The sequence below is a fragment of the Cucurbita pepo genome, chromosome 6 (genome assembly GCF_057944985.1).
Source record: "Cucurbita pepo subsp. pepo isolate OVF chromosome 6, ASM5794498v1, whole genome shotgun sequence".
Taxonomy (NCBI): domain Eukaryota; kingdom Viridiplantae; phylum Streptophyta; class Magnoliopsida; order Cucurbitales; family Cucurbitaceae; genus Cucurbita; species Cucurbita pepo.
Genome location: NC_141803.1, coordinates 14,400,873 through 14,452,794, shown reverse-complemented (window position 1 = coordinate 14,452,794; position 51,922 = coordinate 14,400,873). Strand labels below are relative to the sequence as shown.

Genomic DNA, 51,922 nt, shown 5'->3' with positions numbered 1-51,922 from the left:
AGGCATGATAGTGTATGCATTCGTACTCAACATCATAAAAGGAGAAGTAACCCGATGTATATGTACACATAAAATACATAAGGTCCCTAGAGTTTTCATCTTAAATCATCTTTATGATACAACCCTATACCAGTCCACATATTATCTATGTAGCATGCATGCATTGGCCTTCATACAGTATCTTCATTAACATTAACTAGGGTTATCTTAGAAAAATCATCGTCATAATGCATCATGACATTTAATACATGCATATAATCTTAATATGGAATAACATCATATTAAGTCATCTCATCATCATACATCTTTCATCATAAAATTATCAAGTATCATCATCATCATGTCATCATCTCATATCATCATATAACGTCATCACATCGTCATACAACATCATTATAGCAATGGTCATTGGGTACGCGTCGTCATACATAAGGAAAGTGTTTCATATCAAGTATCATCATCATCATGTCATCATCTCATATCATCATATAACGTCATCACATCGTCATACAACATCATTATAGCAATGGTCATTGGGTACGCGTCGTCATACATAAGGAAAGTGTTTCAACTGAGCTGATAGTAAGGTCACTTACTTGGTTGACCTTAATTAAAGTTCTATCTAACTCCAAATTTGCTTGCTTTTGTCCTTCAAATTCATTTTCACTTACGTAGAGCCTTCACCTAAGTCAATTCTTCCCTTTTCTTTCTCTCTATTTCCTCTGTTTTTTTTTTTAATTCGGTTCATAGGTACTCTTAGCAGCCAATTTTAATTGGTTCTTACTTTGATCTTAACGTTTCTTCAAACTCATATAACTTAATGTTACTATTAGTTAATTTTTTTCTTTTTGTTATTACATGCAAAGACCGTGCTCAAAGTCAAGCCAATCAAGGAAGTTTCTCCTACAACACTAGTATACCTGTGTGGTTTATTGATACGGAGTAGAATTAGACTTCAAGGAGCAAGAACAGGCTAGCACTAAGTATAACTTAGTAACGTCGGCCTAGGCCAATCATGCATGTGGCTTTACTGTTGGCTTGGTTGAACAAATTGTATGATGTATGATGATGCATGCCTCGTAGTCCCTACACGTGTCATGATTTTGATTGTTATGCTATGTTATGTTATACTATATTATGTTGTGCTATGTCGTGTTATAAGATATGCTATAATGTGATTATGTCATGTTGTATAACCATGTTTATGATATTGATAATCTATGACGTATAAACCTCCATACGCCGTATCATGTAAGCCATGTTAAGTATGAAAGATTTGATAAGAACGAAAGTTTGACTTGCATTGTATGCCATAATTTTAAGTTATGAGGGACTTTATGCATTAGAATACTTCCCTGTTATGATTAGTTCCGACGCATACCTTACTATATTTATGTTCATTAGGATATTAAGTGGGTCATTTTCCTCCATGATGTTTGGTAGCGTGAGTGTGCGCTAGTCCGACGAGCCAAACCCAGGTTAGGTATACAAGGCGACCTGGTGGGTACATGTGCACATGTGTGGACTGTTTGTAGGGAAGTACTACATATCTAGTCCGTTAAGTTTTCCAATATTATCATAGTGATTGTCAATTTTTGAATTTTTCAAAATTTTAATTCAATTCAAACTTTAAAAAAATATAAACAAATAAAAAAAAATAATAAATAAATAAATAAATAAATAAAACCAACGAAAATTACAATTATAATTTCTATAGAAGGGAGAAAAAAAAAAATGAAAAATCAGTAGAAACCTCCCGTCTCCGGTGTGGATAATCTTCCAGTTCGCAGGTGTTCGACGAAAAATTGATTCAGAAAGTTGCGATCCGAATGGTGATCTCCGGCTCTAGATTTGGAAGGAGGCGTTGGATTGGGCAAAGAACATGGCGCAATCGATTCCCCTTCAGAATCTCTTCCCGACGAATCTTTCGTCTCACAATCCTATGCCTCGCTTTGATCGCAATTCTGCCTCCCATTTTCTTCCATTTCAAGCTCAAGCGCTTTCAGCAGGTAATCTTTCTCCTAATCTGATCTCTACTCTGTAATTGAATTCCAAAATCGCATGATTGTGTTTGTTCTCTGTATAGATGCAACAAGGGAAGTGCAAATGGATGAATGATCCTCCGCTTGTGTGTGCTCATGGAGGCGACTCATCCAAGGCCTTTCCGAACACTGTACGATTCCTCTATTCGCTTTAGGTACCGAATCATCTCTGATCGATCTTTATTGGTTATGATCTTCTCCACTACTTCCTGCAGATGGATGCATATAGCTTAGCGCTGCGTTCTCAAGCCAACTGCATTGAAGTTGATGTTTCTCGCTCTTCAGATGGAGTCTTATTTGCACTTCATGACAGGTATGTAAAACAAGTTTGTACAACACATGTATGTGCACAGGCAACAACCATCACCGTTTCCAATTGTATCTAAATCAGTTAAGAAGGCTAGGGCATGTCAATTTTCTTCTCCTGCAATATAATCAAGATTAAATAATCAAGATGATTCTAATATTAGGTTGTGGTCGAGGTGTATTCATTGTTGAAATATTCAGTGGAGTTGGTGATATGGACTGGGATTGTTATGGAACCAGCGGTCTTTAGATATTAAATGGCTAAATATCATTTACTCTGTTCTTTTATTCTCATATTATGAAACTTTTGATGATATTTGGAGGCTTGATTATCACCTGATAGGCAGGGACTTGCAGAGGATAACTGGATCAAATACTTCTCAAGTTGGAAATTTTAGCATGAAAGAGGTGAGTTTAGATTCTGCATCTTGATATCTGTATTAAACAACTCTCTAATTGAGGTGCATAGGGAGTTTGCTTTATTATGAATTTCCCCAGTTCATGTATATAAATATATATTCCAACACCCATTATAGACTGTTGCAAATAAGACTCTGTAGTCTCCATTGAATTGCTTCTTGGGTTGGCAGATATCAGTAGCTGTTAGGGAGGATTGGATGAGAGGGGAATTAGGTTGATTCATTAAATGATTTTATTATGTAATAAAGGTTTGTTGTGTTCCATCTCAGAGAGAAGTGAGTCTTGATTAAAAGTTCTTCCTTCTCTATGTTCCATCACAGAGCAATTTACAGTGTTGGTTGAGATCATTGCTCAAGTTTAGTGCCTAAAGTGTACTTAGCTTTGTGTAGACGGGACTTGATCATTTAGATTTATCTAGATTAGCCTCCTTTTCTTTTCCTACCATGTTGTACAGTTTGGACCCCAATATTCCTGGTTGCTTTCTAATGTGTGCTTACATTTTCAATTAAGAACCAATAACCACTTGTTAATGTTCCGAGGATATCGTTTTCCATTTAGTGTAATACTAAATCCTTAGGCACTACATTGATTACTGATGCCATTTCGTTCAGAAGAGGTTTATTTGTGCTTATCACACTAAATGATTTTCTTTTTATTATGTATAAAAAAAAAAAAAACGAAAATTGTTTCTATTTTATAAATGACTTATTAGAAACAAAATTGAAAGGTTGAGGACTAAGTAGATATTTTTTAATAGAAGAACTTATTAGACGCAAGATTTAAAGTTTAAGGACCTATTACATGGTTTTTAAAGTTCAAGATCCTATTAGACACAAGCCTCAAAGTTCAAGGACTAAACTTGTAATTAAATCCAAATATAAATATAGTAATACATGATTACATAAAATGATATTTATTTTATTTTACATTCTTGAGTTTGTATTCAATAAATTTTCTTTTTCTTCAATGTCCATTTTTTCTTTCAAGAAATAACAGAGAACAAAAGACTTTCTGGTTAAAAGTAATAAAACAATGTGAATGATTGCCTTATCCTCACTGACACGCAAAAGGTGACAAAGAGCAACTAAAAGTCAACTAAGGCAATTGCATGAGTGTAGGGGCTCTCCAGTCTCCATCGACAATCATATGGTTGCCTTTTGTCATGCTAGTTATAGTTATATTGGTTGCAATTAGTTATAGGCTTGTAATGGTTACTTGTATAAATTATAAAAGAATAGTAGGGAAAAGTGAGTCGATTATTGGAAGGGGTCTCTCTAACAATAGCCTGGTTTTGCACTATGCTAATAATAGCTTGTCAAAATTACGTAATAGCCTTGCTTCACTATGCTAATAACAACTCATCAATATTACTTATGCTTTAAAAGGCAGGAATTTTTTCCTCTTGGAGCTATGGGATTCAATACATTGGCTGCAAACCTATTACTTTCTAACGTAAATCCCTACTTCATCATCTTGTTTCCTGGCCCCTGGGAGTCTGGGTACCCAGTAGAGACAAGGTGGCAGTCAGACATAGTCTTTATCTCTGGGGTGGCATTCTCTTTTGCATCTTTTTGCATGCCACAGAATGTGTTTCTCATTTCTGTACACTGCTATAGAGACGACTCTTATGAAATGCTAGACAGACTCCCTGTGTTCCTGTTTCTGGCAAACCATACAAGCAATAAGTCGAAATGGTGTTGATTAATGCCTGTTAGAGATATTTTGTAAGAGATTTGTCCAGAAAAGAGCATGTCCCTAGAGGCTACTAAAAAGGATATATAGGAGTTAATTTATTTCTATTTCTTCCTCTAGGAGCTCTCTATCACGATTTTTCTGATTATAGTCCTTGATTTTTCCTGAATGGGAGAGGGCTGACTCCTTTGACTTGTTTGTTAGTGGCTCCTTTATAATTTATTCTTCTATGAAATATTTTTTTATCCTCAATTTCTATATATGGATATTTCTTTTCTCTTCTCTTTTTTTTTTTTTTTTCTCTTTGTAACATTACTCTGTAGTTTGCGGTTATAGATAAAAAATCTTGGAGCGTTTTATCAACACACTAATAAATTGCTGGATTTCAACATTCCTACAATTGAAGAAGCTTTAGTGGTAAGCTTTAGTATATATGCTCTCTTAGAATGAATTCATTATATACCATTTAATGCCTATCTGATCCTGCTTGCCAAAATCCAGTCTGATATTTTTTAGTTTATTCTTTGGAAGACTCGGCATTTTAAGTTGACTATCATTCCCTTGTATTTGTGCAGTTAATATCAAAATCAGTTAAGCAGGTGATTCTAGATGCAAAGATTGGACCACCGTCATATGAAAATGGGCTTGCAAAGGACATCATTTCTGTTGTGAGTTTTCTCTTCTTTCTCCTTTGTCTGCACAATTTTCTACTAACGAAGACATTATCTAAACATGTTAATCTAAGTTCTTGTTTATGGAGTATTTGTAAAATATAAGGTTGTTCTGGTTGTGGCTGTGTTCTAGAATAGTACTAGCAATTTTAGGATTAACCGTACAGCTGACAGTTGCAATATTTTGCCTTCATTTTTGTATTATCTTACTTTTAAACCTGTGATCCTTACCATCTCTCCCTCCGGAACTGAAGAAAGCATAGTGTTTGTTGATACTATTATAAATTAGTTCGAAGGAATTATGGGTGTACTCAAGAGGGGGGAGCTTTCAGTTTATGTTGGAACTGGGGTTGTAGCTTGGATGAGAGATGGGATGATAGTGCCTGTGGCATTAGTGAGGCACTGAACTTCCACCCGAAGAGGAGACTAGTTTATGTGTTAAAGCCTATTCATGGTTCGTCGAACACTGGAGAGGTGTTTTGTATGGTTTTTGTGGGGCCATTTCAAGGCAGAAGATCAATTGTTTCATTCTTGCTAGCAGAAATGGTGAGTGGTGGTGCCCTTATAATAAGCTTGGTTTTCTTTTTCTCTCCCTAGTTGTAATTAATGAGGATGTGCTAGAAAAGTAGCTTTCATCATCCCTAGTGTGATGTGCACATTCCGACTGGTAATAAATGAGTGGGGAGGCTCCAAGTATCTCAAATACTTAGAGAGTTACATTGTAATTCTGTTATGGTTTATGTTTCAATCTATTTGGATTCTACTACATTTGTGCACTCAATTATAAGCTAAGGAGAGAGGGCAAAAGGATAGAGATTGAAATGGAGAGTGATGTTCGGGAAGTAGCATTTAAAATAAAAATAAAATGTCAAGAAGGAAGACGAGTCGATCTAAAGGGCACCCCTTACAGCTGCATGTCTCCGCACGCTCCCACTTTCAATAGTGGTCTACACCATCTAAAAAAAATAGAGTAACATGGAATGAGTATAAAAGTACTTAGTAAACAACCTATTTGTAGGCTTTTGTCGGACTTAATCCTATACAAAGAAACTTAGGCTATGTGTTCATAACTATCCCTAGCGATAACCAATTTATGGCTTAACATCTGTATCAAACTGTGTAGGTCATTGTGTTACTAACCCTTAGCATACCTCGTTTAAGGAGTACTCAATCTCTCTTAGGTTCACAACCTAAAAGTTTTCTATTTTCTCTTGGCTCTAGGTTTCACGTATGTCTAGGTGCTTCGTTAGTCTTGTGCAAAGTGTGCCTTGAATTGCTGTGGCCCATGGAAAGGCTCAAGAGTAATACTCATAAGTCTAGAGGAGCCTTTTTGCTCTAAGACAATGACGGTACTCCATGCATGTCTACCTACTGAGCTCTAATTGGTGGGTCTCCCTAGTGGTGTCAGGCAACATCTACATGTTTCTAAGATCAGTAAACTACTTGTCACTATGTACCCTCCTCGAGCTAGAACAGTAAAACTACCTGTCTTAGGAACAGTAACTACTTGTTACTTCGCCTTTTCAGAGTAGAACAGTAAACTACCTGTCACTACACCACTCGGGCTAGATAGTAAAAAAGGCCATGGCTCTCCCACTAGGCACCACCGATAAAACTTCAATAGTAACCTCTATGACTCCTGAAACCCTCTATGAGTGACAACTAAGCCATGTGTAACAAGTAGGTCCTAATCCCTCTTGGTGTTAGTTCATGCATAGAGACGTCAAATCCTGATGCATCCCTCATGGAAGATGATATTATAGATGAATAAAAAAAAGGAGGAAACAAACAAGTGTGGCCATCAAATTTGACATGGAAATAAGCCTTCAGCCAATCGGACTTCCTAAAAAAACATTTTTGTAGGCAAAGACTTCGGCTCAAAATGGCGAGTGAGGATAAAATGTTGCATTTCATCCACAAACATCTCCATCATCATTAATGGAAGACAAAGAGGGAAGATCTGTGCTACTCGGGGTCTTCAACAAGGGGACCCACTATCACCTTTTTTTCATAATGATAATTGATTGACTTAGTCGCTCACTCACCAAGTAGAATAGGATGGGCTTTCAAGTTGGTAACAAAGGTTTAAGTATCAACCACCTACCTTCCGTTTGCGAATGACACAATCATCTTTTTTTTAATTGTTAGATGTCTCATCTATAAAAAACAAGACAATGAAGATCTTCGAAAGATTCTCAGGACAAAACATCAACCTTAAAAAAAACAGAGATATTGGGCATCAATAATAGCACAGAGGATATCGAAGACTTTGTCCACAAATACACTTGTAAAAAGGGTGCATGTCTGAATATGTACTTAGGATTGCCCTTAAATGGGAACCCCAAATCCTTCTTTTTTGGAAGACTATTATTGAAAAAATAGAAAGAATGTTATCAACTTGTTCATCATGTTACCCTTCCAAAGGTAGAATGCTCACCCTAATATAAGCCACTTTGTCCAACCTTTCCACTTAATACATGTCTCTATTTGAGATGCATCCGATAGTGGATACGGAAATATAAAGATTATTCATAAACTATATGTGGAAAGATGACCTACACCTTATTCGATGGAATACCGTAAGCCTCCCTGTAGATAAGGGAGGACTCGGCATTATTTTTTTAAAGGATAAGAATAGAGCTCTCCTCGCCAAATAGGTATGGAGATATTACCACGAAGACACTGCATTGTGGAGAAATATTATAAAGACTAAATTTAATCCTTCATCATGGACAAATCAACCCCATCCCCCTCCACCTTCTGCAAAGGAGCCATGGAAGTATATAAAAAAGCACCAAAACCTCATCACGTACCGCATTCTCCATAGGGTGGGTGATGGAGAAAGCACATCTTTCTGGACTGACCCTTGGATTGACAACGGTATGCTCTTTTGTATTGACTCTCACAATGCAAAAATGCCATGGTTAAAGAAACATGGAAAGACATAAACAAATTCTAGGACTTGAAACTCGGTAGGAACCTAAAGGATAATGAAGTTAAGGAATGAGCCGAATTAAGCCTTGACCTTACCCAATGGTACTTTCTCACTACCTAGCGTTGACGAGTCTTCACAAAATCTTTGATGATGGATATGGGAGAAAAGGTAGAAGCAATAAGCCCCACACTAGCCAAGACAATATAGAAAGGAGATGGTGCATAAAGCCATTAGCTCCTATGACAACCTACAAAAAAAAAAAAAAAAAAAAAAAAAAAAACTTATGATAAACCTACAAAAAAAAAAAAAAAAAAAAAAAAAAAAGAATTCTCTACGTGACTCTATTTCCAAATCGGTGCCATCATGCAAGAAAGATAGCGAATCACAAAACAATCTATTTATGCAGTGGATATATACTTATGGTTTATGAACAAAACTTATGATATTTTCGAATGACATCTCACTTTTCATAGGGATGGAAAGGAGTTATTGAACATGACCTTAACGTACCATCCATTCAAGAATACAAAACTTCTGCTATGAACAAACCTTATTACGGCTTTCTTTTGGAATCTATGGAAAGAAAGAAATCAATGGGTATTCAGAGAGAATACAGAGACTTATGTGACTCTTTGAAAAACTAATCTTGCCCAAATTTTAGGTTCTTCCGTTGAAGATTGAGTTTTGGAAATTGATAGTTAAAATGTCTTTAAGCCGAGTTTCTCCACCAAAATCAAATTAAATTCAATTTCCACAAGTCAGCACATTAGTCAATGAAAATGTAAGAGAATTAAACACAATAAGTGTAAGTATTTAAGACCTATCAGCTGCTCATAAATGAAAAAAAAAAAAAAAAAAAAAAAGGGTAGAGGGCCGCTTGTCCTGTCTCATTGGTTAGAAGCGTTAAGATGAGTTTTATATATGTATATATATATATATATAACACACACACACACACACACACACATACATTGGGAGTGGTAGGAATTAGCAGCATAGGGTTCATGTGCAATGTCCATTCTCTATCTGTTCAAGTTGTGGTGCATGAGTCCTTTTTCATTTCTATTCAGTTTTTCAATTAAGACTGCTCAACCTTAAAGCTCTATGACCCTTCAAAGTACAGGTATAGGGGAACAAATGGCTTTTGGGTCGATTAAGTTCTTTTTGTTAGTCCTTGTGGGCTGTTTTGATGCTTGCATTGAGAAACTTATAGAAAATTTATTGTGCGAAGATGTAAGTGAGAGGGTGGTTCTCAATGAGTCAGTTGGGGAGTTGGTGTCCAGATTATGTGAAGAGGGGACTGGGAATTTTCAGGCAAGAATATGTCCTTGTTTCCAAATAATCGCAACAGCTTTTTCTAGAGCCTTTACTTTTATGTGATCTATTTATTCCCGATTACCAACAACTGAATACTTTCTTTTAATTTTTCTTCTTTCTGAGTAGTCTCATTTGTTGGCATTGTTATTGTATCTCTCTAGCCTTATTCAAGTGTGCAAAGTTATTGTTTTAGAGGCAAACTGCCTTGTTTTCCTTCTCATTTGTTTGATTTCGGCTCATGGATTTTCTTCATATTTGTAGCCTAATGTTCATGGAAAAATTTCAGGTCGAGAAGACACAATGTAAGAATTGTCTCGTATGGGCGAAGAGCGATAGCTTAGTGAGGGACATAATCAAATTATCATCGGATATGAAGGTGAGTGAAAACTGGTCTTAGTATTCAACTACTCAAGTTATTTTGACTTACCATTATTTAACCTAGTGGATAGTTTACCTTTCCGAGTGCTAATGTTGCATAGTTTTGTTTGGCTAAACCTCTTCTACATTCAGTTCGCATCATCAAAAGACATTGACTTGATGTAATTTGTGTTTATTTTAACGATCTGCTCCCAAACTCTTGTCATTGAGCTGTGTTATTAAAGTTTATAGAGCGAGCTCGGTATCCCGCATTATTTATCTTGTGTTCATGCAGCTGGATTTTAATGTCCTTGAATCTTTTAATTGTGCCTGGGTATTTTTCAATGTCAAACATAGATTTTCCGTTATTAACCGTTCATTTGTAATAGTGGATTTGACTTTTTAACTGTCAGAGAATCGAAAGTTTGCACGTTTCATATAACGCATATGCTTTACGTGCAGGTGGGGTATATCGTAATGATGGACCCATCTACAGGTGAAAGAACGAACTTGCTGAGAATGAAAGGAGCCAAGGTGGTTGGTGCCTATCATCCATTGATCGATGAAGACCTTATGCGAATGATGCACAGGTATAGCTTCCATTTGATGCAAAAGTTAGAGGTTTAAATCACCCACCGTTTTATGTCCGTTTTATGTTATTAAACTCGGAAACAAAAAAGTTTGGAGGTCTGCCAATGGGCTTGCATTGTAGAATCAAGTTGACATGTTTTGATCAACAGGAGAGATAAAAAGGTGTATGCATGGACGGTTGATGATGTCGATTCGATGAAAAGAATGTTAGTCGAGGGAGTAGATGCTGTCGTTACGAGCAACCCGACACTACTCGGAGGTGTAATGCAAGATATCAGAACTACATGCCTTGAGAATGGTTTTTCACTTCCATCAAGATAATCAAAAGTACTTCAACATTCCAACTCCTACACACACAAGCTATTCTTTCGTTCTTTTTCCCTTTAATTTCCTCATTGTTCCTCTTATCTTCTGTGGAAGATATTGATTTGTTTCTAAATAGTTCCTCGTTGATGCGTTGCATACTCTCTGGTAATCTTTGATTATTCAGATATACAATATTATATATCTCATAATAAGAATAAGAACACATTTGAAATTTAAGATTTGTTTCCCATTAGTTTCTCTTCAATAGACATGCCTACTGAGGGATTACTATGTTGATTTGGACAAGTAATTTCAAGAATCTATGGGTGGTCGTGTTCAAATTCTTCGAAAAGAACCACTCCGAGCATAATAGCTCAGTGGATAAGGATCTATTTTACTTTTTCAAAACTTAATGGTTGTGAGATCCGAATTGGCTAGAGAGAGGAACAAAACATTCTTTGTATAAGGGTGTGAAATAGGCATGTTAAAGCCTAAAGAGGACAATATTTGCTTGGGTGGTTACGAATGGTATAGAGCCCGTCATTGGTGGGCTTGGACCACACCTAAAATCGGGTGGAAGCTAACTTTGGTTGGTTAATCCGATCCGTAAAAAATGGACCACACCTAAAATCAGGCGGAAACTAACTTGGGTTGGTTAATCCGATCAGTTCATAGATGGTCGGCAAATATGATGGTGTTAATTACTGGTGGATTTAAAAAACCTCGCTACAGATGTGGTTCTGGCTGTATTGACTGTATCCTTTGGTGTAAGTGGTTATTTGGTGATGATTCTTCTATAGTAATTTGGCCACTTATGTAGTAATAAGATCAACTCTTTGGCCACTTCAGGAACAACTGTTCATCGACATTATGGAGAAATCCTTTATGAAGGAGGTACCTTAGTTACATTTATATATGAAAAATCACGATCTAACGATATAATGCAGGGTCTTCCAAAAGTAGAACAAATATTAGAAGTGCGTTCAATTGATTCATTAGTTGGAGAACGGCCCAAGGAGGGTGGATTGTGAGATCCTACATTAGTTGGAGAGCGGAATAAAATTCTTTATAAGAGTATAGACAATATCGGCTAGCAATGAGTTTGGGCCGTCACGATGGTCAAATCATTTGCCTCATAATAATATATACATTTTAAATTATGGAAAGGTAATATTGTTTTCGAGACAAAATTAGGTGAGATCGTCGAGTCAAAAAATAATGTTATTTAAAAATACTAGGATGGAGATATGGACGAAACATGTCTCAAATATATTCCAAAGAGGTGCTTTTTTTTAATAACATGGAGTTAGCAGTTGAAGTTTTATATTTCATAACGAAAAATAAAAAAAGTAATTAAAAATATCCAATAATAAATATTATTATCTTATCAACATTTCCACACACTGCAATGTTTAACCAAAGAGGGAATAAACTGACTATTGAAAGCATATACCCAAACATCTCTTTGTCTTCTCTCAAACGCCAATTAAAAAACGCTCGTATGCTTTGATCTATTACATATGACCGTCAGTCTCACGATTTTAAAATGCATCGGTTAGGGAGAGGTTTCCACACATTTATAAGGAATGTTTCGTTCCCTCTCCAACCGACGTGGGATCTCACAATCCACCTCGTTAGGAGTCTAACGTCCTCACTAGCAAATCGTCCCGGTGTCTGGCTTTGATACCATTTGTAACAGCATAAGCCCACCGCTAATAGATATTGTCCTCTTTGGCCTATTATATATCGTCATCAGTCTCACGGTTTTAAAATGCGTCTGTTAGGGAGAGGTTTCCACGTCTTTATACGGAATGCTTCGTTCCCTCTGCAACCGATGTGGGATCTCACAATCCACCCTGTTAGGGGTCCAACGTCCTCGCTGGCACATCGTTCCGATGTCTGACTCTGATACCATTTGTAACAGCTTAAGCCCACCGCTAACAGATATTGTCCGCTTTGACCCATTACGTATTGTCGTCAGCCTCACGGTTTTTAAATTTCTATTAGGGAGAGATTTCCACACCCTTACAAAGAATACTTCGTTCTCATCTCCCATCAATGTAGGATATGTGTATCTAAACATCCACGTCTATCTCAATTCAGATGATTATAGAATGATATACGAACATATTTTCATACATTTTTTTAATTGTATTGATTCGAAATAACTATAATATCTTGTGGGGTCTGTGAAAAACCACGTGTATCGATTTCGATATTCAACAATATAAAAGATCATATATTTCAATTTAGCTATCATTTGCTCAAACAAAGTGACAAATTCCTCCATTTCCATTGAAGTTCCTTGAAATATTTAAACAATTTCCATATTTCTATTTCATTTGGGAAACCCTCTCAAACAAATGATGTTTATCTTCAATGCCTTAGGTTTTCATTATAATATTACACGGAGACGAGGAAAATCGAATACTTAAACCCTCTCTTCCTCCTCCTCCTGCATTCCAAGGTTCTTTCCTCATTGCTACTTCTTCTACTGATTTTGTTCTTATTTGGGTTCGCTTAATTTCATCTAATTGATATCTCCCTCGTTGAAATCCTTGAATTCGTCCAGATTCGCCCCTGTTTTCATTTGGGGTTTTGATGTCTTTAATTTATTTTCTGAGATGAACTGCTACTCGCCCCTGTTTTCATTTGGGGTTTTGATATCTTTAAGTTATTTTCTGAGATGAACTGCTACTCGCTCCTGTTTTCATTTGGGGTTTTGATATGTTTAATTTACTTTCTGAGATGAACTGCTACTCGCCCCTGTTTTCATTTGGGGTTTTGATATCAAGTATTTTCTGAGATGAACTGCTAATCCCTCAATTGTTCTTGCTTTTTTTCTTGATTTTGCTGTTGGATCTGTTAAGTACATTGTTATCTGGATCTGGGCATTGCTGATTCGTGTTAATTTAGCTGAATTTCTCTGTTCTTGCTTCGATTTTTTCACCAAAACTGCAAATTATATCTGGGTTTTTAAGATCTAGCAGATTAGGAGGAGGGGTTTTGTGAAAATGGGCTATGATCATTTGGATCAATCTTCAGAACTGAAACTCTATCAGTTTTTTGTGTTCTGTGTTCCAATTCTTTTCACTTTCATTCTTCTATTCCTTTTCTATCTTCTTTATCTTCGTCGACGAAGGGCGGATTGGAATTCTATTCGAATGCGAACATCTGATGCAGTGAACAATAACATATCTGCTGTATGAACTTCTCTTTGTGTGTGTTGTTTGGTTTGTTTTTGATTATGAATGATTTTGAGGTTTCTTTGTTGTTGTGGTTGAGCAGTGTGATGTTGGGTTGAAGAAGGAATTCAGGGAGATGCTTCCTATTATTGTGTACAATGAAACATTCTTTGTTACTGATACGCTGTGAGTGGATTTGTTTTCTTATGTTTGTTTTATGTACTTTAAGGGCATTTCTATAGGTACCATTAGCGGTTTTTTTGTTCGTGTTTTAGGGACGTTTTGAAGAGCTATCTTTTGTTTCGGGTATCTTGATAGTATTGGGACATGATATTTGAAGAAAAAGAGGTTATGTGTGAGATCTCTCGGGGAGGAGAAGGAAATATCCTTTATAAGGGTGTGGAAACCTCTCTTTAGTAGACATGTTTTAAGAACCTTGAGGGGAAGCCCGAAAGGGAAAGTCCAAAGAGGATGATATCTGTTAGCGGTGGGCTTGGGTTGTTCCAAATGGTATTACAGCCAGACACTGGGCGATGTGTTAGCGAGGAGGTTGAGCCTCGAAGGGGGTGGACACGAGGTAGTGTGCAAGTAAGGATGTTGGGCCCCTAAGGGGAGGTGGATTGGGGAGTCCCACATTGATTAGAGAAGGGAACGAATGTTAGAGAGGATGCTGGACCCCTGATCCCACATCGGTTGGGGAGGAGAACGAAACATCTTTTATAAGGGTGTGGAAACCTTTCCCTAGCAGACACGTTTTAAAAAATTTGAGGAAAAGCCCAAAGAAACAATATCTGTTAGTGGTGGATTTGGGTTGTTACAAATGGTATTAGAGTCAGACACCAAGCAATGTGCCAACGAGAAAGCTGAGCCCCGAAGGGGGGTGGACATGAGGCGGTGTGCCAGCAAGGACGTTAGGTCTCGAAGGGGGGTGGATTGGAGCATCCCACATCGATTAGAGAAGGGAACGAGTGCTAACGAGGACGTTGAGCCCAATATCCCACATCGGTTGGGGAGGAGAACGAAACTTCTTTTATAACGGTGTGGAAATCTCTCCCTAACAGACGCGTTTTAAAAACCTCGAGGGGAAGCCTGAAAAGGAAAGCTCATAGAGGACAATATCTACTAGCGGTGGACTTGGGTTGTTACGGGTTGTTACATTATGACACTATAGCACTAGGCAAATAAATTGAGTTACAGTCAGATAGTTTTTGACAAACCCCAAAAATTGTTGTGTACTCTGCCAATTTTAGGTTCGTTTTCTGTCGGCGTATCATTGGAGACTTTTTGTTCCTTTGTTAGGGTAGCTCTCATAAGCTACTATTTCATCGTTATGAATTTCGAAGAAAAAGAGCCGGTGACAATGTGTATATAATGAACTTCAAACCGAATTAGGCTTTGGATACCAAACCATACGCGTCAAAATCATCAAATTTGACTATTCCTCCCGATAGTGTCGAAAAATATCGCTATTTTTTTCTGTTAATTCTCTCTATTCGGCCTCGTCTCGAGAGAGCAATCCTTATGTGTTTGTTGTTTGTGGCAGATGTTCAGTCTGTTTAGGGGAATACCAAACAGAAGATAAGCTTCAGAAGATACCATCATGTGGGCATGTATTTCACGTTGACTGCATTGATCATTGGCTATCCAACCACAGCACCTGCCCACTCTGCCGTCTCTCTGTCCTTTCTCCGTCGTCCCGACCACCGCATATCCAGATCGAGATGGGACTCGAATCGACAAATGAGCAACGTCGCGAAGAAGCACCTCCTCAACATAGTAATCAAGCTTGTCATCATACAACACCTTCCGTGTGAAGTCATAATTCGAGTTTTCGAGGAGAAAGAATCATTCAAAAAGAGATGCAACTTTGGATATTTCATCGAGAGAAGACGATCCGAGGGAGAAATCAGGACGACGTAAATGGCTGTTCCATTGGGAACTATCAATGCCACCGACCCGTGTTTTAGCACAGTGATGTCGTAAATTGTTCTATCTCCCAACCGATCAAAAGATCATCCTGACTCACTTCGGGACTCACCTCTAACAGATATTGTCCTCTTTAGGCTTTCCCTTTTGGACTTTTTCTCAAGGTTCTTGAAACGCGTCTGATAGGGAGAGGTTTTCACACTCTTATAAAGAATGCTTCGTTCTCCTTTCCAACAGACGTGAGATCTCACCGTTATGGTGCCAAGGCTTAGTTCATGAGCATAATCTATGAATTCATACTATAGAAACAAGAAGCTGTCTTTACTAATGTAGCCTGTGGACTTTCTGTCTCTCACGACAACAAAAAGGTGAAGGATGTTGCATGAATGAATCGAGACCGCATTCGAATGAGAGCGATCTTTATATGATGGTTAAGAAAAACTTAAAGAATTGAAAGTTATTACCTATCAACATGGTTCATCTTCTTTTTCGGTAGCTCAAACATACGGACTCAAAGTTAAGCATATGAGTGAAGATAAAATATGTTGAAAAGACTTGTGTTAATACGTGAGAATAATTTTTACTTTTAAAAGCAAGGAACCAGTAACACAATCATGTCGCTCGCTCGAGAATGTTGGGACATTAAATACCGAATCTTCGTTCAAATTCAAGGTATTAATTGTTACACATGCTCCCGACCTGAGGTCTAAATATTATCAAATTAAATAAAAATGAAATAAATATATGTATATATAATTGTATCGTAAGTAACCATGTGTGTGTTTCTTTTAAAATCAACAACAAATTCGGGTTGGTTCGGTTCAACCCAATCTAGTTTTAAGAGAATCCATGAACCAACTCGATCTATGAAGTTTTTATTTATTTGAAAACTAAAATAAATTTATAATCCAACCCAAACTTGGAGTGGATTGTCAAAAATTTCGGATTATGGAGTTTTTTTTTTTTTTTTTTTTTTTTTTTTTTTTTTTTTTTTTTTAATTTTAATATCACTAATAAAAAAGGGGAATAAAATTTGAGAATAATATGTGCACAATGAATAAATTATTAAAGAAATTTTGAAGTCATTTCCTTACCGGTCGTTTTTCTCAATCCAAAGAGTCCAAAAAGAGAGTAGAAGAATGGTTGCCTACTTATTAATGTCTATTTAACCTGTAGGATTAGAGTCTCGTAAGAATATGTTGTTGTCAATCTACTGTTTGAACGCCTTTGGACTAAGTCAGACGATTGAGTGTTGTATGAATGTCACGTACTACGTGGCTATCTACATATTATTTTATGATGTTATGATATGTTGTGATGCATGTACTTCTAGTATGTTAGCTCATGTATATTCTGGTACCATGTTCACGATTATGCCTATGAGATATTGATAAGTCATGTATGACAATAATGAAAGATATGTGGTATACACTTATGCATATTTCAGGGAAGCTATGTCATCAAAATAATAAAAGTATGATCACAGGATCTCATGCATATTATATTCACAAGTATAAGATATTTCTCCAATATGTTTTGTACGGACGCATACATTATGCTATGATACATGCTCCTTTCTTTTCATTGGTTTCGATAACAAGAGCATGCATTAGCCTGTAGTCAGGCCTAGAGGGTACGAATATGAGACTACCTTGTGGGTTTATGTGCTTGTGCGTGAAACGTGTATAGAGAAGTATTATGCATCCAACCCTACCTAGAATAGAAAATAGAGCCCAAGAGTCACGACCTGAGTTTCACGAGTTGCGACGTATTAAAAACTCGAAAACATGAAAAGACACCAACTCCTGATTAAATTTTTTCTCATTTAAAACAAAACATGAATATATTTTATATACAAATCCAAAATAAATTTGAATACATTGGACTCGATAAACAAAACAACTTAAAACAGTAAAATAGTTGAAACACGGTGTGGCTTCGTACGACACCTATTCCTGATCCATTTCCATCCTTGATTAGCTCGTTATTGTCACCTAAAAAACTAAGAAATAGGAATGAGTATAAAGATTCAATAAGTAGCCTATTTGTAGGCTCTTAGTTGTGCCCTTTCGATGTGTTAGGATCCCAAACTCTTTCTTAGAACGTACCTATTCTTGTCTTGAGAACTTAAGTCTTTAGGTCATATTCTTGAGTTATTTGTCATGATCTAGCCCAAAGGACCTTTGTCCTTAGTTCTAAGTTTTTAACCTTAGTTATGAGGTTCTAGGTCATAGATTTAAGAACTTGAGTCTTGATTTTGGTTCATGTTCTTGTCATTAGCCATGGTGCCCCAACATTCCTTTTAAGTCAGAATTTAGATTCGACCTATAATTGGTGGCCCTAGACATCCTCTGCGTCCCTTGTGACGTGATCGTGTGATCATGAAGTACCATGGAAGATCTTAGATAGTTTAGAGCGACAATTAGCAATCTTCATATCACCGTAGGATTTGTTAGGTTGAATGACACTATGACCTATATGAGTCACAACCTCATGTATTTATAGATGTGTACAATGAGGATTACATGGTGGGCCTTGATCATGGTAACAAACCAGGAAATCAGTAGATTATCTTTCTATGTATAGATATGACCTATTCTACGTTTAACACCCCTTCCCCCTCAATCTGGATGATGTACTACTAAGTTCAGATTGTGCCTAAAACTGCTAAAAGAAGTAGCTAGTAGTGGCTTTGCCATGATATCGACGAGCTTATTTTGGAAGATATGAGCTGCACATCAAGCTGACGAGTCGATACTCGTTCACGAATGAAGTGATAATCAACCTCAACATGCTTCATCCGTTGATGAAAGATTGGATTGGCGGACAAATAGGTGGCACCAATGTTGTCACACCACAGGCTAGGCGTTCGTGCTTGCGAGATCCCGAGCTCACGCAAGATGTCTTGGATCCAGATTAATTCGGCAGTGGCATCAGCAACTGCCTTGTATTCGTCCTCCTTTCTAGAACGAGAAACTATCGATTGTTTCCTTGAACTTCAGGAGATAAGATTGCCATCAAAGAAGATTGCATAGCCTCCAGTGCTTCGATGGTCATTAGGATTCTCAACCCAATTAGCACTCGCACTAAGCAAATCAGTGTTGGACTTTGTAAGACACGAGCCCATATCAATAGTGTCATGTAGATAACGGAGAATTCGTTTGACTGCCACCCAATGTACAGAAGTCGGGGAGGACATGAACTGGCACACTTTGTTGACATAGAAGAATATATCAGGACGTGGCAGAGACAAAAACGACACTCTAATAGCGAGTAGTATCCACAGGCGAGAGCTTTTCACCACCATCCAATAACAACTTCTCACTAGGAAGCATAGGTGTGGGCACACCTTTGGAGGTGAGCATATTAGTTCTGGACAATAAATTTTGAATGTATTTATGTTGTGTTAGAACAAGTCCATTGGAAGTATGACAAACCTCAATCCCAAGAAAATAACTCAAAGTGCCAAGATCCTTGACGACAAAACATTCCCAAAGCTGTGTAAGAAGTTTCTCAGTAGCTGTAGAAGATGAGCTAATATAATAATGTCATCAACATAGATGAGGATATATATCTGAATGCCCATATGGTTAAAAATGAAGAGAGACATCAGCCTTTGAAGGTGTAAAACCTAGCTGTAATAGTTTGGAGTTAAGGCGAGAAAACTAGGCACGCGGAGCTTGTTTGAGGCCATACAGTGACTTATCCAACTTGTAGGATAACCTGGATGTTGAGAATCCACAAATTCAGGGGGCTGCTTCATATAAATATTTTAATTAAGAAAACCATGAAGAAAAGCATTTTGAATATCAATTTGCCGAATAGCCCAACCACAAGAAATAACAAGATCCAGCTTGTAGAGATAACCAGGATGTTGATACTCCATAAATCTGGGGGTGCTTCATATAAACATCTTCATTAAGAAAACTATGAAGAAAAACATTTTGAATATCAATCTGCCAAATAGCCCAACCACGTGAAATAGCAAGAGATAATAAGAGCCGAATGGTAGTGGGCTTAACAACTCGATTGAAGGTATCATCATAATGAGCACCATACTGCTGTTTAAACCCTTTAGCAACCAGGCATGTTTTGTAGCGATTAATAGAGCCATCTGGCTTTTGCTTGAGTTTGAAAATCCATTTGCAACCAATAACGTTAAGACCAGCACGAGGAGGAACCAAGTGTCATGTCTTAGTTTTTAGAAGTGCTTGGAATTCATCATTCATTGCCTGACGCCAAAGGGGATGCTCCATAGCAGTAATATGTGAAGTAGGTTCAGAGGCAGAAGACCGAACCATAGAATATGTTATTGTTTCATATGTATGCACCTTGAGTTGCTTGATATTGTGATTCAATTTAGTACCATACGGATGAGTAGTAGGTGCAGGATCCACAATTGAGGGGACAACTGTACTAGCCGTTGCGAGGGGAGCAACCGATGCTACTGCAGTCGGTCGACCAGCGGTCGAGGATCTAATCGGGCATTGCACAATATCATCTGCTGGTGGAGGATCCGAGGCCCCAATCATTGACAGAACAACTGATACCGATTCATGCGGTAGTGACACGGAGGATTGCGACGACAATCCCAAAGCTGATGTGGGCACCTGATTTTCAGCATCCAAAGAGTTAGTAGGCATAGATATATGCATATGATCATTCTCCAAATTAGTACTGTTGTTACCCAAATGCAAGGTGTACAAATCAGGGACATTGTGCGTCAGCTGCAAGGTTGGGGAAAAACTGGGTGGCGCTCTCTTGAACAGAAAAACATTCTCATCAAATATGACGTCTCTAGAAATATAGACACAACCAGAATCGGTGTCAAGACACTTATACCTAAAGAAATGTAGTCTAGAAAGACACATTCCTTGGATCGAAAAGAGAACTTTTGTTTGTTATAAGGGCGAAGATGAGGCCAACAAGCACACCCAAAAACTTTTAGTAAGGAATAATTTGGTGGGGGTGTGAAAAAGACGTTTTAAGAGGCATTTGTTATCGATGACACAAGTAGGAAGACGATTGATGAGATATGTAGCTGTAAAGAACGTGTCATCCCAAAATTTAATAGGTACATCAACATGAGTTAGAAGGGTTAGGCTAATTTCAACAATATGACGGTGCTTGCGTTCAGCAGACCCATTTTGTTGATTTGTGTGAGGGCACAAAACCTGATGAGCAATTCCAAGAGAACGAAAGACTGGACACACTTGATTTTAGTATTCAGGAGGCGCGCAACATGAGCTTGGAATTGCAAAAGTATACAAAGAGCTTTTGTACGATCATGCATCAAATAGATCCACGGAAATTTACTGAAATTATCAATGAAGCTGATATAATATTTAAAGCCCCCAACAGATGGAGGTGAAGGACCCCAAACATCCAAAAAAATCAGTTCCAAAGGTGACGAAGACATATGAAAAGAACTAGTGTATGGTAACTAATGACTTTTTGCGACACGCATTACACACTAGGAAAGGTGACTCACTAGCACACGAAATATTATTGAGATACAACATTGACTTTACTACTTGAGACGAAGGATGTCCAAGACGTGCATGCCATTGGGCGTGTGTAGTAGATCTGCTTACTAAGGCGTGCTTGAGATCATCGACATCAGATGGCTTAATAGGATAGAGACCAAACTCACACCTCCCATCTAGAAGACTTTTCCTCGACCGTCGATCCTTAATAGAAAAATGCCAAGGATGGTATTCAAAGAATATGTCATTATCACGAGAAAATTTATGAACGGAAAGAAGATGTTTGAAATTTCAGGCACATGCAAAATAATATGCAATGCAAGAGCGAGCAACAGTATTAATTGAAAATGACCAGTATACAAAATACGCAAACCTGCTCCATTGCCGACTTGAACTTGTTTACCTCCATGATAGCGTTCACGCACAACGAAACGATCCAGGTCACTAGTGATATGATTAGTGGCGCTTGTGTCGCTGTACCAATTTGGATTAATCTTATAAGAGGAAGTAGATTCCACTGTTGTAGAAGGAGGTTCATCTTGATAGGACTCATCCATTCTATGCCAGTAGCGAACAGCAGTATGCCTCACTTTGCCTCAGATCTGGCAGGAAGGACGAGAAGAAGGGTCATGACGATCACCAGGAGGACGAGAGGGCGCGCCACCTTGAGAATGGCCACGACCACGATCCCTACGCCCATGATTCTTCTGCTGTCCACCACGACCAACATAATTGGCCGAAGATCCAGGATTTAACTGAAGTTCAGCCAGATGTTGTAGTTGGCGAGCTTTAAATACCATTAGATGTGCAAACACATCATCAAGCGTGATGGCTTCACTCTTGGTAGTCATTGAGGTGACGAAGGGATCATAGTCAAGGCCAAGACTAGCGAGGAGATAGGCGATCACGTCATCATCCTGCAAGGCAGAGTCAGCGACGACCTGCTTGGTGACCAGCCCTTTGATCTTGCAAAAATAATTTGCAGCAGATAAATCACGTTTCTTGGACATAGAGAGCTCAACACGAATCTGAACAGTGCGAGTATGTGTTGACGATGAAACATCCGTTGCAGGGTATCCCACGCCTCCTTGGAGATAAGCCACATCGTGAAGAATCTCCTCAGACATGGAGGACAGAAGACCACTAATGTTGACTTCTGGCAATTGAGAGGAAAACGTCGACGGAGTAAAAATCGGCCGAAGGAAAACTTCTTCAAAAAAAAAAAAAAAAAAAACGGAAAAAGAAAGGGAGAGAGAAATATTTGCTGAAGACCCGATGGTTGTTATTTGATTAGTTTCACATATTTAAATGACAAACCTATCCTAAATTTAGCAGTAGTGGCACAAACCTTGTGCCCAAAGTTGGCCAAAATGGCCAGCAAAAAATACGCTATTCCATTAAACGGGGAGCGTTAATTCATATATTCAAAAGTAAAAAACAACTAAGGAAATATAAAGAAACGCGTGAATAAAATCATAGCTTTTATCTAACAATCTCCTCCTAAAAGCTGTGGTATATCTACCTTATTGTTTGAACTCAGATCTTTGAGTGTAGTTCTTCAAATTTTACCCGCGCCAGGGACTTGGTGAAAATGTCTCCAAGCTGTTCCTCTGTTCGGATGAAATCAATCTTGATGAGCCCTCGATCTGCACATTCTCGGATGTAGTGGAATCTGATTTCTATGTGCTTGCTCCAGTCATACAAAACTGGATTTTTTATCAGGGAGATCATAGCTTTGTTGTGCACGTATAGCATTGGTGGATCGCTTTCTCTTCCGATGAGTTCTTCCATCAGTCGCGCAAGCCAGACCCCCTGTGTTGCCGCCGTCGAAGCGACAATGTATTCTGCTTCGCAGGAAGACAAAGCAATTACCTTTTGTTTTGTTGATTGCTAGGAGATCGCGCTGCCTGAGAGGAAGTGAGTCATCCCGCTGGTGCTCTTACGATCATCAACGTCACTGACCATGTCACTATCACTGTAGCCGACCAGCTCAAGCTTCTCCTTTTCTCTCCCTGCGTAGTATCTCACACCCCAGCCTCTAGTTCCAGCCACATAGTGCAGGATGTGCTTGACAGCCACAAGATGCTTCTCCCTAAGTGCTTCCATGAATCTACTCACATATCCAACTGAGTAAGCAAGGTTAGGGCGTGTGTTTACCAGATAGCGCAGGCTCCCGACAATGCTGCGGTAATTCTTGGTGTTGACTGTCGTCGAAGTGCCTGTCTTAGCTGGAGCCGGGCCTCCATTGGTGTCCTTGTAGGGTTACTGTCCGCAAGCTTAGTTGTGTCCAGCATCTTCTTTGCATACGTACTTTGGCAGATGGTGATGTCGGTAGTACTCTGTTGCACTTCGATGCCGAGGTAGTAGCTGAGTACACCGAGATCGCTCATCTTGAAGTTCTTTGACATCTCCCTCTTGAATCTTTCGAGGACTTCTATGTCGCCTCTAGTGATTATGAGGTCGTCGACATACACTCCCACAATCAGTCGCTGCTCGTCGTGGCCGTGCGTGTACATGCCATGCTTAAAGACACAACACTTGAACTTCAGCGACAGTAGGGTACTGTCGAGCTTCGCGTTCCAGGCTTGTGGTGCTTGCCTACAGTACCCTACAGTAGGGTACTGCAGGCGCAATACCTTGTCAGGGTTGTTGTTGTCTAGGAAGCCTGGTGGTTGTCGAACATAGACGGTCTCCTTCAACTCTCCGTTCAGGAACGCGAATTTCACGTCCATGTGGTGGACTTCCTAGAAATGATGTGCCGTGATTGCCAGCATAGGTGGACAGATTCCACAACCTTGCCACCGGCGCGAATACCTCCTCGAAATCCACTCCTTGCTTCTGGATGTAGCCCTTCGCCACCAGACGGGCCTTGTGTTTCACAACTTCTCCCTTTTCGTTACACTTCAGTTTGAAGACCCATTTGAGCCCTATGGCTTGGTGTCTCGACGGCATATCCTTAAGACTCCACATCTGGTTCTCGGTGATGGATGTCATCTCCTCCTACATTGCCTTCAGCCAGCACGGGTTCCTTTCTACTTCGGCGAAGGTGTTTGATTCATCTGACCGCTGATGGCATGTAGTTTGGCCACCTCTTGTTCGAGTTCGCGCGCCGCCAGTCCAGGTGGTTCACCTCCTCCCACTAGGTCGTCCATCCTCCGGTACCTTGCCACCAGATCATCATCATGATCGGCATCCAGCGTCGAATCCGCAGTCTGTGGTGTTGCAAACTCCACTGATTTAGGGGGTGCAGCTGCTGGCGGTGGTGATGGTTCCTGATGCTGTGCTCCTCCTTCTTTTGGCTCGGTGACGAGGTACTCCACAGTGAATTGATTTGGGTTGTGGTCTGCCTCGATCACGTCGTTCCACTACCACAAGGTGCTTTCGTCAAAGATGACGTCGCGAGACACGTGAGCTCGCCCCCCGCAGGATCATAGAGTCTGTACGCCTTGCTCCCAGGTTCGTAGCCGATGAAGATGACCTTCAGCCCCCTGAGATCAAGCTTGGCGAGGTGTGGACGCGCTACTTTCATGTATGCGACGCAGCCGAACACTCGGAGATGATGTACTGCTAGTTTTTTTATTGTATCAGGCCTCGTGTGGCGTCTTCCCGTTGAGGCTTCGCGTTAGTGAACGATTAAGGAGGTAGACTACCGTCATTATCGCCTCTCCCCAGAACCTCCCAAGCATCTCGGTCGGTCATCAACAATGACCTTGTTGTCCCGACGATGGTTTAATTTTAGCGTTCCACCACCCACCCCGTTTTTCTCGGGAGAGTAGAGCGCCGTTAGTTGTGACAGCATGCCGAGCTCGTCACAGTGCTTAATGAAGCTCGCTGAGGTGAATTCTCTACCTCAGTCCGTGCGCAGTACTCGCATCTTCTTTCCCGCATTCGGCCTCCGCTCACGCTTGCATGCGCTTAATCGCCTCTACCACCTGGGGTCGCTGGCTTGATGGGCCCGTAGATGTCGCCATGCATGAGCTTTAATGGCTCACCGACGCGGTAGGATGCCTGAGACGGAAAGGGGGTGCGCCTCTGCTTGCCGATGAGACACCCGTCGCATAGCTTATTCATGCCTTCAATTGTTGGGTTGCCGGCTTGATGGGCCCATAGATGTCGCCGTGCACGAGCTCTAATGGCTCACCGGCGCGGTTGGATGCCTGAGATGGAAAGGGGGTGCGCCTTTGCTTGCCGATGAGATGCCTGTCACATAGCTTATTCACGCCTTCAATTGTCGGGTCGCTGGCTTGATGGGCCCGTAGATGTCACCGTGCACGAGCACTAATGGCTCACCGGTGCGGTAGGATGCCGAAGACGGAAAGGGGGTGCGCCTCTGCTTGCTGATGAGACACCTGTCGTACAGCTTATTCACGCTTCAATTGCCGTCAAACCGTGCACCATCTCTTCCTTGTGTAATTTTTGTAGAGCAGGAAAATTCAGGTGCCCATACCTTGTGTGCCACCTCTAAGATACTTCTTCGGTCTTGGCCGAGAGGCTGACCGGTTGCTCTATCTCCAACTCCAGGCTGTAAAGACGGTTTGTCGTGCGTAGTCGTCACAGATTTTGAGTAGCCCGCACTCGATAAAAATGAAGCAGCTGGTCTGCTCGAATTAACCCAAGCTCACAAGGTTAGCTTTGAGCCTCAGGATGTGCAGTAGACGTCGGTCAGCTTTCGATGCTCACCTCCCTTGCCGATGAACAGGATGGTGTCGCGCCCTTCAGCCGTCGCTTAATTTCACCGTCCTGGTGCTCATGCTGCTCGTCCCTTGCTACGCCCAGTTGGAGCTCTTCATCGGGTTCGACGCTCACTGGAGGAGTGGTGCCCCCCATACCTTACGTACTAATCAGGGCCGATGCACATCAACAAGGCCCACTCATTGTGGTTAGACCTCGTCAACATCGGGTACTGTGCATAGAGGCAGGGGGATGGACCCTTCCATGTGTATTTTCGCGCTTTACAATTTCTTCTACTTGAACCTGAGACCGTTGTGTTGTTCGGTAGACGCTCTAACCACTTGATCTATTCAATTTGACTGTTGATAAAGTTGGATCCTCCGCAATGATATACCACCGGTGGATTAAACCAGATACCACTTGTTGACTTTTTGCAATTGAGTCCAAACGTCGATGGAGTAAAAACGGGCCAAAGGAAGTGGAAAAAGGAAGGGAGAGAGAAATATTTTTTGAATACTATTATTATTTGATTCAGTTTCAAATATTTAAATAACAAACCTATCTAATTTAGAAGTAGTGGCACAAATCTTGTGCCCAAAGTTGCCAAAATGGCCAGCAATGCTATTCCATTCACGGGAGCGTTAATTCAGATATTCAAAATAAAAAATAACTAAGGAAATTTAAGAAAACGTGTGAATAAAACCATAGCTTTTATCTAATCGCTAAATACCTATTGATCCTGATCATATCACCGATCATAGGCCGAATTAGAGACTAGGTCAACACTAGTAGCGGTTGAGAAAGGGACCAACTTGTCAGGTGCGGCAATGGTGCCATCGAGGTAGCCGATAAGCTTGATCATATCACCGATCATAGGCCGGATTAGAGACTAGGTCAGCACTAGTAGCGGTTGAGGAAGGGACCAACTTGTCAGGTGCGGCAATGGTGCCATCGAGGGAGCCGATAAGCTTTGTACTCCGTAGGTAGGGGAGGAGCTGGGCGCGCCATATGATGAAGTTATTTTTGGTGAAATAGATTGTGACAGCGTGGTGGAGAGGGATTGGGCAAAAGGTCGACGCCATGGTAGATGAGATTGTGTTGAAGATGGTGGATGGGGAGGAGGAAGAAGATATGATATACATTTTTAATGAATAAACCTTGGCTCCGTGTTAGGTTGAATGACAATGTGACCTATATAGGTCACGACCTCATGTATTCATAGATGTGTACAATGAGGATTACATGGTGGGCCTTGATCCATGGTAACAAACTAGTAAATCAATAAATTCTCCTCATCCATGAGAACAAACAAAAAATCAGTAAATTATCTTACTATGGATAGATATGACCTATTATAGATTTAACAGGATTAAGATTTGGATGGGTCTTTCATGAGTGTCATGTCACTATTTGTAATACCCAAACATCTTATGCCACACAGAGGTTTATAAGAGATTAGAAAAAAAAAAAAAAAAACCTAAACTTGAGTTTAAGGAATCCAAGTTAAAACATGACATAAATACCTTTAAAGTTTGAGATAATTACGAAAATGTCACTGCTTAGGAATATATATATATATATATCTGTCCAACCATTGTATCTTCCCCAAAGTTGGACAGCCTTTAGAAGACACACCAAATCAAATCCAATGGCTTGAATTCATAATGGATGTTGTAAAGCTTTTGTAAGAGAACTTTTTAAGGAAAGATCCAAAAAAATCTATCTCAAATTTACGATAATTCTGGAGGTCTCAACGTTTGTTTAAGCTTCCTTTATAAATTATGAAGATATCGGCATTATTGAGCCTCCCATCAAAAGATATCAACATTTAGTGTTTGAGATCTCTTTCTCGATTTTCTTCTAAATTCAAGAGCTGTATTTCACCTATTTCTTTCTAACTTATTTCTACTCTTTCTAAAAAGGATGGTTCACTAGCTATGAAGAAACCAAGGACGGAAAATGTCTCTAACATATATGCCAAATTCGATCCACCATTAAAGAAGCTTAAGGAAAAGCTTGGCATACAAATTCGTTGGGGGCTAACATACCCCGTTCACTTTTTTGTACCAACAAAGAATGTTTTTATAAAAAAAAAAAAAAAACTTTAAGGCTCAAATCCCTTGTATCTAACCGTTGGATTGAGTTGAAATTTTAATATATATAAGAAATCTTTAACAGCTAAATTCAAAACTTAGGTCGGCAACACTTTCACTCGAGAAAATATTTTTGAGAACTCTGAAATTTTCAAGTTAAAATTAAGATGGATTTTAGAACAAGTAACAACAGTGCAAATTTTGTCTGTAAATAAGGAATTATGGGTAACGTTTTGGGACAAGAATAGTGATCAGAGTTCCTAAAACTAAAAAAATAAGCTTTTAGTTTTCGCTTATTATTTCAATTGATTTCTTCTAAATTCGAGAACTATGATTTACCATTTTCCCTAAATCAATTCCTATAAGTTCTAAATGAGCTCCCCAACATGTCTGGTGAAGGATTTGAGAGCTGAAAGTGTCCCAAACGTATCTTCTTAATTCCACCTCCATTAATGACCTCGTTCAAAAGCGTGAAAATGCATTCGACTTTTAACTTCGTGGGGATGAGAAAAGAAGTTTTTCATGAAGAAATCGGGGCATAAGAAGGTCTCTATAGGGTACCTAAGAAGCTCCCTTTTCTACACAACTTTTGCCTTAACCCAAGAGCTTAAGAAATTGGATGACCACATATAATTTTTTTTTCTTCCAAAATATATCCGCACCTTTATGGGAAGGAAAGAAAAATAGTTGCAGATTGGCTCTCAAGAAATTCATGATGGTTATACATGGATCTATCAAAGAAAACTTGGAGTAATTAGGATCCCAGAAGCTCAAGATCAAAGATCTCGAACATCAAAGATAAGCTAAGTAGTTATTCTGGACTTTTCTAAAGAAATACTTATAGGAATCACTTGAAATACATTATAAACCTCAAATTAAGTTAAGTAACATTAAAATAACTCGCTAAATGAACTCTGTTGCTAACTTTAATTCTTTGCACAATATGATAGGATAGGATTATATATGAAATTTGGTGATCATTGGATAAGAATAAGTAGCTAAACCAAGTAACGATGCAAAATGACCATAATTCTCCTAAGGTAACTTACTTTTGGTTCACGATCCAAATGACCTCCAAATATAATGAAACTTTATAAGAAGCCTTATTTCATGATGTCTAAAGAATATTTAAAGTTTTAGACCATTGGATCACTTTTGGGACTCAATCAAGTTCGTAGTGGTAAATAACCAAAAATACCCTTGAGGTTCCTTAAAAATATTTCAAGGACCAAACACCATCCAAATGACTCGGGATCTTAAGTAAGACCTATATAAAGTCAAGGCTTAAGACGAATGACTAAAATGCCCCAATGGGTTAACCCTAAGATTTATGCATCTAAATGGTTCCAATGCGCGGGGAAGTTTAATATGGGTTATGCTCACTTTAGAATCTTGAATGTTATCAAGAATGATCAAAGTGTGTTATAAGCTTCATGTAACACTTAGGGATCGTCCTTGATTTATAAGTAGACAGGAGGCTACACTAAATCAAGATGATAGGATGCTACCTATTGATAAGTCTTAGGATAACTTTTGATATTTATATAATTAGGAGGCTACCCTAAGTCAAGATGAGCTCTAAGTTCATCTTTGATTTTTAAGTAATTAGAATGTTACTCACGATAAGTTTTAGGGTAACCCTTTATTTTTAAGTAATTAGGAGACTATCCTAAATTAAGATGAGATCTAGGTTTCGTCCTTGATTTTTAAGTAATGAAGATGCTACCCCATGATAGGATAACCCTTGATTTTTAAGTAATCAGGTTGTTATCCTAAGTCAAATGAACTCTAGGTTCGTCCTTGATTTTTAAGTAATCAGGATGCTGTATCATGATAACATTTAGGATAGCTCTTTGTCTCATGATAAGATTTAGGATAGCTCTTTATTTTTAATTAATGAGGTTGGTACTCTAAATTAAATAACTCTTTATTTTTAAGTCATTAGGTTATTACACTAAATTAATTAAACTCTTGATTTTTAAGTAATCAACCTCGTGATAAGCTTTGGGTAGCTTTTGGTTTTAAAATTAATCAATTTGCTACCTTAAGGCCATGAATTAAGACGAGTAAGTTTACTACACACCCATGCCCTAAAGTAGTACTTTATAATTTCCAAGTTCTCTAAGATATAAAGACGGTTAGGTACCACTCAATAAACTAGAATCAAGTACAAGAACCAAGGACTAAGTACGAAGACAAGAATCAAGAACAAGAACTGAGAACTAAGAACTAAGAACCAAGGATAAAAACTAGGACAAGGATCAAGATCCAAGTTCTAATGTTTAAGGAACCAAAACGTTAGAACTAAGGTCCTTAGATAAAAATAAGAACTTTGTACTCAAAACTATGGTCTTTGGGCTAGACCATGACTAGAACTCAAGAACTGAATGAGCCTAAATTCTCAGGACAAGAACAAAAATATGACAAGAAAGATTGTGGTACCCAATGTCACAATCATTCATTAAAGAGAATAGATTGTGACCCTCACGTGCATACAAGACAAGGTGGTGATATGATAGTGGCATCCAACTGGCCATGCAAGGGCTAATACAAGAAGAGTGCCATGGTGAGACCAAGGAGGATGACGCATCATCTAACACACAATAGAGAAGTGCATGAAAGCTAACCCGATACATAAGTAACATAAAGATAGTGATGTCAATATGAAAGTTTGGTTTGTGGAAGGGTCGGGTAGGGCCTTGGCCTTAATCTTGAAAGTGTGGGTTTCAAAGGAAATTTGAGCATGTAGATTTGGAGTCAACTTAGTTCATATGAAATATAAAAAAACTCACCAAATTTGGTGTGAATCAGACACCGAATGGATAGTCCACGACACTGTATGTTCGCCCAACATCATGTCTATACCTACCATACAAAAAATGCATCAAAATGTACCCTAGGGGAAGGCATGATGTCAACTCTCCATCATCTCTGGGCCCCGTGGCCTAAGTGAGCTACGCTGTGGTACATGCGTTTGTCACAGTGAGGGGGAGCGTTGTGAGATGAGTGTCTTAGACGACTTCCTTTGAAATGAGTTTTTTAAAGAAAGTGTCGGAGGTTAGATTATGCATCTGCTATCTAGAATTTTTTTTGTAAATGAACTAGATTGGATACGGGAGGTTCCAATGTCTCGATACGACCTAGATGGATGGATATTTGGGATGTCCCGATGATATTTGATGACTTGGACCGAACGAGCTATGATGGCTGATGAAACCCCTTGACTTGGGATGGGGTCAAAACATGTGGGCCATGTTAATTGGGAACCAAGATGAGAATTGAGTTGTGACATTGCGACATTGCATTGAGAGACCTTGGCTCCAAGTAGAAGCAAGGTTGAGTCGAATGACTTCACCTAGGGTAGAGGCAAGTGAGTTAACTTGTAGAAGATTTAACATGCACGTGCAGGTGGCGTGTGTGAACAAACAAGCTTGAATTTCATATAAGTTATATTCTATTCGCAAAGGCAAACCTCGCCTAAGATCCGAAGAAGCTACAAAAAAATTGGTAGAAAATGTATATGTGGCTTGGATTTCCTTCAAGGCTTGTCATGAGTGTGTCAAGATCATGACGCTTCATAGTTGAAAATATATGATCGTGACACCTAGAACCCTTCATAGACACGATTAAGAGCATTGTACTCATTCCTATTCTCTCATATTTTTCAGATGACAAGGAGCTCATCAAGGATGGAAACAGGTATAGAGCAGGTGTCATATAGAGACACACCGTATTTCAACTATTCAAATAGTTCAAGTTGTTTTGTTACCGAGCATAATGTATTCAAACTCTACTTTAGATTTCTAAATAAAATATATTTATATTTTGTTTTAAATGCGATCATTTTTTTACCATACTTTACCATTGTTTTACTTTGTCTTTTAGTTTAAGTTGTTTTGTTACCGAGCATAATGTATCTACTTTGGATTTCTAAATAAAATGTATTTATATTTTGTTTTACCATATTTTACCATTGTTTTACTCTGTATTTTATATTTTTAAGTTTTTTAACAAATGATTTAAATTATATCGTGTTTGAACTTTCATAGTGCTAGCTCATAAACTTTCTATTTTTGCGATCTCTAATCACTTTTTATTTTCATGTTTATACCAACACTTGAACTTCGTATGCATGTAGTTTGTACTGACAAAATTTTCCTTTGATACTACCATCTGATGTTACAGGTGGGATCATTTGTATTTAAAGAAATTTAGGCAATAGTCTACGTAGGTACGTCATCTTTTATCTTTATGATCATAACAGTGTATAGTTTAATTATGCTTTGAGACATTTGATTGAAACATCTAACCTTTGGCAAATGTTGCCCTGTAGCTTGATGAAAATGTCTCAAAATGGGTGAAACTACTTTTTTGGGTTTTTCATTGTTGGTAGGCTTCAAAATCATCAAATTTTAACTTTTTTCACTATAATTTTCAAAAACATGGACCGGTAGTTTTTTTTAGAATACCCAGATTTTGGTTTTTGCGCTAAGGTTTTTGGTTGTCAGGCCATTAACTCGATGCTATTGGGTCTTCTCTTCTTAATTTTGTTTTAATACAATAAAGAGTCTAAGACGAGAAATTAGGATTTTATAACGGTTAAAATCATGTCAAAATTATCAAATTTTATTATTATTTTTTTTTAAAAATATATTGACCATAAATCGAAAAATGGCAAAAAAATGGCAAGATTAGAGTTTTTGACCTAGGATTTTTGGTGGTAAGGTCACATTAGCTTGATGCTAGAGGGTGCCTTTCTTCTTAAATTTTGTTTTAGTACAATCTCTTATTTACAAACAATGAGTGTAAGTTAGAGAAGTTTGGATTTAGAAAGTGCTTAAAATAATGTGGATTGTAGCATGACAAAACATGTTCCAAAAGTGCTTGTGGTTTCCTATTATCCGCTGCAAGAATGAACCGGTAATGGAATAAAAGAATGATCTAATTCTCACTTTGTTTACATTTGAAAAGCGGTACAGTCAAACCCTTCCTTGCAACATCACTAAGATACAACAAATGATAGCTAATGTATGTACGTATGTATGTATGTGTAGGCTAGCCTTTTTCTTTTGTATCGAGAAAGTCGCTTTCAGAATGAAAAGAAAGCGGAGTATAAATCACTAGGTATAGATAGAAAGTGTGCAATGAAGGGTATAAATCACTAGGTAGCCCGTCTTTCTTAACTCTGGCCAAGCAATGACCACTCCCATGTCTTTCTTGTTCCACTAGCTAGGAGCAAATTCTCTTCTGTCCCTTTCGTTATTACAAACTTTTTGATGTCAAAGGCTAGAGGAAACACCATTTTTTTCATCCTTTTTTCTTTCGTTCGTGTACTGTTAGGATCGCACAACAACGCACACGATCTAGATGAACATAAAGAAATAGGAGAGAGAAAATGGAAGGAGAACTCTGGCTAAAGGATTTGTATTGATGAGTATGTATAAGAGAGAATACAGAGAATATAAAGTACATTTTTTAAGCTATAACTGAGGGGATATATATATGGTTCATTTTACTGTATATAGCTTTACCAGATTTAACCATCTACTATATATAGCTATTTACCATATATAGCTTTACCGAATATAGCTTTACCGGATATAGCTTTACCGGACATAACCGTTGACCAAGCTATAAATAAAAGAGCAGGCTCCATAACCTAACAATTCTCAAACGATCACTGCACCATACTAATTAAGGGTTTGCATAACCTCAATTTTCCAACGTCAACACATTTTGTCAACATGTCTGCTGGATTCTTTGCACCTTCTATCTTCTCCAAACACATATCACTTTCTTTCACTAACCTGCGAGTGAAATGGTATCGCCTTCTAATGTGTTTTGTTCTTGAATGATAGACTGGGTTTTTCACCCGCTGTATGGCACTCTGACTATCTGCATAAAGAATCTTCTTGCACTGCTTCATGCCTAATTCTTCTAGATAGTCTGTCATCCATATCATCTCCTTTCCAGCTTCAGCTATTGCCACGTACTCAGCTTCAGTAGATGAAAGAGCGACGCATTTCTGAAGCTTAGACATCCAACTCACTGCTGTTCCATCTATAGTGTAGATATATCTAGATGTGCTCTTGCTAGAGTCTACATCTCCACTAAGATCAGCATCCACAAAACCTTACAGAACTACTTTGGCATTGCCATAACAAAATGAAGTATTGGATGTACCTCTGAGATATCTCAAAAGCCACTTCACAGCTTCCCAATGTTCTTTCCTTGGATTTGCCATGTACTTGCTAACAACTCCCACTGCATGTGTTATATGAGGTCTAATGCAGACCATAGCATACATCAAACAACCAACTGTAGAAGCGTACGAAACTGATGCCATGTGCTCATGTTCCTCAACTGTCTTGGGAGATTGCCCCTTTGACAATTTAATACGATTTGCCAAGGGGTAGTCCTGGGTTTAGCATCATTCATCCTGAACTTGGACAACACATTCTCAATGTACTGCTCTTGGGATAGATTTAATGTGCCAGCAGATCTATCTCTAGAAATCCTCATCCCAAGAATCTGCTTCGCTGCACCAAAATCTTTCATCTCAAATACTGAAGACAAGCTTGCCTTCAGGTGGTTTATCTCCCTCATACTTAATCCAACAATTAGTATATCATCTACATACAGGAGTAGAAACACATAAGAATCAATGTATTTCTTGAGGTAACAACACTGATCCTTTTCACTCCTGTGGAAACCACTCTTGCACATGAAGGAGTCAAACTTCTTGTACCATTGTCTCGGTGCTTGTTTCAGTCCATACAAGCTCTTATTGAGCTTGCACACCATGTGCTCCTTGCCTGGAGCTGCAAACTCTTCTGGTTGTTGCATATAGATCTCCTCATCTAGATTTCCATGTAAAAACGCCGTTTTTACATCCATTTGCTCAAGGTGCTCCGATGCAACAATACTCAGCAGAATTCGGATAGTAGTTAATTTCACAACCGGAGAAAAGATCTCAGCATAATCAATGCCTTTTCTTTGTGAATATCCTTTAACTAGTAACCGAGCCTTAAACCTCCTTCTGCCATCTGGTTCAACCTTGATTCTGAACACCCATTTGTTCAACAGAGCTCTCTTTCCTATAGGTAACTCAGTCAGCACCCACATATTATTCTTTTCAAGTGAGCTCATCTCATCATCCATGGCTTGCTCTCACTTGGTTGAATCTTCCACTTGTAGGGTCTCATCAAAGTACTTTGGTTCTCCTTCGTCAGTCAGCAACAGATAGTGTAATGAGGGTGAATATCTATCTAGTGCTCTGATAGTTCTGGATGATCTCCTCAACACCTGCTCAGGTGTAACTTGTTGCACGTCTGGTTCTTCAGCAATAGGATCAGGAGTTTCTGGAGCTTCTGTTGTAACATCACTGCGTGAATTTTCTTGCCACTCAAGTTCAACTTCCACTTGCTTTGTAGCGTTAGAGTTTATCTTCTCTTTGTCCTTGTACAAGACATTTTCATCAAAGATCACATCGCAATGTCTTAGGATTTTCCTATTCTTGTCATCCCAAAACCTGTACCCGAACATGTCAGAGTCATAGCCTATGAAATAGCATTTCACAGCCTTAGCATCAAGCTTATCTCTCTTCTCTAGATCAACATGAACATACGCAATACAGCCAAAAGTTCTCAAGTGAGAGTACTTGAGTTTTTTTCCTGTCCATACTTCTTCGGGCAATTTGAACTTCAAGGGTATTGACGGCCCTCTATTAATCAAATATGCTGCTGTGTTCACAGCATCAGCTCAGAATGTCTTTGGTAGTTCAGAATGAATCCTCATGCTTCTTGCTCGCTCATTCAATGTTCTATTCACCCTTTCTGCAATACTATTTTGTCTTGCCTTACCGGGAATTGTTCTTAGTAATCTAATTCCCTCAGCTGCACAAAATGTTTTAAACTCTGATTTGTTGTACTCAGACATTTGATCTTCAAGCCGGTCTGATTCTCAACTTCAGCTTTCCACTTCTTGAAGGTGGCAAACACATCTGACTTGTGTTTCAGAAAATAAACCCATACCTTCCTACTGAAGTCATCGATGAAGGTGACGTAGTACCTTGATCCACCAAGTGATGAAATTGGAGATGGTCCCCAGACGTCTGTATGGACCATTTCCAACTGCACTTTCTTCGGTTCTCTGGCAGCCTTTGTGAAACTAACTCGTTTCTGTTTGCCCATAACACAGCTCTCACAAAGACCTATATCAACAGATTTTAAGTCTTCTAAAGCTTCTTTCGCAGTCAGCATCTTCATTCCTTTGACGCTCATATGTCCAAGTCTATTGTGCCATAGACTTGAATTGGAAGCACTCTTTGCAGCAGCAGTCTTGTTTATACACTCTACAGTAGTGTATAGAGTTTCAGATTTTGTGCCACGTGCAACAACCATGGCACTCTTTACAATCTTCCACGAACTCTTTCCAAACTTTACTGCATAGCCTCTACTATCCAACTGACCAATAGAGATCAAGTTCTTCTTGAGACCAGGAATGTATTTGACATCTTGTAATGTCCACTGATTTCCCGCTGAAGTTTGTATGGAGACATCTCCCTTCCCTTCAATCTCCAAAGTTTTGTTGTCGGCAAGATACACCTTCTCGAAATTTCCTGATTTGAAATTTCAAAACAATTCCTTACTTGGAGACGAATGGAACGATGCACCTGAATCCAAAATCCAGGATTCAACTGGGCTGTTCACACTAAGGATTAAAACGTCCTCAGTATCTTCTGTTGTATATATAGAATCATCGTCATCTTCAGATTTATGATTCTGCTTCTTCTTCAATTTTGTACAATCTGTCCGAAAGTGTCATTTTCCTCTACAGCTCCAATACGTTACGTTGGGTTTGTTTGGAGATTTTTCCTAGTTCTTTGATTTTGATCGCCCATGCTTGTTTGAGCTCTTTGATTTACTTCTTCCCCTTCGATCAACACTGAGAGCGTTGCCTGATGAATCTCCAGTTTCCCGTTTGCGAATACTTTCGCTGAAAACTACATCTCGAATTTCATCAAACTTCAGTTTATCAGATCCTCGGGAACTGCTGATTGCGGCAACAATAGTATCCCATGACTCGGGTAAATATGACTTCAAAATCAACGCTTTAATTTCATCTTCGAAATTAATTTCCACCGAACTCAGTTGACTTACGATCATATTGAATTCATTAATATGATCAGCAATAGATCCACCTTCAGACATCTGTAGATTGAACAATCTCCGCATCAAATATACCTTGTTCATAGCCGACGGTTTTTTCATACATATTTGACAGCGCCTTCAACAGATCTGATGTTGTCTTCTCCTTGATAATGTTGAATGCCACGTTTCTGGATAGCGTCAACCGGATCAGCCCTAAGGCTTGTCGACCCTTGAGCTTCCACTGTTCCATGGTCATGCTATCCGGCTTCACCCCCAACAGGGATTTGTGAAGATCTTTCTGGTACAGATAATCTTCAATTTGCATCTTCCAGAAACAGAAATCGGATCCATCGAACTTCTCAATTCCAATCTTTGAACTTTCCATTTTCACAGATCGTGGTGAATTTCGTCTAGCTCTGATACCAGTTGTTAGGATCGCACAACAACGCACATGATTTAGATGAACACAAAGAAATAGGAGAAAGAAAATGCAAGGAGAACTCTGGCTAAAGGATTTGTATTGATGAGTATGTATAAGAGAGAATATAGAGAATAGAAAGTACATTTTCAAAGCTATAACTGAGGGGATATATATGGTTCAGTTTACTGTATATAGCTTTACCAGATTTAACCATCTACTATATATAGCTATTTACCATATGTAGCTTAACCGAATATAGCTTTACCGGATATAACCGTTGACCAAGCTATAAATAAGAAAGGAGGCTCCATAACCAAACATGTACAACAACCTTAACTGCACAAGTCTGGACCAAGTCTACCTCCATTTCTAGACGAGCTATATGAGGCGGAAGCTCCACGTACCATTTTAAGCTGAGTCTTTCCAGCAATGGGGCCTAGGGACCAGTATGATGATTGGTTTAGGTAGGGTGCCGAACCTACTATGAACACCTGTAGGGATTAGTGTGTGAGGCCTCAATCCACAAACTAATGCATGAGACTCACCCTTGACTTGGGAATGAAGAGAGGAAAGATAACATGTCACAAGACCGAAGCGAGGTTTGAAACCCTACTGCGGGATGAACTCCTCACAAGTCGGGCTGATAGAGATGAGGCCTTTTGGCAAAGCCAAGTCAATTTCAGGCCACCAAACCCTACAATTATTAGGACCTATGGAGTAAAGAGAAGCGTGTACGTTGTCACACTCCCTGCCTTCCAAAGGTGCCTAGAGGACGGGCTAGATTGTGAGCTTATAAACTTGACTTAGTAGAATAAGTCACTAACTTTAGGAGAATTGTTAGTAGACTTTGTAGAATAAGTTACTAACTTAAACTTATGGAGCAACTATAGTAGAATTGGTAGTAGTTGCCAAATTGTGGACCAAGTTTTGTGGTTGTGGACCGAGTTTTATGATTTAATTAGGAAGATTATTAGTGGATTAATGTGAGGAGAAAGTTTAGGAAGCAAGTTAGTGCTTTCTCCAAAATACTCATGAGATGTATGCTTTTTTCACAACATCAACAAATAGAATTGTAAAGCTAAGTGCTTAAGGTTCCTTGTTCCAAAAGATCTCTCCACTCAAATTGTTCTTTTTGCTCCCTTTATTTGTTTTGATATATCTTGATCGTGGGTCATTTCCAACACTTGGTATCAGAGCTCCCAGGATGCTGAAACAAATGTCGTCACCATACAATGTTATCAGAGGAGAAGTGACAACGATAAAGAGCAAAAAGGAGGAGAGCGTAACACTCTAGTACCCATTACTCACAAAGAGTAATTACGCAACATGGTCGATAAAGATGCGTGTCAACTTACAGACACAAGACATGTGGGACGTCATCGAGCATGGTGATATTGAGGAGCATAAGGATAGGATGTCTCTTGTCGCCATCTAACAAGCAGTCCCGGAGGACGTTCTTCTCATGTTGGAAAAGGAGGACTCGATAAAGGCAGCGTGGGAAATGTTGCAAACAATGCATGTGGGGCATTCAAGAATGCACAACCCAAGTCTCAAGCCTACCACGAGATAAAGACTACTAGATGCCACTCTAAACTACTTCCATGGTACTTCATGATCACATGGCCATGTCATAGGGGACGCAGGAGATTTTCAAGACAACTAGTTATAGGACGAATCAAGATCCTCACAAGGAGATACTAGGGCCACCATGGGCCAAAACCAGAAACTAAATCCTGATCAACTTTTAGATATAAGTATCGAGGATCATGAGTACTATGTGGAGTGTCTAAAGGATAAGAATCAAGTGCCAACGACAAGAAAATGAACAAGGATCCAGATCCAAGTTCTCAAACCTATGACCTAGAACCTCAAAAGGCTACTAGATTAGAATTAAGTTTAAGAACTTATAACCCAAGACTATAGTCTTTTGGTTAGACTATTACAAGAACTCAAGAATAGAATCTAAGAGCCTAAGTTCTCAAGACAAGAACATGAACGTTAAGGAAAGGATTAAGGACAAGATTAAAAGCCTACAAGTAAGCTACTTATTGAGTTTTTAATCTCATTGCTATTTTCTTATGTTTTTGAGGTGACATGAAAAAACTTGTCAGAGGATGGAAGTGGATCTAGAAACAACTAAATATTGTGGCCCTCAAGTTAGATTAGGGCGTTTGTATTCTTTTAAAATTCTTGTTATTTTGATTTTACTATTTTCTTAATGAAAAAGTAGGGTCGTTATAAAAAAGTATTACCGAAACGATGGTAATTAAATCAATCTTATTGGCAACTTTAAATAAAAGATGGTTGACTATATTAGATGAGCCATTTGACTAACCAGACACTATTATGGGCCAAGCTTTAGGATGAATGATAGCATTAACTTTTATGGGTATTGGATCACTATCCTTAAGAATGATTTTCCTTTTAAAAACAAAAACCTTTTGTTGTGGTTGGGCAAAGAAGAGATGTTGATGGCTAAATTTTTGTAAACCAACCAAAGAGCATAATCCATTCCCCCACTACTTTCCTTAAGGGCCCTTCTTCTTCCACAATTGAATCATCATCATCATAACCTTCACACACTCATCATTACATAGTTATTTTAATTAATAAGTTTCTAACTTTCTCACACAACCTCCTTTATCAAAGCCACCTTAAATGTATTGATATGGTCAAGTAAAAACCTACGTCGTTCCATGTATGTGAAAACGATGTACGTAGGTACCTACCTTAGGTTGTTGCTATCGTGATCGTAGCATCATGATCTTTAGCTTATTTAGAGGTGGTTTTGTATCGGTTAAAAATTACGTTTATTTGATTCATTCGCTAGTGTATTATGAGGTGCACACCTATAAGTAAGTGTTTTCATAACATTGTGATATAATGTTTTTAGTAGGAGTGTGCACAGAGTTGGTTTGAAGAAATCTTTTAGACCAACCTGAAATTTTAGGTTAGTGGGAATGATGATCTGGGTAACTCGAATAAAGTTCACAACCCAACCCAACTCTCCATTTTCGGGTTGGGTTGTCGGATTGTTCTTTTTTAAAATATTTTAAAGAAATCCTATTTATCAACCATAAAAATTACATTAGTAACTAAAATTTCGTACAACTCAAATATCAAATAATTACAAGTCACAGTGCATGTGAGATCTCATATCGATTGGAGAGAGGAACGAGTGCCAGCGAGGACGCTGGGCCCTAAAGGTGGGTGGATTGTGAAATCACACATCGATTGGAGAAGGGAACGAGTGACAACAACGATGTTGGACCGTAAAGGAGGATAGATTGTGAGGTTCTACATCAGTTGGGGGAGAAGAACGAAACATTTTTAAAAGGGTGTGGAAACTTCCGCATTTTAAAAATCTTGAGAGAAATGGGAAAGAATAAGCCGAAAGAGGACAATATCTTTTTATTTTAATAATAATATTAAAAGTAGGGGAGGATAATGTTGGATTATAAACTTATTTTCGAGTTGATTGGGTTGACCAAATGTCAACCTGCAAACAAAACTTTTAGTTTTTTTAAAAATCCAATCCAACCAAAATCCAAGAAGATTGCTAGAACGGGTCCCACATTAACTAATTTAGAGAATGATCATGAATTTATAAGTAAGAAATACATCTCCGTTGATACGAGTACTTTTAGAGAAACCAAAAGTAAAACCGAGAAAGCTTATAATATAATCATTAATTTCAACTCATTTTCAATTTTGATTGATTTATTCATTCAATAATAAGTAGATTCTACTCATTATGTTTTAGCCACTAAAAGATATACCATATCAAAAAGTTACACACTAAAAACTCATACTAATTGGGTATTACAAACAAAACTAAGCTTGTTTCAAGGCGCCACAAGCTGAGAATATCTATTAGCCCAAAAGAGATAGTTAAAGAAATTGACAAGGCTAAGACCCGCCAGCAGCCAATAAAACAGGTCCAATCTGTCTTTGTTAAGGTCATTATGGCTAAGCCACCCACCACCCGACTCCCCACCACTAACCTTATTAACAACCGACACCAACAAAGAGCTCAAATAGAACCCAAACGAGTAGGAACAATAAGTCATGGCAGTTAAAAACGACTGCATCCCTTCCACAGATTGCTTGTAGAAAAACTCGACCAGCCCGACCGCGGTGAAGAGCTCGGAGATGCCGAAAATGACGAATTGCGGTGCGATCCAAAGGATCGAGAGGTTGGAGGAGTGTCGACGCTTTTGCTCGACTAATGCGGCGGAGACCATGGAGAATGTGGCAACGAAGAGGCCGGTGCCGACGCGTTGGAGTGGGGTGATGCCGGAGTCGGTGGCGGTGAGACGGCGGGCGAGGGGGACGAAGGCGGTTTCGTAGAGAGGGACGAGGAAGATGAGGATGAGATATGGGATGGATTGGAGGGAAGCAGGGGGGATTTGGAAGGAGTTGGTTAGGGTTGTGTTCATGGAAGCTCCTTGTTGGACTGAGAAGGTTTGGAGTTGAGCTAAGATGGTGTTGAAGATTATGGTGCATGCAAATATGGGGATTACTGAGAGAATTATCTTTACTTGTTCTACTTGTGTTACTGTGCAAAGCTTCCATGGACTTTCGTCTCTCGTTCCCGCTCTCGTTTCTTCGCTTTTTATGCAAGCCTTGTCGAGGAATCTGTAACGTTACAGTAAGAAATGTTAGATGAACACGACTTTTTACAATGGTATGATATTGTCCACTTTGAGCATAAGCTCTCATGGCTTTGCTTTAGAACTTTCATCTAACACCTCCCCTCGAACAAAGTACGTCTCACCTTAATCGATTTTTTTTTTTTTTTTTTTTTTTTTTTTTGTCTTAGTCATTTTTTGACTATGCCTTCAAGGTGGAAGGCTCGACTCCTTCTCTTTTGGAGTCTTAGTCATTTTTTGACTATACCTTCGAGGCTCACAATACTTTGTTCGACAATTGAGGATTCTATTGACATGACTAAGTTTAGGGTTAGATGAACACGACTCTCCATAATGGTATGATATTGTCCACTTTGAACATAAGCTCTCATGGCTTTGGTTTGGGTTTCCCCAAAAGACATCATGGCAATGGAGATAGTATTCTTTGATTATAAACCCATGATCAACCACAAAGTACGTCTCCCCTTAATCGAGGCTCGACTACTCTTCTTTTGGAGTCTTAGTCATTTTTTGACTATGCCTTCGACGCTCACAATACTTTGTTCGACATTTAAGGATTCTATTGACAAGGTTAAGTTTAGGGTTAGATGAACACAATTCTCCATAATGGTATGATATTGTCAACTTTGAGCATAAACTCTCATGATTTTGCTTTGGGCTTCCCAAAAGACCTCGTACAAATGAAGATAGTATTGTTTGATTATAAACTTATGATTATCCCCTAAATTAGCAGTTATAAAATATTTCAATTTAAATTTTTTAAGAGACTTAATTATATTTATTTTTAAATTTTCGATAGGGATATTTTTTAACTTTTAAATTTTTGAAGTGGTATTAATAAAAAATTTTAAACTAGTTTAAGGGTATTTAAATAAATAAGGAAAATGGTTTTTTTTTTCAAAGAAATTAAAAAAAAAAGGGAAAAAAATTGATTCCGACAGGACATGACAGACCTGAAGTTGTCGGTGTGGAGGAGTTTGACGACGCCATTGTGACTTCCATGAAGCATCTCTGAATTGGAAGGACAGATTTGCTTCCTCTTCGTGAATGCAGCTACAAACACCTTAATATATACAAAAATAAAAAATAAAAATAATCAAACAATTTTCAAAAATCAAAGATGGCTAATATCCAAACTCGATCACAAAAAGGAAAATGTAAGCATATGTAAGGGTGTATACGAGTTGGATTTGGATTGGTGATCCGATGCAACAGTTCAAGCCCACTGCTAGTAGATATTGTCATCCTTGAACTTTTTCTTTTGAGATTCCCCTAAAGGTTTTTTAAATGCGTGTATTAGGGAGAAGTTTCCACACTCTTATAAAAAAGTTTCGTTCCCCTCTCCAGCTGATGTTAGATCTCACAATCCAAAACCCTTCGGGGTCCAGCATCCCCGTTAGCACTCGTTTCTCTCTCAAATCGATATGGGATCTCACATCCGAAAAAGTTTCGTTCCCCTCTCCAGCTGATGTGAGATCTCACAATCCAAAACCCTTCGGGGTCCAGCATCCCCGTTAACACTCGTTTCTCTCTCAAATCGATATGGGATCTCACATCCGAACAACCCGTATAGAGTTCACAACCTAACCTTCTATTTTCAGGACAGGTTAAGTAGGGTTGGGTTGTCTTATTGTTTTTAATATCTCCAGCTGATGTGAGATCTCACAATCCAAAACCCTTCGGGGTCCAGCATCCCCGTTAGCACTCGTTTCTCTCTCAAATCGATATGGGATCTCACATTCGAACAACCCGAATAGAATTCACAACCTAACCTTCTATTTTCATGACAGGTTAAGTAGGGTTGGGTCACAACACTAACCTAGTTACAAAGGTCAAATATTCTTAATTTTCATAGTAAGGTATAAATCTAAACGTGATTAGAGGGTTAGATAGGGTTAGATAGTCCAAATTGATTGAGTTCTCAATTCATATGTGTTAGATGTGTACGACTCTCCACAATGGTATGATATTGTCCACTTTGAGCATAAGCTCTCAAGGCTTTGTTTTGGGCTTCCCGAAAAGGCCTCATATCAATGGAGAGAATATTACTTGATTATAAACCCATGATCATTCCCTAAATTAGCAGATGTGGGACTTTCATCCAACACCTCCTCTCGAACAAAGTACGCCTCCCCTTAATCGAGGCTCGACTCCTTTTTCTTTTGGAGTCTTCGTCATTTTTTACTATGCCTTCGAGGAGCCTCGACTCCTTTTTCTTTTTGTGTCCTTTGTTCGACATTTGAGAATGAAGATTCTATTAACATGACTAAGTTTAGGATATGACTCTGATATCATGTTAGGAATCATGAATCTCGAATGGAGAGACTATTAGTTGATTATAAATTCATGATCATTCCCTAAATTAGCGGATATGGGACTTTCATCCAACAATATGAATATCCCTACGTATCTGATTTTAAAATCGTAACTTTACCTAACCATATCAACCCGAGTTAAAACGATAAGAAAGAGTAATAATGAAAAATTACTTGAGCAATTGGGGTGAAGATGCTGCCACGAGGAGGGTTGTTTCTGAAGAAGGAAGTGCCAGAGAGCAAGGAGATCAAGGCAAGAAGCATGGCGGCGGTGGAGACACCAAAGCCAAGGTCCATGCCAGAGTGGGTTTGGACCCAAACAAGGAGAGTCAAGGCAATGAGCTCGCCAGTGCAGAACGCAAAGTAAGCACAGTTGAAGAAAGTGGACAGCTTTTTGAACTGTGTAGGGTCTTGCTTTTGGAATTGGTCTGCCCCATGTGATATTATATTTGGTTTTAAGCATCCACTTCCTAACGCCACCAAATACAGTGCTGAGAAGAACATCAATGCCTTGTACCCTTTGGCCTCCTCGCACTCATCTCCCTCCCCACTTCTCCCCATCTCGCATGCTGCTGGCCTTAGCCCTGGATAATGGGCTTGCACTGTTAGAACGGAAAATCCCTACACCAAAGCACGTTCGAGTCCCACGTTAGCTAATTAAGAGACATAATCTCCATTAGTGTAAACTAGTTTATGAATGGTTATGCTCAACGTAGATAATATCATATTATTGTAGTGTACGTTGTTCCTATCATGTAACAGTCTAAGCCTACCGCTAGCAGATATTGTACTCTTTGGGCTTTTCCTCTAGGTTTTGAAGAGGTTTACACACTCTTATAAGCAATGTTTCGTTCTTCTCTCCAACCGATGTGATAGGGGTCTAGTGTCCTCGTTGGCACACCGCGTGGTGTCTGACTCTGATACCATTTGTAATAGCTCAAGCCTACCGCTAACAAATATTGTCATTTTTGGGCTTTCTCTTTCGGGTTTTCCCTCAAGGTTTTAAAGCGCGTCTGGTAGGGAGTGGTTTTCAAACCCTTATAAACAATGTTTCGTTGTCCTCTCCAACCGAGGTGAGATCTTACAATCCACCTCTCTGGGGGCTAGCGTCTTCGCTGGCACACCGCCTAATGTCGGGTTTTGATACCATTTGTAATGGCCCAAGCCCACCGGTAGCAGATATTGTCTTTTTTGTGCGTCTGGTGGGGAAAAGTTTTCACACTCTTACAAGCAATGTATCGTCTCCTGTCTAATCGATGTGAGATTTCACAATCTACCCTCCTTGGGGGCCTAGCGTTCTCGCTGGCACATCGTTTGGTGTCTGGCTCTAGTACCATTTGTAATAGCTCAAATCCACCGCTAGCAGACTCTTTAGGCTTTCCCTTCCGAACTTTTCCCTCAAGGTTTTAAAACGCGTCTAGTAGAAAGAGGTTTCCACACTCTTATAAGTAATGTTTCGTTCTCGTCGATGTGAGATATCACATATCAAAAACTTAGTTAGTCCTCCACCATACAATTGTATAATACTTTTAATTTCTACGAGGACATTTCATCACTTTTGTGCAAAATTTTAGTAAGATCCACTTATTAAAAACATAATAATCCACCACGTTTAAAAAGTCATAAAATACATGATTTCATCCCACTAATTAGTCTATGGCAAACTAATATAATAATGGATGGTACGAACCTACCCTATTTGGGTTTTTGCTTTTTTTTCTTTTCAAGAAAAAATAATTAATTAAAAGATTTAAGCTCACAGAACATTACTAGTGTAAGCTAGGTTTTGCTTTGGATTTCTTCAGGAAAGTCTCATCGCAATAGAGATAGTATTTTATGATTATAAACCCATAATCATTCCCTAAATTAGCCGATGTGGGACTTTCATCCAACAAGAGAAATTTTTATTAAAAAAACATAAACACGATAAAAATATTTAACGATCGGCAACATAAATACATGTTTTCTACTAATGTATCAAAAGTTCAGATCCCTTGATAAAAAAAACGTTATAAACATTAATCATTGAAATTCAAGATTAGATTTTTTGATATGTATATCCATTCATGAGTTGGACCCATGTTTGGATAATGATTTCACTTTTAGTCGATTGAATTCGAAATTTAAGCTTATGGCTTCTCAATTTTTTAATAATCATCGAAGAAAACATTTGAATTCAAGTGAATAACAAAAGAAAAAACGGAGAATTGAAAAGATAAGTACTTACAGAGAGTTCGATGAAGCCAAAGATGAGCATAGTTCGAAAGCTACCGAGATAAGAATCGGACAAGAAGCCACCAAGGAGAGACAACAAGAAAACAGTTCCAACAAAGTTGGTGACAACATTTGCAGCTTTAGAGAGAGGGAAATGCATCTCACTATAAACATAAGTTATGAGATTATTCCCAACAGCTGCTATAGCCATCATCTCAAATGCTTGAAGTCCTAAACGACCAAAAACAAAGCATAAAAAAACTCTTAAAAAACAAGACAAAAAGTACTATGTTTCAAAGACAAATTAAGTAAGAACAGACCAAGAACAAAGGCAGCAGCTCCCATTCCACCATGTTTGTTGGAGTTACAAGGTCGGCCTCTCCAATCAACACAAGTATCCACAGACAATATGGATTTTGTCTTCTCCAAAGAATCTCCCATTTATATTGTTACCCAAAAGGTCAAAAAATTAAAGAAAGATGTGATTTTGAAGCACTAATTAGTGAATCCTCCTACGCTATACAAAGGCTTTGGGATTATTGCTTTGTATTTATAGCGGTGAATGGATCGACTAGTGGCCGTAGTGGTAGTGGAAAATGGGCCCATAATTCAATCAAGAAATAGAACAAAGCTAAGTCAAAGCATTAGAAGTTGATGGCTTGTTCTTATTTCTTAGCTACCACCTTTGTTTCTAGTTCTTAGTGTTGGTAGGGTTTTTAGAAAAATATTAGAAGAACTTGATGAACTCCAAATGCTATAAAGAAATTTTAAGTTTGTTTTCAAATCATCCCATTATAAACAAGCTAACTCTACTCGAAAAAGAACAATCGTGGGTAACCCTCAGGTCGGCTGTTCTAGATCATTCATATGCTCGTCATATTCATGCCACCAGAACATGTAATAAACCATCATTTCAAACCATCCTGTTATAGGGAATTTTTGGATACAATTCGAATGAGCATCGAACACCGAAAGTGAATTTGTTCCTACCTACAGGAGCATCTGCCTTTTGTCGAGCAAGGTATAAAGTTTGGAACAATGTTTTATGTATTTGAGATCGGTAAAAATTCTACGTGATTGTAATTTTTTTTTTCACACTTCGTGAAGTTTTTTTTTTGTGTACTTGATTTCTTTTTTTATTTTGAAGTTTTTACGACCGAGTAGAAGTGAGAGATTTTCATTTAACAAATATTTGACTTTTAATTTTGTATCTAATAAACTCGTATTTGTTTATTATACTATTTAATGCTCGAGTGACATACTGATTCTATTATTATGGGTTAGTTGATAGGCTAGTTTCGAATGGTCGTTTCTAAGCTTAAAATAAATGGTAAACCATAGGACCTATGTGTTGAGGATATTTAGTCTTGAATTATGGTTTAACATATGTATCCTTTTGACCTATATCATATGCTAATATAGTCTTCTATTATGGTTTACCATAGGTATCATATTTGACCCTGGATCATACGCTAATATTGCATATCCATTTATTGCTCTTTCTATTTTCTTTGTAATTTATTTCACCCTGCAAATGATTATAAATAGTGAACGTTCACGATCATTTAACTGCAGTAGTTTTAGCAAATATTCTTATTATGAACATAATAGACCGATTAGAAACTATGGGTTAATTTAACCTCAATTGGAGTTATTTCTACTTTTTGATATGCGTTTATCACTTACAAAAGTAGACAATACTTTAACGTTTAGTTAAATTCAATTTAGATGGTGGGCGACTCTGGAGCCATTAGCTAAAGCCATGCACTTCCATATCAAGATAGCTCTAATGTATGTGATAAAAATGAAGATCCAAGCAGCTGATAGCAACTCTATAAAATGGCATTCGATATCCCATTTGGTGGGCATAGCCCACATAGCCATCAAGTGTGGAGCACTTACTAAGAGCAACCTTAATTGTTTGTTTTAAGAATTAAAAAAGAAAAAGGGGTTTTGTGTTTTTTCCAATCCCCAAATCTCAAAGCTTTGAAAACTTTAATCACCACATGTCTATTATAATATTTATCATCTTTATTTGCTTATCTAATAGTTAATGGGTTTAATAGAAAATGAGGATTAAATAGTGAGTTAATGGTTTGAAAGTGAGCAAATGGACAAGATGCTTTCACACTACGAAGAGCTTGGGAAAGGCCAATGTTATATGCATAATTTCATGATCTAAAGCTTCTAATTGATTTGTTTGTTTATCTTTGATTCGAAAAGAAAAGAAAAGAAACTTAGTGATCCTAGGTGGAAAGGGAAATGAAACATTTCTTATAAAGATGTAGAAACATCCTTCTAATAGAAGCATTTTAAAATTATGAGACTAATGGACGACGACATAACATGCTAAAGTGGGCAATATCTGCTAGTGATGGGCTTGGGCTATTACAAAATAGTATTAGAGCCAGACACCGGACGGTGTGCCAACGAAAACGTTGGACCCCCCAAGGGGGTGGATTGTGGGATCCCACATCAGTTGGAGAGGGGAATGAATCATTCCTTGAAAGTGTGTGGAAAACTCTCACTAACAGACGTGTTCTAAAATCATGAGGTTGACAGCGATACATAATGGGCCAAAGTGGACAATATCTGCTAGCAATGGGTTTGGGCTGTTACAAATGATAATAAAGCCAGACACCGGGTGATATGCTAGCGAGGACGTTGGCCCCCAAGAGGGATGGATTGTGAGATCTCACCTGGGTTGGATGGAGAGGAAAACAAAGAATTTCTTATAAGAGTGTGAAAACCCCTCCCTAACAAACGCATTAAAATCGTGAGACTGACGACGATACGTAACTGGTCAAAACGAACAGCTAACGGTGGTCTTGACTATTACAATATTGATATGTTTGAGAATTTTAGATTAGATCGGAGGGAATATCTCTTTTTATTTTTGCTTTTCATTCCAATTTAGTTAATACTTCGATAATTTAGGAGATAATGAAACACTTTTGGGATAGGGAGACTGGTCTATCTACTATCTACTAAAAATAAGGCCTATTAGATTATATCTCTAATATTAAATCTGTTAAACCTATATTTAGTAAACATATAGGTATGGTTTGAAAATGTACTTTCTTTCGTTCTCTATATTATCTATTGGTTTACATACATGAAGTCATCAATAAAACCTTTAGTCAATATTTCTCCTTGAATCTCTCTTGTTGTTTGTGTTTATCTTGATCGAGTGTGTGTATTGTTGTACGATCCTAACAACGGGTATTAGAGCTAGGAAAAATTCACCACGATCTATGAAGATGGAAAGTCCAAATATTGGAATTGAAAAGTTTTATGGATGATCCAATTTTAGTTTCTGGAAGATGTAGATTGAAGATTATTTGTACTAGAAAGATCTTCACGAACCCCTGTTGGGGGTGAAGTCGGATACCATGACCATGGAGCGAAGGAAGCTCGAGGATCGACAAGTCTTAGGGTTGATCTGGTTGGCACTGTCCAGAAACGTGGCGTTTAACATCATCAAGGAGAAGACAACGTCAGATTTGTTGAAGGTGCTGTCGAATATGTACGAGAAACCGTCGAAGCAAGGGACATTAGCGAAGTGGGGCTACGCCTAGTGGATTGGCACGATGATAGATCCAGAGACAACGATTCTGCACAACTAGTGTATGTGCTAGTGACTCCAAATGTTCCAATGGACTGAGAGGGAGCCACACCCCCCGAAGCAAGGGACATTGGCAAAGACAACGATATTGCACAACTAGAGTATGTGCTAGTGACTCCAAATGTTCCAATGGACTGAGAGGTAGCCATGCCCCCTGAAGCAAGGGACAAAGGTGGTGTTAAAGCTAGAAGAGTCGCAACAGTGGACAAAAGAGCCAATTTTGGTGAGGAGGCCGACGACGACTTGGCTGGCGAATCATCAATTTTGCATAAAGAGATTTTATATCACAGTGAACATGGATCAAACACTTGGCCTTCAAATCTTCATTCTGACGCTCTCCCAACTGAGATATCCGCGCATCTTGTGATAGATAATCGAAAATGTAATGACCAAAATTAACATTAGTTGGAAACTCTATCATTTATAGCCTCTATTCATGGTGTTACCGATAACCACGTTTGATTCTGGACTCTCGTCAGGTAATGGGCATATTGCATATTTTATGTGACTATGTTCATTGGTACAACAAAAGAAGGCTACAACTCTCTTTTGTAAATATTTAAAAAGATGAATCATGAAAAATGCATAAAAAGAGTTCATTGCGATGAACGGATCAGACTTTCAGATGATAAGTTTGACCCCAACTAAGCAGTCTCCACAACTTACCTGACCTATATCATGGGATGGAAAATTGAAAATGCAATGACTAGAAACTCTATCACGAGTAACTTTTAATATGAAAATGACTAGGCTTAACATTCCTTGGAAACTCTATCACGAGTAACCTTTTAATATGAAAATGACTAGGCTTAACATTCCTTGGAAACTCTATCACGAGTAACCTCGAAAATGTAATGACTAGGCTTAACATTCCGTGGAAACTCACTCTATCACGAGTAACCTTTTATAATATGAAATGTGCATAAATAAGGTTTATTGCGGTGAACGAGGATCGAACACGTGACCTTCAGATCTTCAGTCTGACGCTCTCCCAACTGAGCTATCCCCGCATCTGATGAAAAATTGAAAATGTAATGACCAAGCTTAACATTCCTTGGAAACTCTATCACAAGTAACCTCTATTTTTAATCATGAATTATACATAAAAAAAAGTTTATTGCGGTGAATGCGTAACCTGGTTTATTGCAGTGAACATGGATCGAACACATGACCTTCAAATCTTCAATTTGACATTCTCTCAATTGAGCTATCCCCACATCTTGTGATGGAAAATTGAAAATGTAATGACTAGGCCATTATCACGAGTAACCTTTATTTTTAATATGAATCATGAATTGTGCATAACAAAAGTTTATTGCAATAGAACATGGATCGAACACTAACCTTCAAATCTTCAATCTGACGCTCTCCCAACTAAGCTATCCCTACATCTTGTGATGGAAAATTGAAAATGTAATGACCACACTTAACATTCTTTGGAAACTACCTCTATTCACGCTCTCAAAACTAAGCTTTCCCTCCATCTTGTGATAGAAAATTGAAAATGTAATGATCAGGCTTAACATTCCTGGGAAACTCTATCAT

At 38.6% G+C, this 51,922-nt stretch overlaps 3 protein-coding genes and 2 non-coding genes across 5 annotated transcripts; 2 read left to right on the top strand and 3 right to left on the bottom strand.

The window, feature by feature from the left end:
- Nucleotides 1-1,717: 1,717 nt before the first annotated feature.
- On the top strand, nt 1,718-10,874 carry GDPD4 (PLC-like phosphodiesterases superfamily protein). Its single transcript, XM_087124900.1, has 9 exons — nt 1,718-2,009; nt 2,087-2,173; nt 2,258-2,355; nt 2,696-2,756; nt 4,797-4,877; nt 5,036-5,128; nt 9,670-9,759; nt 10,203-10,330; nt 10,481-10,874. Exons 1-9 carry the CDS (start codon nt 1,830-1,832, stop codon nt 10,650-10,652), a joined length of 990 nt encoding a protein of 329 aa, XP_086981026.1. The 5' UTR covers nt 1,718-1,829; the 3' UTR covers nt 10,653-10,874.
- Nucleotides 10,875-13,110: 2,236 nt separating this feature from the next.
- Nucleotides 13,111-16,176, top strand: LOC111796570 (RING-H2 finger protein ATL58). Its single transcript, XM_023679245.2, has 3 exons — nt 13,111-13,840; nt 13,926-14,008; nt 15,366-16,176. Exons 1-3 carry the CDS (start codon nt 13,652-13,654, stop codon nt 15,634-15,636), a joined length of 543 nt encoding a protein of 180 aa, XP_023535013.2. The 5' UTR covers nt 13,111-13,651; the 3' UTR covers nt 15,637-16,176.
- A 5,846-nt stretch (nt 16,177-22,022) lies between these two features.
- Nucleotides 22,023-22,160, bottom strand: LOC147792416 (small nucleolar RNA Z247). Its single transcript, XR_015421561.1, has one exon. It is a non-coding gene; the product is annotated as a small nucleolar RNA Z247 (small nucleolar RNA).
- Nucleotides 22,161-41,352: 19,192 nt separating this feature from the next.
- LOC111797333 (protein NRT1/ PTR FAMILY 4.4) lies at nt 41,353-47,295 on the bottom strand. Its single transcript, XM_023680311.2, has 5 exons — nt 47,073-47,295; nt 46,766-46,983; nt 44,713-45,159; nt 43,177-43,286; nt 41,353-42,209 (listed from the first exon to the last, which is right to left on the bottom strand). Exons 1-5 carry the CDS (start codon nt 47,191-47,193, stop codon nt 41,417-41,419), a joined length of 1,689 nt encoding a protein of 562 aa, XP_023536079.2. The 5' UTR covers nt 47,194-47,295; the 3' UTR covers nt 41,353-41,416.
- A 4,019-nt stretch (nt 47,296-51,314) lies between these two features.
- On the bottom strand, nt 51,315-51,387 carry TRNAF-GAA (transfer RNA phenylalanine (anticodon GAA)). The gene has a single exon. It is a non-coding gene; the product is annotated as a tRNA-Phe (tRNA).
- Nucleotides 51,388-51,922: the final 535 nt, after the last annotated feature.

What these genes read in the sequence shown, in the direction of transcription:
- GDPD4 (XM_087124900.1), top strand. Translation starts at nt 1,830, where the DNA reads ATGGTGATCTCCGGCTCTAGATTTGGAAGGAGGCGTTGGATTGGGCAA. An exon ending in CAATTGAAGAAGCTTTAGTG is followed by an intron (nt 4,878 to 5,035) that starts GTAAGCTTTAGT and finishes GTATTTGTGCAG; the next exon opens with TTAATATCAAAATCAGTTAA. An exon ending in CTTATGCGAATGATGCACAG is followed by an intron (nt 10,331 to 10,480) that starts GTATAGCTTCCA and finishes TTTGATCAACAG; the next exon opens with GAGAGATAAAAAGGTGTATG.
- LOC111796570 (XM_023679245.2), top strand. Translation starts at nt 13,652, where the DNA reads ATGGGCTATGATCATTTGGATCAATCTTCAGAACTGAAACTCTATCAG. An exon ending in TGAACAATAACATATCTGCT is followed by an intron (nt 13,841 to 13,925) that starts GTATGAACTTCT and finishes GTGGTTGAGCAG; the next exon opens with TGTGATGTTGGGTTGAAGAA. An exon ending in TTCTTTGTTACTGATACGCT is followed by an intron (nt 14,009 to 15,365) that starts GTGAGTGGATTT and finishes TGTTTGTGGCAG; the next exon opens with ATGTTCAGTCTGTTTAGGGG.
- LOC111797333 (XM_023680311.2), bottom strand. Translation starts at nt 47,193, where the DNA reads ATGGGAGATTCTTTGGAGAAGACAAAATCCATATTGTCTGTGGATACT. An exon ending in AGCTGCTGCCTTTGTTCTTG is followed by an intron (nt 46,984 to 47,072) that starts GTCTGTTCTTAC and finishes TTGGTCGTTTAG; the next exon opens with GACTTCAAGCATTTGAGATG. An exon ending in CTCCACACCGACAACTTCAG is followed by an intron (nt 42,210 to 43,176) that starts GTCTGTCATGTC and finishes GTAACGTTACAG; the next exon opens with ATTCCTCGACAAGGCTTGCA.